At 46.1% G+C, this 69,854-nt stretch overlaps 4 protein-coding genes across 7 annotated transcripts in view; 2 read left to right on the plus strand and 2 right to left on the minus strand.

Moving 5' to 3' along the window:
- PIGR (polymeric immunoglobulin receptor) overlaps positions 1-9,873 on the plus strand; it is a 17,037-nt gene extending 7,164 nt beyond the window's left edge. The window contains exons 2-11 of the mRNA XM_082470171.1: positions 1-75; positions 813-1,157; positions 1,898-2,551; positions 3,743-4,075; positions 4,648-4,971; positions 5,876-6,050; positions 6,443-6,564; positions 7,202-7,333; positions 7,457-7,515; positions 8,570-9,873. The exon at positions 1-75 is cut by the window's left edge and continues 21 nt beyond it. Coding sequence (XP_082326297.1) covers positions 33-75; positions 813-1,157; positions 1,898-2,551; positions 3,743-4,075; positions 4,648-4,971; positions 5,876-6,050; positions 6,443-6,564; positions 7,202-7,333; positions 7,457-7,515; positions 8,570-8,665 — 2,283 coding nt within the window. The 5' untranslated portion in view covers positions 1-32 and the 3' untranslated portion in view covers positions 8,666-9,873. The remainder of the gene's footprint in view (positions 76-812; positions 1,158-1,897; positions 2,552-3,742; positions 4,076-4,647; positions 4,972-5,875; positions 6,051-6,442; positions 6,565-7,201; positions 7,334-7,456; positions 7,516-8,569) is intronic.
- A 3,597-nt stretch (positions 9,874-13,470) lies between these two features.
- On the plus strand, positions 13,471-51,263 carry FCMR (Fc mu receptor). 4 transcript variants are annotated; one of them, XM_082470934.1, is made up of 8 exons: positions 13,471-14,530; positions 21,300-21,635; positions 22,380-22,511; positions 23,491-23,713; positions 23,865-24,001; positions 24,326-24,484; positions 24,763-24,821; positions 47,388-51,263. In XM_082470934.1, exons 1-8 carry the CDS (start codon positions 14,494-14,496, stop codon positions 47,388-47,390), a joined length of 1,086 nt encoding a protein of 361 aa, XP_082327060.1. In that variant the 5' UTR covers positions 13,471-14,493; the 3' UTR covers positions 47,391-51,263. The 4 variants fall into 4 exon arrangements, with proteins under 4 accessions (XP_082327060.1, XP_082327058.1, XP_082327059.1 ...); XM_082470932.1 differs by lacking the exon at positions 47,388-51,263 and adding an exon at positions 27,124-29,037; XM_082470933.1 differs by lacking the exon at positions 47,388-51,263 and adding an exon at positions 26,508-27,209.
- IL24 (interleukin 24) lies at positions 29,186-33,980 on the minus strand. The gene is made up of 4 exons (XM_082471341.1): positions 32,983-33,980; positions 30,788-30,946; positions 30,253-30,327; positions 29,186-29,359 (listed from the first exon to the last, which is right to left on the minus strand). The coding sequence occupies exons 1-4, from the start codon at positions 33,151-33,153 to the stop codon at positions 29,276-29,278; spliced, it is 489 nt and encodes a 162-aa protein (XP_082327467.1). The 5' UTR covers positions 33,154-33,980; the 3' UTR covers positions 29,186-29,275.
- Positions 51,264-60,432: 9,169 nt separating the features above from the next.
- IL20 (interleukin 20) lies at positions 60,433-65,531 on the minus strand. The gene is made up of 5 exons (XM_082412960.1): positions 64,726-65,531; positions 64,378-64,443; positions 64,115-64,267; positions 63,374-63,448; positions 60,433-62,342 (listed from the first exon to the last, which is right to left on the minus strand). Exons 1-5 carry the CDS (start codon positions 64,885-64,887, stop codon positions 62,265-62,267), a joined length of 534 nt encoding a protein of 177 aa, XP_082269086.1. The 5' UTR covers positions 64,888-65,531; the 3' UTR covers positions 60,433-62,264.
- Between the last annotated feature and the right edge of the window lie 4,323 nt (positions 65,532-69,854).

Below are 69,854 nucleotides of genomic sequence, written 5' to 3' on the forward strand. Positions count from 1 at the left end.
TGGGTGGCACAGCCCGACGGGAGCCACCAGCGATGTCGCTCCTCTTCTTCGCCTGCCTGCTGGCTGTCTTCCCAGGTGCGTCGGCCAGGTCCCAGCCCACCCCTATCCCAGACCGAGTTCCCTGGGGGCCCTGAAATCAGGCCAGTCCCCAAGGATGTCCCTTGCAAAGCTTGCTTACTCCTTGAGGAGCAACCACACAGACAATGCAGAGAGGCCACAGTTGAAAATGGATTGGTGAGCCAGCACTGGGGATGGGGAACAGAAATGGCACTTCCTCATTTGAAGGTCAGGGGTCTGGTGAAGGGTCTTCACTGGGAATAAAGAAAACAAGACCTTGACCTTGAACGAAGCATCACTATGAGTTGCTTTGGGGTTTTTGGGAAATGACTTATCCTTGTGGCTCTTAATATTTTTATCTGGAAAAAAAAGCAAAGTAATCTGAAAAGCTTTTTCAGAAATATAAGGAAATAACAGATAACAAATGAAATAATGTAGCACCCCACGAGGGTCGTTTAAAAAAAGAAAAAAAATATATATATATATATATACACACACAAGGGATATCACTAAATAAGTTTGCCATTCCGTTTTCCTTAAAATGGTTATCATTAATGAATTACGATTAAAATTTAAGAATTGTTTAATAGTTTTGCAATTTAGCAATTGCCTAGCTTGTAGCACATGGTAATTAATCCACAGAAGGCACATGTCTTGGGAGGAAACGTTCATGTCCTCGGCGTGGGCTGTCTGGAGCCTCTCGGCAGGCTGTACCCTCCTGCAGCCTCAGAAAGCCTCTGTCTCTGTCCCCACAGTGGTCTCCATGAAGAGTCCCATATTCGGTCCCCAGGAGGTGAGCAGCGTGGAAGGCAGCTCCGTGTCCATCAAGTGCTACTACCCGGCCACCTCCGTCAACCGGCATACCCGGAAGTACTGGTGCCGGCAGGGAGCCAGGGGCCGCTGCACTACCCTCATCTCCTCAGAGGGCTACATCTCCAAGGACTATGAGGGCAGGGCCAACCTCACCAACTTCCCGGAGAGCGGCACATTTGTGACGAACATCAGCCATCTCACTCGGAATGACTCGGGGCTCTACAAGTGTGGTCTGGGCATTAGCAGCCGAGGCCTGTCCTTTGATGTGAGCCTGGAAGTCAGTCAAGGTAAGGATCCAGGTGCCTTAGACTTCTGGGGAAAAGTGAGAGGGAATCATCCCAGGAGCAACAGGAAGGCCTGAGGAAGGCTCTCCTGAGAGGGCATGGGGAAGGCTAGGGGTCCATCTGGAGGAAAGGACTTTGCATAATAGAACATGGAAACGAGACAGATGGGACCTACTTGGTGGTGGGGTGCGGGGGCACTTTTCTAGGTCTTCAGGGCCTGAAACATTTCAGGTTTTACTAAGGCTCTAGCTTAGAAGAGCATGAGGGGGATGGCTTCTCTCATTATATTTGTTGCAGGAGGGACAAGAGGCCCATGAGCAGGGAGAGATTCATAGGGATCCTTAAATTCCTGCTATTAGAACACCCTTCAGACCAAGACCTTGGGTCACCAGAAGGCTTCTTTTAAAATATACTTTCTAACCTGAGATCCATTAGTCCATCAAAACTCTCAGCGTAAAGTAAATGATCAGTTCTTGCCCAAAGTCCACAAGATTGGATGTAGTAAGTGATACAGGTGTAAGTATCAAGACAGAATAGAGGAGGGAGAGATTAATGCCAGCTTGGGAAGGCTTCATAGAGGAGGCAGCAGTAAAGTTGGGCCTTGGTAGACATTCTGACAGTGTTCCTCTGGAAAAGAGGGCAGTCCAGGTGACAGGCACACCCAGCCCTCAAGGGGAACATTGAGTAGTCCTATGTTGCAAGAAAGCAAAATCACAACTTGCCCCCCGCCCCTCATCCTGCAGTTCCTGGGCAGATAAATGGCGGCCACGTCTACACAGCAGACCTGGGCAGAACAGTGACCATCAACTGCCCTTTCAAGGCTGTGAATTCTGAGAAGAGGAAATCTTTGTGCAAGAAGACAGGCCAGGACTGCATGCTAGTCATCGACTCCACTGGGTATGTGAGCCCCAGCTACAGCAACAGAGTACGTCTCTCTATTCAGGGTACCAGCCAATTAGTGTTTAGCGTTGTCATCAACCGAATCCAGCTCAGCGATGCTGGGATGTATGTCTGCCAGGCTGGGGACGATGCCAGCGCCGATAAGAGCAATGCTGACCTCCAAGTGCTGAAGCCCGAGACTGAGCTGATTTATGGAGACCTGAGGGGCTCGGTGACCTTTGACTGTGCCCTGGGCCCAGAGACGGCAAAAGAGGCCAAATTTCTGTGCCGGCTAAAAAATGGGGAGGCTTGCAATGTGATCATCAACACGCTGGGGAAGAAGGCTAAGGACTTTGAGGGCAGAATCCTGTTGACTCCCAAGGATAATGGTTTCTTCAGTGTGCACGTCACCAGCCTGAGGAAAGAGGATGCGGGGCTCTACCTGTGTGGAGCCAACTCTGATGGTGAGCCTCAGGAAGGCTGGCCCACCCAGGCTTGGCAACTCTTCGTCAATGAAGGTGAGACCTGAGAGGGGGAGAGGGAAGAGATGGGCAGTCTGGCAGGGGAGAGCCTCACTGGCTCCCTGTGAATCTATTTAATCTCCGTCAGTCAGCTGACAATATCTGCTCACTGACGAGCCCTGGATCAGATGTTCTGTGGGCAGCTGTACAAGAGAGCTATAAGACATAGCCTCTGCCTTGTGTGATCTCCTAACTCTTCTTCTCTGTTATCAAAGGGCTTTGATGGCCGTCCCTGATCAATAGGAATGAGGGGAGTGAAGCTCCTGATTGAGACCAGACCTGTAGATTGTCTGGGTTTCAGAGAACCATGGTGAGGACATAACATGGAGTCTCCCTGACCCTCGAGCAGCATGGCACCTCATCCTTCACACTCAGATGGAAGAAGTCTTGACTTATGTTGGTCGCAAAGCTTTCCCAGGAAGGCAATGCCCCAGCTTCTAAAATCTCCCCTCCAACATCTCTTAGGGTTATTTGTTATTCAGCAGGTTAAATCCCTGCTCCTTCTCACCCTGGAGCACTCCACACAGAGTTACCCTCATGAGAAACAGTGAACTAGTACTTGAAGTTCATGGTCACTGCCCTTGTGACTTTCCTGTAAGGGGCTCACATTCCCTGTACATCATTTCTCCATCTAGCTTGGTCCTCACCACATCCCTCAGCATCTTCAGTCGTCCAGAGTTCTCACGGAACCTCAGCTTTAGCTTCTTGGAGGGAGGCCATGCTTCTCTTGGACATGGCCCTCAGTCGGGATGCTCAACAATTAAACTTATCTGTGCTACATAGTGTATATTTTAAATCATACTGTTCTAATACATTTCCTTAATTTGGAGAAAAAACATCTGGCCATTTTGTGGGACAAGCTAATAAACAGACAAAAACTTACCTAGGCAGAGATTTTTTAAGAAGCCCAAGGAGAAAGGCTAATAGTCTCTCTTTAAACTCCTTCCATTCTCCGCTCAGAATAAGGTGGGGAAGGGATCAAGGTCGCCAGACCAGTGGGGAAGTCTCCTGGAGGCTGGGTGAAGGCTCCAGTGCTGGGCTCTGTGACATTAGGAAAATCTTCTTCACTTTCTCAGGCGGGTGAGGTGATTGGTCTAAACCTCTCTCTCCACCCTGGCTGAGCCCACGGGGAAGAGGCTGCCCAGACCACACTGCGTTCTCCCTTCCCATCCCTGTCTGTGCTTCTAGAGACCGCGATTCCCCCAAGTCGGTCTGTGGTGAAAGGAGTGGTGGGAAGCTCCGTGGCCGTGTCCTGCGCCTACAACCCGAAGGAAACAGACAGCCTGAAGTACTGGTGTCGCTGGGAAGAGACTGAAAATGGCCGCTGCCCGCAGCTGGTGCAGAGCGAGGGGCTGGTCAAGGAGAATTACGAGGGCAGGCTCGCACTGTACGAGGAGCCAGGCAATGGCACCTACACCGTCATCCTCAACCAGCTCACCCCCCAGGACGCCGGCTTCTACTGGTGTTTGACCAACGGCGATACTCGCTGGAGGTCCATGGTGGAGCTCAAGATTGTAGAAGGTAATTGCTGAACTGGGGCAAGAGGGAAGGCAGGCAGCCCCAGGACCCCTCCAGTCAGCAGCAACATCACCCCCCAACCACTCTGCCTCCCACCTTCCCCCACCTCCATGCTGATGGAGAGAGCCCACCTGCTCATACCTGTATCAAGCACCCGCCCCCCACCTGTTCACACCTGTAACAAACCCTTTCCTGCCCCACACTCTTCAAACTACCACACGTAGCACCTCCTGTGATCATGAGCATCTGCTTCTTTTACAGTATATACGGCATCAGCTGAGTAGAGTATGGCTGTCTTGAGTCTAGGAGAGCAGATAACAACAAGGAAAGCAAACTGAAGTCATTAGCAAGGTCTATGGTCTGTGATAGACTAGCGTGACTCACGGTGGTCACCAATAATCTATTACATAGGCACATAATTACAAGTGCTTTTGTGTTCAGTATAGTGTGTTTATTTACCATGCTGTCCAAAGAGGAAATAGGCTGTGGACAAAGCACCCCCCTAGTCCCCCAGTCACTTTTCTGCGGCATCACCAGCGCTGACTTCTGTGCCTATTTCTCCCTCCCTGCTCCAGGAGAACCAAGCCTCAAGGTACCCAAGAGTGTCAAGGCTTGGCTGGGAGAGACCCTCAAGGTCTCCTGCCACTTCCCCTGCAAATACTACTCCTACGAGAAGTACTGGTGTAAGTGGAGCAACAGAGGCTGCAGGGCCCTGCCCAGCCAGGACGAAGGCCCCAGCCAGGCCTTTGTGAACTGCGACCAGAAGAGCCAGATCGTCTCCCTGAACCTGAGCTCCGTCACCAGCGAGGACGAAGGCTGGTACTGGTGCGGAGTGAAGGAGGGCCACCAATACGGAGAGACCGTGGCTGTCTATGTGGCGGTAGAGAAGAGGGTGAAGGGTGAGTCTCCGAGGGCCATGCCCACGTACCCTGGGACCCCACAGAAAGCTGCCTAAGAACATCTCCATCAGGGGTGGCCCCTAGGTTTGGCTAGAAGAGGCGGGGGTGGGGGGTGGGGTAGATTATGCCCCCACCTGGTCTAATTTAGCCTTCCAGAAAGGGCATCCCAATAAATATACAAACTAATTAAAAATAGTGGATTTGCCATTTAACCTCAGTTTCAAGACAAGTCCCATAGTTGCTCCTTCAGGCCACTTCGAAGCCCTTTCTATACAGAGAGATCTTCTTCTATATGTAGAAATGTCAAAGTCACTCTTATATGCATCATACTCTGCCAAAGTCTGCTCAAAAGAGGGCCAGATAACCTTCATGTACAAGGTCTGATAAAGAAAATCGGGGCAATATCTTCTAAGAAGTTTGCATTTCAAGCCTCTTTTTAAAATATCACATGAAATGTTTTATCCCTAATGAGGTATTTTTAGTCCCTCCAGAAATCCGATTATTCAGCATGTAGTTGGTCAGGCTCACTGAGGGAACCCTAACCAAGCTATCACCAGGGGGCAGCATGATGGCGCCCAGCCCTGTAGTCAAGAGGCCCTGGGCAGGGTTTCAAAGCTGTGAAAAATCTCCCTGTCCACAAATGATGGGTCAGCCCTTATGCATAGCTGGATCTAATGACACGGAACCTTGTAGATGGAAGTGAATTTGGTATGAATGGGACAGAGATCGTCTGTGACAAGCTAGAGAAGACCATCACTCCTGTTTCTAGTGTCCTTCGAGACCCTATCCTAACAGTCTTGAAATCTCACCCTGACCCTGGGATTCCTAATGAAGTCCCACTCCCCAGACTCCCTAAACTCAAGGACAGGAAGAACCATAATCCAGCCCCCTCTGCTCTCTCCAGGATCCCAAGATGCCAGTGGAGTGAATGCTGCTCCTGGTGAGGAGGCGATAGAGCCGAGGGCCAGGGAGACTGAGAACAAAGTCCTTCTGGGTCCCAGCCTTTTTGCAGAGGAAAGAGCAGGGAAGGATACTGAAGGTCGAGCTGGTGGGAGCGGAGCATCCGCAGATCCCGGCAGGTGAGGAGGGATTTGGGACTCCCCACCTGGAGGACATTCTGGAGACCAAGGACCTGAGGTTGGGCTACCAGGCCCAAGGAGGAGAGCCTGTCCGCTTCTTGACAGTGGAGGCAGCCCTCACTGCCTCGGTTTGTGCTCTCTGCCCTTCTCCCGCGACCAGTGCGGTGTTCACCATTCAGTTCAATTTCCCAGTCCGGGTGTGCAGGCAAGGCCCAGTCCTCAGCTTTGTCCTGTCTAGGAGGGCTTCTTAGAAGAACAGAGATCGGGCGGCTGTATCAGGAGGACGCAGTGGATTAACCAGGAAGGAAGAACTGGCTGTAGCCAACGAGCCAGCACCTCCTGGGATCCCCAGTGTCCCTTGCAGGGACTAACTCAATTAATGCTTCCTCCAGCTCTGCAGGACAAGGTGGGGGCTCCAAAGCGCTGGTCTCCACCCTGGTGCCCCTGGCCCTGGTGCTGGCTGCAGGGGCCGTGGCGATTGGGGTGGTCAGAGCCCGACACAGGAAGAATGTCGGTGAGTCCCGGGGTGCTCCCTGCCCCCCACCTCCAACCCTGAGCCTCAGTCCTGGCTCAGCGGCCCTGAGGGGAATTGCCATGATCTGTTCTCTTTTATCAGCTCAAAGGAAGGGTCCAGGAAAGTGAGGTGGGGAATGATAAACCCACACATGCTCAAAGCTTACATTAAGTGCTGTGGTCCAAATGCCGTCATCTCTGCTGGAAGTCCATCTTCAATTGCTGGGGGTCTAAGTTCAGAGGCGTAGCCACTGGGAAGAGGAGGGCAGGGTGCCGGGAAACCTGGGCTTCCAGCCTGGTGTGAGGACCAGTCAGCTGTGTGACTCGGGGTGTCCCAGTTTCATACCTCTGGTTTCCTCACGGCTCAAGACAGGGATAAGAATAACCATCTCTGAGGACAAAACAAGGTCCTGCGCATTGCAAGTTTGCAGAGTGATGAAGAAAGGTCAGCGACTGTTGAGTCTAGATTGTCTGTGAAAAGGGACTGGGGAGGAGACTCGGGTCATTTCCATTCTGCCTTGGGTCCTAGTCAGAGACGAGCAGCAGAGAACTTGCCCCCCTTCAGCTCTCCTGTGGGGTTCCCTCGGGGACGCCCCGGCCTCCATCTCTACACCAACTCCTCTTTCCCCCCCTGACAGACCGGATTTCAATCAGAAGCTACAGGACAGACATTAGCATGTCAGACTTCGAGAACTCCAGGGATTTTGGAGCCCATGACAACATGGGAGCCTCTCCAGACACTCAGGAGACAACTCTCGAAAGAAAAGACGGTACATCTCTCACTCAAGGGAATGCCCAGTCCCTGGGGAACAAGAATTAGCCCTGACTCTGCATCTGGGACGGGAATAGGAGGCCAGGGAGGGCTGATCCACCCTCCCCTGCTCTACACACAGAGTTCGCCACCACTACCGAGGATGCCATGGAGAAGGAAGAACCCAAGAAGGCGAAAAGGGTGAGGGCAAGGAGGGAGAAGGAGGCCTCACGCGGGTGACGAGGAAATGCAGCATGAGGGACTGCAGTTAGACATCAGGAAAAACCACCTCAGAGTGGGGCTGGTGCCAGAGTAGGGAAGGGGGTGTAAACAGTATTTGGAAAGTGAATCTTTCTGGTTGTGATGTTGACGTGGCTGAGGCCCAGGCAGGAGGTAAGCTGCGTTTATAGGCTGTAAACTGGCAGGAGGGAGGGAGACGGCAGTGGCGGGGAGCAGGGGGAGTGGTTGGCAGGGGATGAGGAAGGCAAATGCATAAAAGATTCAGCCACAGGGTGGGCAGGTCAAATGTCAAACGCTGGCAATTAGGCAGGTGCTCTTCCCAGGCCATGGGACCCATAGACTCAGGTCACCACCCTCGCTTGAGGTTTTGTGGGGACCAGCATTTTCCCTGGGGCTGGAAGACATTTGCTCATGGGAGGCACTGATAGTCACTAGAGGCCCCTTCCCACCCCAACCAAGTGCCACGTTACTTGAAATCCTGCCTGCCTTTGGGTCACATGTTACCCTCTCCTCGTACTTCCCTGATCCCAAGGCACTAACGCTTGTTATCATATCTACTCTCCCTGGCGGCAGCAGAGATCCCAGCACTGGGAACAATTAGGGGAATGAGTCAGTCCTGGAGACTGCCTTCCCCTCCAGCCTGGTGTTGTGTCTCTGAACTGGTAGAGAAAGAAAAATGTAAACCTTGTAGCTGACGCCAGCCTAGGCCACCTTGGCCGTGACCGGGGGCAGGGCTTCCGGGGACGGGCCCAGGCAACAGAGATGGTTCCACTCCATGTGTTGGAAGGAGGTAGTGAGACAGAGGGAGATATTTTTAGAAGCTGCAACTTTCCGTTTCTCAAAATTAGTCCCTCTTGGTGAGCACGGTGGCTGGAATGAGAACAGTGGGTCAACACAGTCTTGGGTTGTTTAGGCCAAGATTATGAATTTAGGATACTTAGTGCATCCCCTCCCTCCGACCCCCATTCCCTGAGCCAATGCCCCAAACACTGACCCCTCTCCTGTTGCCCCCTAGTCATCCAAGGAGGAAGCCGACATGGCCTACACCGCCTTCCTGCTCCAGACCAACAACATGGCCGCTGCCACTCAGGACGGCCCCGGAGAAGCCTAGACAGAGCCCTGGTTGCACCCATCCCTCCGCACGTGGCAATCACGTTCCGAATCACGTTGATCCTCAGGGCCCTCAGCTCCAGGGCTCCACTCCCTGCACTCACACCCCACCTAGGCTTTTCCTACCTGTCCTCAGAGGGTATGTTGGTCCCTTCTCGGTGGCATCCAAGCCTGGCTTACTTGTTCCTGTTGGGGGTGAGGTGACGTGAGGCATTCCCACCTACAGCTTATTCCTAATGAAAGAACTAAGGTGTGGGAGGAGAATTAAGATCTAAGGGGACCTCTCAGAAAGAAAAGGGACCACAGTGGGTGGGGAGACAATTTCAGAAAGCCATTCAGGGCTTCTCTGCACCCTTGTTTGGGGATGTCAGTGGGATTCTCCCTTCCACTCCATCCCCGAATCTCCCAATCCCCCACTCCCTTCCATCTTCTCTTCTTCTTTCCCTCATTAAAAATACGCATTTGGATACTCACTAGATTCCAGGCGCTCTGCTAGACACCGGGACAGATAGGCCACAAACCCGGCTAGCAACCTTTCTAAAAACATCATTGAATCCCTGGAAGCCACAGCACTCTGTATTTACACTCACTAAAATCCTCATCCGGTATTCTCACCTCTGCCTATACTGGGAGAAATCATAAAATGTCTGGAGTCCTGAGGCCTTAGGGATTGTGTAACACAGGCATACATACAAGGAATCAAAAACACATTCTTACCATTTTACAGGTGAGAAAATTTGAGGTCCTAAGAGGTGAAGAACTTTGTCCAAGGGCAGCAAATGAGATACACTAGTGTCAAAGCTAGATTTCGCATCTCCTGTCTCCATATAAGAGCCTCTGCTCTCCTGATGGAGACAGAATTCTACAGTAAGGAGAAGGAGGAGGAGGAGAAAAATGTAAATAGAGACTGGTCTTTCACAAGCCCCACCTCAGGGAAGACACCCCTTTCCCTTTCTGTCACTCACAGAGACCTAATAGGGTAAGAGAACGGTCAAACACTCATAACCCCTGTATTTGAAGAGTTCTGAGTGAAAGGGGAGAAAAGAGGGGGTTTGATGGTGCCAAGGAGGGGCTGATCTCCAAAGAGCTAAGGTTTTAAGGTCTTTTTCCCTCTAAGCTCTGTACTTCAACTAGCACCTACGAGCTGGCACTTGCTAACAAATCAAAAATGTGAATTAATTAATAATTAAAGACAGTGATTGCCACCAAGGAGGCTCAGACTGCATTTGTCCCCCATACCATTTGTTTCCCGGGCAACTCTTTCAGAGCAGTTTTGCTGTGGTCCCACTTTTAGACACCCCAGAACATGTATCTAAACCAGAGTTCCCCCCACCTCCAATGCTGGGCTGAGGGAGGCTAAGGGACAGCTTGCAAGTGGGACCAAGATTCTCTTCAATAAAAGAACACTTTGGGGTCTACACCAGTGGTCAAGATGCCAAAGCTCTGTAAGGGAAGACTCTCTATGATGGAATAAACTGAAAGCAGATATAACCAGTGCTCCTCTTAGGCATTAAAAAAAATCTTGGTACAGAATCCATGGAACACCTGACCTTAAATCTCATACCTCCCTGGGGTATCCTCCAAGATCAAGAGGCTATTAAGCAAAACTCAAGTAACCGAATGAATAAACTCCCTCCATAGACTAGAGGCTAGTTAGATGATGAGTTAGGTTTTAGAATAGTTGACCCTAAGCCTCTTGGGGGACAGTGATTAGGTAAAGGACCCCCTTGTCTCCTAAGGCCATTCGTAGGTTCTGTAAACCTTGCCATATCCTATAAGCCCCCGTGCCACCCCTAGACTCTTCCTCAGGGTGCCAGTGTGTAGAGAGTTCTCTCTTGGAGAGAGTTCTTCCTGGCCATCTAGCCCACCTGATGTGGGATAGAACCTATGCTTCTATCCGGGCCTTGAACATAATGCTTTCCATGCTATGTACTTCCCCAGTCTGGACAGCAAAGCATTGCAAGAGAACCAAAACTACAAGGTATGTTAGAACCCATCACTGTTTTACCCTCAGGAAGCTGCTCTCTGACCCACCAAAGAGTCATGCCTGGGGCAGAAGAATTAAGATACAGCTTCTGTGTTAATGCAACAACCTACAAGCCAGTCCTGAACTTAGGCAGTCTATCCCAGTCCCTAGAATCAAAGGCCAAGAAATGTCACTAAAGCTGCAATCTTGTATTATTCTTAACTGACATTGTCAATAGGTGATAGCAAGTTTAGTAATATAACCTGCCCCAAATCCACCTGCTCTGCATGCAGGATGTTGGACAGAAAAACCCTCCTATGAAGAAGGAAGCTGGTCTAATTTATTTTTTCACCATTCAGGAGTTTAGAAGTCTGAAATCAAGGTGTCAGCAGGGTCGGTTCCTTCTGGAGGCTCTGAGGGAGAATCTGTTCATGTCTCTCTCCTGGCTCCTTGTAGTTGCCAGTAATCCTCGGCTTGTAGACGCATCACTCCTGTCTTTGCCTCCATCATCGCATGGCCTTCTCCCTGTGTGTTGCCCTGTGTCTTCACATGCCTTCTTATAAGGACACCAGTCATTGGATGGAGGGCCCACTCTAATCCAGTTCGACCTCATCTTAATGAATTACATCTGCAAAGTTCCTGTTTTTAAACAAGGTCATGTTCTGAGGTTCCAGGTGGACATGAATTTTGGAGGACACTATTCAGCCCAATATAGGGGAGTAACAATCAACTGTGAGGTTGGTAATGATAAACCAAATAACAAGGATTAGTGTCCAGCAGCCACGCAGAGAACTACTTCAATATTTCTGATGGCAAGAAAATCTTCCTCAAGTTCTTGAATTATCTTGATTTTTTTCTTTTTAAAAATCCATTATGTAACAATGATTACACATTACTAAGACCCAATAGTGGTTGAGAATCTGTTTATAGCAGACAAGCCTGTGGTCGAAGTTCTCAGAAAGAGGGAACTGCAGGATGCCTGAGCCAGGTGCCTCTACCTGGGTGGGCTCCCCGGTGAGTCCAAGGGGCAGGGGACTCTCACGGTCTGTCTTTGGGGAGGGCAGTGCTGGGTCATAGTGAGGGCCACCTGAGGATCGCAGCCCTCTCTCTGGAAAGGTCAGGAGATGGCTCTTCAGAGCCTGGCCAAGGGGAAGGTCAAAGCAGGGTGATGCGATAACCAAGCAGAAACATAGGACAATGTCCCCCTTGATGACAAGGGCTAGTCTCCTCGGCGCTCACACTATATTCCAGCCCTAGGTAATGCCTGCCTTCTGCAACCCTCACAAGAACTTTATGAGAAACATTCTCCCCCCATCTGTAACAGAGGTAGGATAATAAAACCTCAGCTATTATGGAGAGTAGATGAATTTACCTGAAGGACTTAGCACAGTTCCTGATTTATCTGGTATTATTTATTCCCTCCACCCGCCGGTCACTGGGCTCTGAATTTTTTCCATTGAGTTATCCCTTCTGGCCGAGCCTTGGTGTGACATGAGGCCACGGAGTCCCCTGCCTGTCGGGGCGCTGCAGCTCCTCAGAACTTCTCCTGGGCGTGGGAGCACCAGAGCCATCCAGCAGCCCTGCCGGTCAGAAAGGAGAAATAGAGTGTAGATGGGCAAAAGAAAGAGAGGGAGAAGAGAGTGAGGCTGGCTAACTTTTCCCACTTGGCAATTTAGCCAGGGGTCAGCCTTCCCCTGGGGCCACACCCCCAAGACCCGGAGGCAACATCTGAAGGTAGAGACTAGACGGCCCAGGTCTGCGAGCTTCAGTCCCTCAGACTCCATTCACTTCCTCCCTGGCCATCCCCAGATCCCTAATATTCGCTCTTAGGAGCCCAACGTGATGTTGTTAAGGGTTTTATTTGGGCCACACATGATGTGAAAATCTCTCCTACACGCTCTTATCCCACACATCCCTGCACTACCCGGCAGACCCAGCCACAGCCCAGCCGACCCCTCGTCTTCATAGACACATTCACACACACAGCACGTTCACACTCACAGCCACGCACCCACACACTCGCAACCACATGCCACACACTCACAAGCACACATACGTTCACACATCACACACACACATCATTACTCCACACATCACACGCTCACACACTAACATCACACATAACACACTCCCACACCGCTCCTCCCACTGTCACACACTCACACATTCCAGTCACATACCACTCACGCTCACACATCACACACCTCACACCGTCAAGCCCACAGTCACACACACACACACACACACATTTCATTCATTCATTTATTCTGTCTCCCTCCAAGGCATCCCAGGCCTCGGGCCCGGCAATGCCAGAGCCCAGCTGTGCACCAGCTGCAGGGCTGGGAAGAGGCCTCAGTATAGGGAAGGGTGGAGGCTGACGGAAGACCCCCTAGAGTCACTCGCTTGAACCAGAGCCCGGAGGCTGCTCTCGACACCTCGGCGTCGGGGGGAGAAATCTCAGCCGCAGCTGCCCTGGGCTGGTGGGGACCCAGCGCCCCGCCACCCACACTTCCTCTGCACCTGCTCCGAGCCTCACGCTCCACTTCCACTGCGGATGTTGTCTTTTGTGTTTTGGAGAGCATGTGACAGACCTGTGTTGTGGGGGCCGGTGGGGGGCTGGAGGGGCCTCCTGGAAAGGTATGGGGACAGCCAGAGTCCCCTGTGGGCACAGGAGGCTGCAGCGCCTGGAGGTGGGAGCCCTGGGCACCACCCTGTGGACAGCAGCCAGGGATGGAGGCTGAACCCCCGATCAGTAGCATCCTCCACGCCTCCGCATGAGGGGCTCTAGAGACACCTGCATGACCACGGCTTCTGCGGGGCCTCAGGCACACTGCGGGAGGGAGGCAGGGCAGGCACCATCCCGTTTTATCCGTGGGAGAACTGAGGCCCACGCTAGAAAGTGCCAAGCCAGGAAGAGAATCCAGGGTTCTGACTGGAGCCCAGAGCTCCTTCCATGATGACTCTCAGCTGATTGCCTCAGTGTCCCGGCCACTGGCCCTCGCCCTCGACCGTCAGGGTCCTGAAGGGTGGCTCTGCCAGGCTGCTGTGACTCTAGACAGAGTTGCTGTGTGACCTGTCACACCCTCTCCGGGCATTGCCCTTGTGGTCACTGGACTGTGCCTGGGCCGCTGTGAGAGGGCAGCACCTTAGGCAGATAGTCGGGGAAGATGAGGGGTGGCTGATCTGAGGGGGGATGAGCTGCAGTTAAGACCCCAGGAATGATGTTCTGTGGGAGAGAATGCCAGTGATCATCTTGTCCCACCTTCATTTCCTAGATAGAGAAATGGAGGCTCAGAGAAAGGTAGTGAATTGCTCAAAATCCACAGTTAGTATTTCCACATAGTAGGTCCCCCAAAGCATTTGTCCAATGAGTTCAAGGGCTACGACCAGCACCTTCTGACTTCAAGCCCAAGCTTCTGTCCATATAGCTGTCCTCAGATGCAGAGAATTGGTAAGGAGGCTCTTTTATCCTGAAAACAGGCATAAGGGGAATGACTCTGGCTCACATAAAGCACATAAAGCATGAGAGGACCCTCCAAGGCAAAGAAATAGCAGAACTGGTAGCTTCTAATAGTCTTTAGAAGCTGCCTGGAGGCACTTTGAACCCTGGTGACCCATTCTCACTCAACACAACATGTTTTCTCAGTTCCTGACTTCCTCTTTGGTTTGCTGGTATTTTCTTTTTCATCTAAAACTAGTAAGCAAATAAGATAGGTTGTCATTTCCTCATTTTCAAGCCGTACTCCTTGTGGGGGCCAGAAATCTCTTTCAAGCATCAAACAGTGAAGGGTTCCTGGGTGAGCAGTGGGTCTCTGTCCCCCTCTCCAGGGGCTCTTGGATGGGACCTTGCTCTGGAAGGAGCCATGGACCTCTGGCTTTGGTCACTTTACTTCCTGCCAGGTAAGTGCTGTGGGGAAACACCCTGGACGTTGTATGAGGGCTGAATTGGCCACAGGTAGGGGAGTTGCTGTGCATCTCCAGCTCTGAAGTTTCTGGATGGATTTAGTTGTAAACAGGTACCTAGGGCAGGACGTGGATGGAGGCCCTCCCCACTCCCAGTTAGTGCGCCTCCCTCTACTCCAGACACACCTCCTGCTCGCTGAGGAGTTGACTTGTAAGGGCTGAAGGTGCCACCTCTCCCAGACATATCAGCCTGTTAATATGGAATCTCAAAGCAAGTGCCTCCAAAGTTCTTTCTTCTTACTTCTACATTCTCTTTCTTTGGATCTCTTTAACTCCTGAATTTCCAAAGTTCCAATCTCTAAATGAAGTCTCCCTAACCCATTTGGTAGCCCTAATCCATTTCCTGAGCTCCATATCTCAATTTACAACTGTCTCCTGGGCACTCCCACTTCCATATCTCATCGAGATCAGAAATGCAACAGGCCTAACACCTAACCTCAAATTCCTCACTGGCCACCACCAAAATCAGCTACTCTCTCTGTCTTAACTATCTCTGATATCAGCTGTAAAATGCCAAAATAGCTTTTTACCACCTCTTCCCATTTATCCCCAACCAGACTTTGACCTAATCAATGGCCAATTCATGTAGTTTCTAGATTCACATTTACCAGGATGAGAAGCCATGGCAGCCCCTACTAGAGACATAACAGAGGGAATGGAAAGGAAAAACACTGGATCACCTCTTAACTATCTCTCCCACTTCCTCCAACCTGACCAGCCTGTAGCTCCAGATCAACCTTCCTTCATCTTGACTGTGATCATAGGATCATCCTCTCCAACAACCTTCCATGGCTCCCACTGCCTACTGAATCGAACTCCTTAAATACAAACTCCTCCCTTGGCCTCCCCTTTTATACTCTAAGCTTATCATACTCCCCTGTGTTTTCCTAACCTCCAGCCAATGGGACGCCTCTTTGAACATGTGCTAGACTTTCCTGCCACCATGCCCTTGCTCATGCCATTCCTTCTGCCGGGAATAGCCTTCCACTCACCTCCACCGTTTATGGGTCCTTCAAATCCCATCTCAACCTCCACCTTCTCATACACGTTCCAGAGGTCCCTCTTCTGAACCCCAATAGCTGACCCCGTTCTACCTTGTATTGTAGCTTAAGGTGTGTCCACCTTATTTTATTGATTCCATGGTAAGCTTCTTGGGGGTCAAAGTTGTTTTTTATTCATACTTGCTTTCTTTGTAATGGCTGGAGTTTGGAAGAAAGTCAAATCTTTGAATCAAATATTGGAAATCCCTAAAAACCCAAGGGAATGAAGGTTTAATGAAATAGACTCTGTGAGAGGTAGTAGGACATAGGTGATCACAGTGGATGGTTAACTAAACTTCGGCCTGAGAGGGAAGAGGGATTGGGTAGACGTGGAAAATGTCTAGGAGTGAAGGGTACCTAAATTGTACCCCTGCAGTCTGTCCTGAGCAATATGACCCTTCTAGCCAGAGGGGTCCTTGCTCTGGGCCTGGTCCTTCTTCACTTGTGCCCATCTCCACAGGGTGAGGAGTTCAAGGCACAAAGGGATGTGCCTATTCCAAGCCCACACCCACACCCCCTCTTCTAGACCTCAAATTCCCTGTCCAAATGTCTCTGGAACCACCTTCAATGACTGTGTGAGATTCTATCCTGGGTCTTCTATCCTAGGGTGACCGCTTGGCCTATAAAAGGGTGGCTACAGGTGGCTGTTTGGGAAGGAGATGGATGGAGCTTGTACACGCAAGCTGGGTCATCCCCCATGTATATACCAGGACCATTGTGGAGTGGGCAGGAGCCAGGGATGAGAACAGAAAGGAGAGAGGCCAGAGGCTAGAGGCAGGAAACTTGGAGCCATTTTTCCCTGCATAGCCATGTATTAGAGTGGACATCCAAGGAGTGTGTAAATTTGTCAAGATAGGGGGATACTTTATTCAACAGATTTTAGCCTGCTAATTAACTTTAAAATATTTAGACGTATGATATTTGGGTCTTATTTGTATTCCTGCCCCAGGTCCTGCAAATGTGGGGGTGGTCCTGGTCCCAGAGCCCAGTGCGTGAGGCACAGACTATAGGCCACATCGCCTGGGGCCCTAAGTGGAGTTCCGTAATAAAGCAAGGCAGTAGCATAGGGTATACACTTTCAAACTTTTTTTACCTTGACCCATAATAATAATACATACATACACTTGATGCTGTGACCCAGTACACATACGCATACCTAAAATTTATTCTTGATTCTTTAATATGGGGATGACTTTGGGGCTTCAGCACTTGGACGGATGTTGGTGCTATTTTTGGAGATGGGAAGAGCTTGTGAAGGAACAGGCTTTGGAAGAGAAATCAAGAGGGTTTTGTTTGTTTGTTTGTTTGTTTTTGCCATTGTAAGTCTGGAAAATATCTTATATGTTTGAGTAAAGTACAAGAGCAGGTGTCAAAAAGGCAAGTCTGGAGCCCAGAGGTAAAGACAAGACTGGAGATCCATATTATGATGAGATCTATATAGAGTTGGTATTACAAGCCATGGAAGTAAATGAGCTAGTGTGAGGGGAAGCAAGGAGGACAGAGAAGAGAACAGGCCCAGCGTCAGGCCCAATGCTGATAGAGAAGGGGAAGTAAGGAAGGAAGGAGGAGGAGAACTAAGTGAACAGATAAGGAGAGGTAAGTCAGGAGATTGCAAAGGAGCAGCCATTGAGGGTGTAATGTCGGGGAAGCCAGGAGAGGAAAGCATTTCAAGGCAGGAAGGCTCAGTTCCACCAAATGCTGCCAGGAGAGCAAGAAAAAAAAAGATAAAGAAGTGACCATCCAACATGGCAACAAGGAAAGTTTTGGTGACCTTGACTGGAGCAGTTTCAGTGGAATACTGGAGCCATAATTCTGACAGATGGAGGTGGAAGAGGAATCGGGAGATGGAGGAGTGGATTCAGTGATTTTGAGAAAGTGAACAGAAGAGGGGTGGCAGCTGAAGGGGAGGGGAGAAGTCGACCAAAGGTTTTTCCAATATGGGCCATATCAGGGCGTGTGTGTAAGCCATGGCAATGCTGGAGGAGAAGAACCAGTGAGACAGACAGAGAAAGGGGGTGATCGCAGAAGACATGCTCTAAAGAAGGTGATGGGATGGATTCAGGATAAAGGTGAAAGGACTGGCTTTTGAGAGGAGGAGGACACTCCATCCACAGCAACAGGGTCGAGGGCAGACAGCGGGCCCAGACACACACAGGTTAGTGTGGGCAGAAGTGGGAAGGAGCATAGGATGCTTCCCATCCTTTTAAAAAAATCCACGCTCCATTGGATAAACATAAAACTCTCAGGTCAGCTCCCTTCTTCCAGAGATTCTGCTGTGACTTGAGTTGATAGGGTCCTCATCGCTTTTCCCACCTAGAAAACCACTGCTACACGGAATCCAAAGTCTATTCCCAGAGCACTGCCACCAGCCAAGGCCTTGGGGGCCTTTACCTTATTTTGCATTATGAAAACAAGATATTTTCCATGTTCCAAATTGGATATTTATATCCAATTATATGTTGAGAGTGACTTTTTAAGCTACATATATCCGTTTCCCCTACCATCACCACTGAAAATCAAATCACCAGCTTAGAGATTAATGACACTTAGTTAGCAGCCTCTCTAAAACATCAATATTAAACAGCTTGGTTCCTTTAGATACCTTCTACCACCCCTTTCTTTTTTCCCCTGAATCATTTGGAAATGTAGTTAAAGGGTCCAGAATTGCAAAAATTCAAGGGCACCTGGGATGCTTATCTAAGAATGCAGATTTATAGGCCCCATCCTAAGCAGATATAATCACATTGTTTAAGGGCAGGACCAGGTTATCTGTATCCTAGCAAGTTCCCCCCACAGGAGTCTTACGCACACTGTGCCTAAGTTCTAAACCTGGAGGTTATATCTACCTTTTTTTCTATTTGGGAAATCTGCTTTTGGTTAGAAGCTACTATGAACTCCAAGGAGAGTGGGATCTGGTCATTTTTATCTCACCCATTAGTGCTTCCTTGGGACCAGAGTTCAGTGTACCCAGAAGCTTTCCTTGTGCTTCATCCATCCAAAGTTTGCACAATAAGGATGTCTTAGTCAGCTCCAGCTGCTGTAACAAAATACCATAGACTGCGTAGCTTAAATAACAGACATTTATTTCTCACAGTTCAGGAAACTAGAAGTCCTAGATCAAGGTGCTGGCAGGTATGATTCTCCGTGAGGGCCCTCATCCTGGTTTGCAGCCATCTCCCTGTGTGCTCACATGGTCTCTTCTTGTGTACATGGAGAGAATAAGGACACTAATCCCATTATGAGGGCTGCACCCTCATGACCTCATCTAACCCTACTTACCTTCCAAAGGCCCCACCTCGTAATACCATCACTTTGGGGGTTGGAATTTCAACACATGAATTTTGGGGAGATACAAACATACAGTCCGTAACAGAGGGTCTGGGCAAGCCAGGGGGTTACCAGCAGCTCATTGCTGAGTGGAGAGAGGCCACTGGAGGCATCTGCACAGGTGATGACCCCTCTCTGCTCTGTCTTGCGCCTGCCTATTTTACAGCATCTCACCCTTGAGAAAGCAGCAGGCATGCCCTCTTCTGGCTGGGTTGGTCCAAAAATGTTTGTATGCTCATTCTCAGGTGCTGGGCTTTACACACAGGTATGGTCCTTCTGGACATACAGGGGATTCGCCTATCCCCTTGGTTGGGTGTTTGTCCTTTGATGGGTCACCCTTCCACTGGCACATTCCAGTCACAGGGCTACCTCACACGTCTGTTTCAAGGGGATTTCAAGCAGTGTTGGGTTATTCATGAAGGGTTTCCATGTCAGATCATACATATCTGGTGGGCCCCTCTTCTCCCCACCACACTGACCAGCTACACTTTCAGATCTTAACATACTCCTGTAAATGTCCCCAGCTAGCCCCTCTCTAGCCTCCTCTACCCCCATCTCATGTTCCCATGGTTGTTTCTGTTGTCCACTTTCTTCCCTCTCCCCAGAACATCCTCCTCAACTCTCTCTGCTCATCTAGGAGGCTCCAGCCCCACTTCTTTCCTTGACTCCTTGGAGCTATTCTTTTTGTTGTTGTTGTTTTAAAGAGAGAATTTTTTTTTTTTTAATTTACTTTTGGCTGTGTTGGGTCTTCGTTGCTGTGCGTGAGCTTTCTCTAGTTGCGGTGAGTTGGGAGTTACTCTTTGTTGCAGTGCACGGGCTTCTCACTGTGGTGGCTTCTTTTGTTGCAGAGCATGCGTTCTAGGTGCACGGGCTTCAGTAGTTGTGGCACACGGGCTTCAGTAGTTGTGGCACACAGGCTCATTAGTTGTGGCGCACGGGCTTAGTTGCTTGCAGCATGTGGGATCCTCCCTGATCAGGGCTCGAACCGGTGTCCCCTGTATTGGCAGGCGGATTCTTAACCACTGTGCCACCAGGGAAGTCCTAGAGCTATTCTTAATGTTTGGTCTATGGATGAATTTCAGGAAGTTTGTGAACATCCCTCCCTGCCTCATGAACATGCCATGTCCTCTCTCCTGTCCCAGCCTTTTTAGGGGTGGTTCTCACTGTCTAGAAGGGTCTCTCCTCCACCCTAGTCCACAGCCCCCTCCCCACACACACACTTCATCCTCCGAATTGTCTTCCCAGAAATATACAGACACTTATTGGGACCCACTTAGCTGACAATTAATCATACTTGGACTTACTTTCTTCTCCAGCTTAGACCTGCCTTCTCTCAGCCAAAGCATAAGCTTTTTGATGTCAGGGACTCAGAAACCACACCTTTTATTCCACCCTGCTCCACACCACCCCCAATGCACATACAATGTGCACACACACTCAAATATACCCTTGTTTCCTTCTGTGTTCCCTTCCTCAGTGAAGACAACCATCATTCTCTGAGTTGCCCTCCACACCCAGTCCTTCAGGTCACAACTTACACCTCATGTCTTCCAGAAAGCCTTCCTCAAATTATATCATCCTCTGCAGCAGCCTGGATCAGGCGTTCCTGCTTGCTGCTTCCAAGGAGCCCTGTGTATCTACGCCATGGGATTTATTATACTCTGCTGTCACATAGTGGCCGTCCATTTGTATCATTCAATAAATGATTCGTTCTGTGAGGGAGGGATGCCAGCTACCTTATCACATGAAAGGCATTCAACAGATACTTGTTGAATTATTGAATAAAAAAACTGGAGGTGAATGGTTGTTTTTGTTGGTTGGATGGATGAGCAAAACAAAACTAGACAGAAAACCTGTTGGAGCAAATTGTACCATGCCTCCCGACACCACCCTGAAGTCACTCAGGGATATGTGCTGGTTGGGGGGATCACTGTGGCACATTCTCTCCCTCTGGAGTGGGGTAGTGGCTTTGACTGTATTTTCAGGGGTTTGATGTCTGGGTCCATATGGGTTCAGGTTTGGTAACGAGGCTGAGGATTACATTAAGGCTTGGGCTGGGGAGAGACTCAGCCTTGGGCATAGGGCTAGGGATGGACATAGAGCTGGACCAAGGATATAAATAGGGTTGGGGATGGGAAGAGGCTGAGGATGCAGCCAGGGCTAGAGATCATGAGAGGGCTGAGGCTCAGGGCTGGCTGAGGCTTGGGCTGCTAATGGGGATGGAGTTGGAAGTAGGGATGAGTGTGAGGCTGGGCTGGGGCCTGGGTTGGAAACAGGGCTGGAGTTGGGGATGTGGCTGGGGATGGGGCTTCCTCTACATTAACTCCCTCTCCCTGCAGTAGCTGGAGCCCTGAAGGTCCTTCCAGAAGTAAAGGTGGAGGGAATGCTGGGAGGATCCGTTGTCATCGAGTGCCCACTTCCTGAAATGCATGTGAGGATATATCTGTGCCGGACAATTGTTGCGTCTGGAGGATGCGCCACCGTGGTGTCCAACAGGAACTTCGTCAAGAAGGAATTCAAGCATCGAGTCACCCTGGAGCTGTTTCCAGACAGGAATCTGTTCCTGGTGGAGATGACAGAGCTGGTCGAGAGTGACAGCGGGGTCTATGCCTGTGGGGCGGGCATGGACACAGACCGGGGCAAGACCCAGCAGGTCACCCTGTCTGTTCACAGTGGTAGGTGCCCCACCCGATGGAGGCTTTGGCCACTCAGAAAACGTTTCCACTCAGGAAGGCTGGGACAACAATGGGACTGCAGTCCCCACACTCTTACACTATTGCCATATTAGCAAGTCCAGTAGGAATTGGGATCTGTAGAGTTGAAACCTCATAGAGTCAATGAACTTCATGGTCCACCAAATTTTCTAGCCAAACTGTATGAAAGGGACAGGATAGGTGCTCTCTTTGTGTGGTATTTTACTCATCCTACCCAGGGCACGAGGCGAGTGTGGGGTGAGACTGAGGAGGGGCTCTGAGACTGAAGGAAATTGGAAGCAAAAGGACATAATTATTACCATAATTGTCCCATGAAAATATCAGGGATAAATATAAAGGAAAGACAATCATTTTTCACAGTTGATGGCCAAATTTGTTACTTTATGATCTGATCCTTTCTTTATTTCTCCCAAATCCTTCCTTTTTTCTTTTCTCCACTGACTTCCTCAGACATACACAGCACTAATTCAACAACCTAGATTCCCAATGGTCTCCGATGGTTTTGCAGGGAATGCCGACGGGGTTAGGGTGAAAGAGGATTTCTGTCAGGGGAGCCCCCAGCCTGGTTATTTTTCTGCTCCCTGCCCTCATCCCCTCACTGCCATCTGCCCTAGCTGAGTCAGCCTCAGCTCATACCAGCAGTCCCTTCCCCAGGCTTCAGTCTCGTCCTAGAGACCACCAATGGACTCCTCTTGCCTCCGGTAGATTACGGGCCTTTCTGGGAAGAAGAGCCAGTGCCTGAGCCTCCAGCATGGTTTAATAGATTTCTCCAAATGCATATGCCTCCTTGGTTCCAGATGCCTGAACATGCCCGTTCTTTGGAATTCATATCCAAAGGTCAGTTCCCCAAAGGTAGGGTAGGGGAGGTGGGGGAGATTCTATGGCATTGTGAAAATGGAGGAGGGGGTATATGTTCAGCTCATAGGATGGTTGGCAGAGCAGAGCTGCGTCTCAGATGTGTATTTCCCTGCCTTAGGAGGGGGTACCTCCCTGAGATCTGCGTTCCAAGTCTTTCAAGCCCATCCTTCAGCCTGTACACTTGGCACTAGTTGCAGAAATTACCCATCACCACCAGGTGGCACCACATGTAATGAAGTTTGTGCTCCATTCACAAAATCTAGCTCTTTTATGAATGACTGCGGGAAACCAAGACTGGGCAGACGTTTCCCAGCCAGAGGTCCTCCTGCTTCCTGCTCCCCATAGGGCTGTCTTCCATTTGCTGGCATACTGATTTAACAGCTCTATTTTACCATAAAAAGACTAGTCATGATTATACTAATGGTACTTTTACATTTCTATACCATTTTCCTGTCTTAAATGCATTTTGACATGCAATAGTTCCATCACATCCTCACATCTGCCCTGTGAGGTAGATACATTAATTGAATATTGTTACACTAAAAGACTGCTGGCCATTGAGAGAGGGATCGTGTAACTGAGCTCATTGTATACTCAAGGTTGTGACTGACAGGTGTGGGATGGGGGAGAATAGACAAGCACATAGGTACAACACAAGGCAGAGTGGGAACTGAACTACAAACAAGGTTTTGTCCATGCTTAGAGGAGGGCAAGTTCTTCTGCCTGGGAAGTCAGGGAAGACTTCCTGTAGGAAATGGAGTTTGAAGCAAATATAGATAGGACATACTAGATGCAGATGGCATGCTCAGGAGGCATTTCAGGTGATGAAGACTGTGAGAACAAAGGTAGTCTAGGTAAAAGGGAAGCATGTGTTCCGGAAAGAAATGGTTGGCCCAAGGCTGCTGGAGACTAGAGTGTGTGTGTGTGGAAGGTCACTTCTTCCTGCTGTCTTCTGTAGTAACCACACCAGCTCAAAGGACCGAGGCCCCTCCAGCACACCATGCCTCCCCCACCACCTCAATCACCCACCGCCCTCGAGTTTACAGGGCATCTTCAGTAGCAACCGCCCAGCCCACCACCCTCCTGCCACCCGCCAGAGCCTCAAAAACCTCAGCACGGGAGGAACTGCTCAGGCTCCAGACGGCCAGCTACAACTACCAAAGCAGGCTTCACAGGCAGAGGTAAGAGGCCTGCACCATTCAGGGCGAGAATTCTGTTAACAAAGGGACAAACTTGTGAGCTACCTCCAAAAAAGTTGACCACCTGCGTGCTTGCCTTAACCCCCTCCCTTCCTGACCTGTCTCTTCTCTCTCCCCCTCCTTCCTTCTTCAGAGCACTCAACCACGGCCCAGGCCCGGTGTCTGGGATGGAAGATCAAGGCTTCTACATCCTGACCCCCACCATCCTGGGTCTCATCCTGCTGGCACTTCTGGGGCTGGTGGCGAAGAGGGTCATTCAAAGGAGGAAAGGTGAGGGGGTCGGGCTACTTTTCGGAGAGCCGAGCTTCCCAAAGATCCCAGCGCATTCAGATCCCTCTGATCTCCCGGGGACACTCAGGAGCTTTGGATGAGCAGCCTGGGGTATGGGGAACGTGGCACGGGGCTCAATGGTCTGGAAATGGGGACGGGGAGGAGCGCGGCCTGGGCCCTTTGGTCTTCAGTAAACACCCACATGTCAGACATTGCCAAACACCAGGGAAACAGACAGCCTTTAGTTTTCTAAGACTGGGAGGGGGTGGCCATGGGCCTCTGACGCCCTCTTCCTCTCTCCTTCCCTGTGGCTTTACCGAGAAGCTCTCTCCAGACGGGTCCGCCGACTGGCCGTGAGGATGCGCGCCCTGGAGGCCTCACAGCGGCCCCTGTCACAGCGGCCACGCGTGTCGCAGCGGCCACGCACCCAGAACAACGTCTACAGCGCCTGCCCTCGGCGCCCTCGGGGGGTGGACGCTGCTGGTGAGCAGGCGGCCAGGTGGGGGAGAGCGGGACAGGTCGGGGGGAGAGGGAGGCAGGTTGGGGGAAGCGGGCCAGGTTGGGGGAGAGCGGGGCGGCCCGGGCGTGCATGCAGGACCAGCAGAAACTGCGCGGCGCGGAGGGTGAGCCAGAAGAACCCCGCCTCCGGAACAGCCGCGTGCCGCGCGGCCGGCTCCTCCTCCCCAGGGTTTCCGGCGGAGCTGTGGGTGGGGCTGGGCCCTCGGCCCCGCCCTCATGTCGGCCCTCCCGGTTCCCATTAGGTGAAGGGGCGGCACCTCTCCCAGGCCCCGGAGCATCGGCGCCCCCAGCCCCGCCGCAGGTAAGCTCCGCCCCGCCCCTGATTGGCAGCTGCGGCCCTAATGGGCGGCCCCAGACCTGGGCTTGGACCCGAGCGTAGTCGGTGGAGCTTCGGCTTAGTTGGAGGGCGCGGGCTTTCGCAGTGGCTCCCCGGGCCCTGAGTCTGGGAACTAGTATCAGTTTCCTCCTTGGATGGTGTCAGTAGACGATTACGCAACAATTGTGGTAGACTTAGTTACACGGCTTTTAGCCAAGCATTTCTCATGGGATAAATGGGAGCTTAGTAGAGGATGATAGATGGTACCTCTACAAATACGTGAAGGGGTTTCGTGTGGAAAAGATTCGATTTCTAGGAGATCTTAAGGGGGTGGAAGTTATCCAGTTTCACCTTAATATGAGGAATTACTTTCTAGTAAGCCCTCGAAGATGACAGGAGGTTGTTTACCCATCACTGAAGGCAGTTAAGCCTGGCCTAGAGGCGTAGATAAGATTCAACACTTCAGACGAAGAAGATTCCTCTTGAAATCTAGGTTTGGACATAGGGATCTCATCTTTCTAATTTTTTATTTTTTTCTTCTGATCTTTCTATCGATGGCCATTTGGCAGATGTGTGAAAAACCTTTAAACTATTCGTTCGTGTTTGTTTTCCCAAATTTCCCATTTTATTCTCTAAAGCAGCCTACCATAGCGGAAACATTATTACTTCAGGAACCAGTAAAAACTAAGTGTGGCAAGTGTCCCTGATTTAATTAGGGGGTGTAGGCTAAGCTAATGCAGCAAACCCTAAACCACGGCCCACAACATGGACGCCTATTTTCCTCTCAAGCAAAGGCAGGGAGCCAGGAGGAGGTGGCCTGAGCCATGGGGTCATCCAGGGACTCAAATGCCTTCTGCCTGTTGCTGCACCATCCCCTGGAGTCTTGCCGCATCCATCCGTCCGTGGTCAATGCTCAATCCCCAGCACCATGTCTGCATCCCAGCGCATGGGAGGGAGAAAGAGAAAGTTGCTTTTTTAAGACCATGACCCTGAAATTTCACACATCACTTCTACCTGCATCCCACTGGGCACAGTTTAGTCACGTGGTCACACCTGCCTTAAAGGGAGGCTGAATAATGTATCCCTGGCTCAGTAACTGTGCCTTGCTAAAAAGGGGAGAGTGATGCCTGGCAACAAGCAACAGCTCTGCCCCCATCATGCCCAGCTTCTTGAGCTTGCCCTTACTCAGCCCTGCTAGAGAAGGTTCACAGTAGCTTAGGTAGGTCCAGCGGTGCCCATCTACTCTACACTTACCTCAGCCCTTTTCTCTGGAACTGCTCTGTGACCACACATGCCCTCACCTGGGCCAGTACCTTGCTCAAATTTTACCCTTCCTCCCTGCTTGAAACTCACATTCCCACTATCAGGGATAAAAATCTTGATGGAGCAAGTTCACAACAAGGTGCCTATGATTAATGACTGAATATTTTAAGCCTTCACAGGGAGTGACTTTTTAAAAATTTTTAAGCCAAATAAATCTCAAATGATGCACTGTATCAGGCAGTGGGAGATGTATTTTTGAAGCAAGCTGCTGCTCATTCCCTCTCTGGTAAAGTACAGAAAGTAACAGCTCCTTTCAGTGAGCACTCACTCAGTGCCTACTATGTTCAGGGGGCTGAACTTCTGGTTCTCAGCGCTTGTGTTAAAAATGTGTGACTCTCCCTACTGCAGCCTTCCTGGGTGGATGTTACAATAGTTATGCCGTGTTAGAGTCAGGGCATAGCCCTGTCCTCCGAGAACTGATCCATCCTGAAGGCAGATGATGCTGAACTTTCTTTCCGGGGAAGTGGAGTTCCACATGGCCTGCCACCTTCCTCCGCTTCACCAGCCGGCTCCTTCCTGGAATGCACTGTCATGTCACGTCACAAGCTCTCCATGGAATAAAAGCCCTATGGAGGTGCAGAGGATGACTCATCCTACTTCTGATAACTCCCTGAGAAGATGCATATTCATTCCACAAGTCACATCATCTAATCCCAGAGGGGAAACTCCTCCAGCAGCTGGTTCTCCTTCAGACCCGTGCTTAGTCACATGATTTTAGTCTGAGCCCCGTTTAAGGCATTTCCTGTCACGTTAGATCTAAGTGTTTTCCAGTTATTTGGGGTTGAGACGCCACCCTGAAAATCCCCAGGACTGAGCCACCTGATGGAGCTCAACCACCGCTGTATTTTGCCTTCTAGAAGACAGCAACCACATGCATGCTTCCCCCCCACCCCGCCCCATTGCCTGCTGTCGATGCTACAATCACCCTACCCAGATCCAGTGATGCTTCCCTGGTTGTTCCCAGGTGTCGGAAACTCCCTGGCTCCACGCCCCATCTGTGAACATCAGCTGTGAATATGTGAGCTTCTACCACCAGCCTGCTGCCAAGATGGAGGACACGGATTCCGATGACTACGTCAATATTCCCTGCCTGACTCAGCTCTCCAGCTGTCCCCCTGGGCCCAGACCTTGGTGCCAATGAGTCTTGTCTGTCTGCTGGTTTCCAACACCCGCTCCATCCGTTTTCAGAACCCTCATTACTCCCACGTCCCACCTCGAGTCTCATCCCTGTCTGTTTGCCCTGAGCACTGCTCAGTCCCCCCTCCCCCAGCTCTTCCTGGACACTTTTGCAGCCCCCTGTGGTTTTCAGATGGGCTCTGGGAATGCAGAGCATTTGTCCTGATGCCACTTGCTTCCTTTCCAAGCCATGCAACAGGCTATGGGATTTGCAGAGTGTCTTTGATCACACAGTCTTTGCTGCCCTGGCTCTAGACCACATGGCCTTGGACTGGAGCCTAGGCATAGCTGTTGCTTTGAAAGCCCTTCTCGGTCTTGGGTTTCCCACCAATAGAAGGTGCCTGAACTTCTTTGTGAGGACATGCTTCAGCCCTGAGCTAGGAAGGGACCTTGTTATGAAACACCCCTTACAACCTCTTTGCCCTGATCTTAGGGCTGGCATTTACTAGTGATCTTCTATTTGTCTGGAGTCCTATGGTGAGGGCAATTTATTTTGATGTGATGAAGGGTGGTAAATTTTCAGAACCATGCTTGTTAGTGCTAGTGATATATGTGGATACCCTCTTTACTCTAAGTCTTCCTCCCTTGATGCACTAAGTACCCTGACTCCAGCATTCCCCCTCTTTCAGAAATAGAATAGTTTTTGTCATCTGTTTATCCTTCTTCCATGCACTGAAATGTGTGCATTTATCTTAGCCTTGGTCTATTTGAGCTATCCAAAGCCATCACATCTCTCTGCTTTCAGAAATGCACCTCCTCTCTTTGCCAGTCCAGGTGGCTTATAGCCAGGTGGGGAAGAACAAGGATATGGGATTCCTGGAAGGCCAGTTGTTCTGCAAGAGCACTCACGTCATGGAAGAAGAGACATCCCACCTCCTACATATATTCATCCTCTTGAGTGTTCTGAACAAGGGCAGAGTTAGGCAGACATTATATCTTTGGATTGCAATCAACTACAAAGTTCAGTCAGAGCTTGAGACTAGAGAATGTCCAGTCTTGCTTTTAGGAAGAAGGCCTTTCCCAGACACACAACTCAGCTTCTCTGGGCACTGGTCCAGTGACAGAAAGGAAAGGTTCCTGAGGTGCCTGCTTTTTATGAGCAGGGAACGTCATCACAGATGGGATAACACATAACCCTAACCCTAACCTAACCCTAAATTATATTCACACCACCATCATACCTGTCATCCAGGTGTGATGACACCGTCCACGAGGTCAGCTTGACACTGGCACCCTCCCAAGTGGCAGATAAGGGAAGAGTGAGTAGGATAAGAAAGAGAGCACTCAAGGGGCAGGGATGGTGGGAGTGAGGTGGGGAGTGTGGGCAAGAAATGCAGTGTTTAGGGAGAGTCTGCTTTGTTCTGGGCACACCCCTGCATTATATCTTTTATCATTTATATTTCAAACCAGTGCCCTCACACTCACCCCAGTGCTCTGCAGATGACCCCTGCAGGTGTCATGACAATGTGATTTCCATGCCCTAAAGTTCAACTTCACATCCCAACATCCCTCATTGTTCCTCAACAATTCAAAGACAGGTTAAAAAAAATCCAATTTATTAAGCATTTACTGAGCACCCATCCTCTACCCCACGTGGTGGCAAGGATTGTGGAGGATCAGAGAGAAGCATGGGGCACTGTCGTTGCTGCCTTCACAGAGCTTTCATTCTGACAAATAAATATGGCATCGGTTAAAACACTGATAGGAATTAAATAGCGTTACAATAAATATAAGAATCTGCTTTGTAGATTATTCGCAGCACCCAAGGGAACCTTCCACGACTGTTGTTGGGGTCACTTAAAGAATGAAGTCTTTGAGGATAAGCCTGGGCCAAGGATGGGGCCCATGGTCAAGGATGTGAAGCACCCAGAGAACATCATGGGGAGGGACGCTTGTTTGAAATGACACAGAGAACGAGGAGGGTATCCTGGCCTAGGCCTTCAGAGCTGGTAGAAGTTCTCCATCCAGGTCAAGAGAATGTCCACTTCTCCAAAGGCTTTGGTCACAGCTGCTTCTCTGTCCAACTAAAGGGAAAGGAGAGTTGAAGATCTGTCATGTTAGCCACAAGAATAGGTTTCCTTCCAACACCTGAACCTGGTCTGACTCCAAATCATGGGCTGAGTCCCCTTTGGGATGGCCTCTGACAAAGTCACCTACCCATCAATTATTCCCCGTCTATGAGTGTTGTCTGCTTCGGAGGTGAGGACAGATGGGTTGGTGAGTGGCAGCGGATAAGGAGCAAGGGAAAAGCATCTGGAGTCCCTGACACTAAGAATCAGAATCCCAGGGCAGGGTGGATTCCGTCCATCCCCTGAGACCACTGTGCAGATGAGGAAACTGAGGCCCGGGTGACCCCTTTCCCTTGTATATTATTGCTCTTCACCACTTATTTATAAACTGGGGTATCTGTTCCTCAAAAAATGATCAAAATTGTATTTGCTTTGGGGGGGAGCTGGGTATGAAATTGGGATTTTCTTTGTTGTCTTAATTTAGGAAAAGGCAACATACTTCCCGTAATTCTTTTTCACAGACTAGACCCTTTGAACATCATGGAAAACAAGCAATGTGTGTTGTGCTTGGGGGTTCTCCCTTCCTTCCCCCTCACTTCTGACTCCAATCACCCACCTCAAGTACCCATAAAACTCTCACTTGGGAATGTCCTTGGTAGTGAAATCGTCTTGTAGAGAAATACAATAGCACTTTAACTTGAAAACTAGCAGAAAAATAGGCTGCCACTTGTGGTATTTATGCAGAGTATATAGCAATTGACGCAGCTACAGCTGTTCTAAGTAAGGTGGCTTTGGGGCCAGCCAGGTGGAGTCAGCTGCACTGGATTCTGCACTCGGTCCCCGAGGAACAGTCGTGTGACGCTTCAGGCTAGTCTACTTCCAGCTGGGCAGTTCCTGGCTTTGATTACCTGTTTAAATGCTCGCTGGAACAGCAGAAACCGCCTGCGTGCACTCTCACTGATGGAAAACTTCTCCTTCTCCTGCTGGATAACAGAAAAAAAAAGTGTGCCAAGTGTCGGGTAGGAGCAGAGGCAAGCCCCCTCCCACTCCTTCCTAAGGACGCCGAAGGGGTGCCCCAGGCCTAAGAGGACAGCTCCGAATCCCACGTCCCCAAGGTGGCCAATGCTGAACTCCCACCATGCAGCAGGGACTGCGTCCTTTAATTCTCACTGTAGTCTTGCCACGTAGGGGTGATTATCAGCATTTTATAGATAAGAAAACCAAAGCTCAGAGAGGTTGACCACCTTGCAAATGGACACCCAGTTGGTTAGAAGCAGACCTTGATTTGAGCCCAGAACTGCTGGTGTCCAGAGCCTGTGCTCTTTTCCATGACACCTGCAGCTCCCTGTCATGGCATAAAAGCCAGGGCCAAATAAGGGAAGACGAGTCTTCTGAAAACATAGCATCTCCTGTGGGCCTCAGTCCCAGCTTTGTTCTACTCACACTGGCTTGCAGTTTGGACACGATGACAATAAAGTTGTTGGCCAGAGTAGAGAATGACTTCAGGATCCTGAATTCAACTGCCTTATCGCGGTAGTTTTTGAAGACAGTGTTCAAGTAGAACTTCAGCAGCGCATGGATGAGGTGGCAGCTTTCAGCCTCCTGGGGAGGGGCAGGGTCACTGCGGAGCCAAGGCCTCTGCCCGCCCCAGCCCTGGATGAACCACTCACGTGCCACGCAAGGCAAGATAAGCACAGTAGAGGCAGCGATCCTCTAGGAGATGCTGATAAATGTTAGATCTTAAGGAGCCTTCAGGCCCCTTTGTTTGACAGGAGGAACCGCAGACCCAGAAAGTGAGGAACTCACCCAGGGTCCCACGGCCAGTCAGTGGCAGACACAGCCTAGCCCCCAGGACTCCTGACTCCCATCTGGTTAGTATTCTTTCTTCTATACCACATGGCCTCTCTAATAGCTCTGGGCGGTGATGGACCTTGAAAAGCACCAGATCTTGATTGGTTGAGAGTCGGCAGGGAAAAGGCTTGGAAGGAGAAGAAATGAGGAGAAAAGAAAACTAGTATCCCTGAGCACAGGGATTGCACACTGGCCCTCTGAAGTGCCACAGAGGGAAGCTCAGCATCTCTCAGGGATCAGGGCTCAGTCGTTTGTGCTCACTGCCTAGATGGGTGATGAGTAACAGGTGAGAAAAAAGTAGGGGCATGGAAGTGGCCTAAGCACATGTTCACTGGGCCAACAAAAGCGAAAGAGAAATCTAGATTGATGGCAACTCTGGCTAAATGGAGACAGAGGTTTACAAGCCTCAATCCCCGCCCCTCTCCTCATGCCATATGTTCATATACCCCAGATACTGAGGTGACAACCCCAGATATTACTTCTCTGGCTCACTACCAAGCCCTGTCCTGTGCAGGCTCAGCCCAGGGCAGAAGTGAAGTCTTCTGTCAGCCTCCCCTAGACAACCCCTCAGCGTCACCCATAGAAGACCAGCCACCCAGAGGAGGCACCATCCTTCCCCAGCATCTGATTACCGAGACATTCTGCAGAACCTCCTTCCGCAGCAGCTGGACACTCGTGATATTATCCTGAGCTTGCTTTGGGAACAGAAAGAACAGATGTCTCCAGGTTGAGGGTCAGCATAGAAACCAACTTTGCAAATACACGCTGCTTCCCCAGACCCCTAAATCTATCCAGTCTGTGAGATCTCAGAGGCCAGAGGGAGGACCCAGGAAAGGCCATGCTGAGCTGGCCCCTGGGGTAGGGGTTCAAGGTTCCCGGCCCAGAAAATCACCAATCTTGGCCCCCAGGGGCAGATGAAATCCCAAGAGCTCTTAGAGCTTTGATGAAGGACGTGTTTGATTCCTTTGGTCACTTGAGGCAGGAAGAAATAAGCCCATGTGGTTTAAGAGCCACTAGGAGCGGGATGTTACCTCCATATTCTGGGGCGGGTCGGGGGGCTGCCCCTTGGAGCTTCCCCTGCAACCCACCACTCATCCCAGTTCTTGAATTTTGAGCCAAAGAATGCTTGAGAGGAAGGAGTTTTAGAGCTCCTTTGTCCCACCTCCTCATTGTGCAAATAAGGAAACTGATGGGGGCGAAGGTAGGGGTTGCTGTACGGGTTGGTTTCAAGGTGAAGATCATACATAGGTGCCCTGTCTCCAATGCAGCACCCTCCCCTCTTCCCTAGCTGCCTCATCAAGCTCCTTCATTCTACCTTGCATCTGGATTGTCCTTTAAGGAGTACATGTCACAAGCTCTATTAACCATTCTTTCCCAACTCAGCATTAAACATTCTTCGACCTTTACTCAAGGCCTAAGCAGGTGGGAACGGACTAGTAGGAGCTGGCAAAGCAGTAGGTGAAAACTCTAGTGGGTCTCAAAGGATTTCCCATGACTTCCCATTGGTGGAATCTCATGTAACCCTGGGACATAGATGAAGCTCAAATGAATCGGGCTCCCTTCTTTATTCCTCGTGGGCTGTTTCTTTTCCTACAGACTGGCCACATCTTTCTGAGCCTCAGTTTCCCCAAGGGCAAGAGGAAATGTAGACTTGTGATACCTCTGACTTCACTAAGTTCCTGGATAGGAAAATGACGATCAAGCTGCAAAAGGCTCCATAATCATAAAATATTATCCTCTACCCAGAATCACCCCCATGGCTGGCTTCAGAACAATGCTTCACTCACCACAATGTCCTTCATGGCCTGGAAGGCCTCCCACAGTTCCCGAAGAACTACCCCTTCTACTTGGCAGGGCCCAAATTGGAATTCTTGGCCCTGGACCCCTGGCCCCTGGCTCCAGAAAAGCAGGATCAGACTCAGGCAGGGAAGGGCAGCCATGTGCACAGGAGAGCCCATCTGCAGCAGGGGAAGGACCAGGAGGATCCTGCTGGAAGAAAGGGGGGCATCGCTCTGAGACAGGCCCTCTGCCCCAGCAGGGGTACACCCCAGAGTAATGCTCCTTGGCTCTGCCTCGGCCAGCCTCGGGGACACACAGATGGGAAACCTGAAACTAGAGTGGGTTCCCGGTGTTAGAATAATTCAAACATGTGGCCTTGCTGAGGTGCCCTGGTGTGGGGCAAGGTTCTTTCTGCCCTGCAGTCCCATACCCGTTGATCTGGCTTTCCCGCTATCTGCCCCCCACCCCCCATCCATGTCACACACACACACACCCTGCACCTCCTTCCTTGCTCTGTTACAGTCAACTCTAGCCAACAACCTGCTAGTCAGAATTTGACCAAAAAGAGTGAAGAAATGAGGAGTGCCATTTCTTCACTCTTTTATAATGTGCCAAAGAACTCATATAGGGGGCCCAAACTCAGCAGGATAGAGAGCTTAACTAGGAATTTGCCTGTCTGAGTTCTGCCCTTAAGTCACCGGGCACACGTGGACAGGTCTTTCTCCCATCCCCCAGGAGAAGGCCACCTCTGACTCATGAGGGGCCGTGGGTTTAATCCTGACCTACAGGGAGGGGCTAGCTGATTGATAGGTTACGGTCACACATTCACTATGCCACCTCAACTGACCGACTGGCTCTTGACTCTAAGAATTAAATTTTCAGGTAGCTGAACAAGAGGAAGAATCAGATTTCCAGATGAATCACCTTTAAAACCTTCCACTGAAAGACTCTGTGAAGAGCCCCAAGCTAGAGGAAGGGAACTCCATTGTCTGTCTATCATAATTATATGCAGAGATTTCTTCTCCCTGACTTCTTTGTCCTTTGCTTTTCTTCCTTCCTTCTTTCCTCAGAGCTCAGTCCCTCCCTCCCTTTCTTACTCCTGGCCCTGGTCTCACACCTGAGGACGCTCAGTCTTCCACCCCTAGACGGGGCAGGAAGCCGGGAGAAGGCCTGTCTCTGGAGTGCCTGCCAACACATGGGCCAGAGAAGCGGGCCCAGGGCCAGCACCCACTGTCCTGTCATGCAGCTCTGTGCTTCAGCCTCTCACTCAGAGTCTTTCCATTCCCTTCTTTCAAATGCCACAGGATCTGCAGCCTGTCTTGCAAATTCATCTCTAGGCCTCATAATCCTCCTGGCCTTCCTCTCCTCCAGCCGAAATTCTTCTTGGTGTTAAACCCAAGAAAGTAGCTCAGCTTCATGGTATATCTCACCCTTACATAAACACTGGAAAAGTTGACTTCTGCCATCCCCCAGCCCCCATTCCCAGTAGGGCAGCGGTCAGTGTAAGGCTTCAAAGCCAAGTACTCAAGACTCTCCCATCACTCACCTCAGGTCCTAGAAGTGATGCTTGAGGGTTTGCTGTTTAGAGGTGGCTGGCTCCTGTTGTAGAGGAAGAGGGTTGGGCAGGCACCCCGACCGTTCACCGATCAGGCTGTAACTGTGAATGGAAGGCTCCTGTTCCAGCTATGGAAGCTGCTTCAAAAGTAAAGGTGCGCAGGCAAGCCAGGCTTTGTGGAGCTTCCTATATACGGGGGCTGCGGGGGAGGGGCGGAGGAAGAAGAGGGAGGTGGAGAAAGGGAAATTGGTCATGCTTTCCTAGAGAATTGCTTCACTGCCTAGTCACCCTTCACTCTGAGACAATGGGGCAATGGAGAAAGCAGCCTCTGAGGTGAGGTGAGACCTGGGTCTGAGTTCTAGCTCTGCCACTGTCAGTGTGCCAGGGGCAGGTTGTCTAGCTACCTCAAGCCTCAGTTTCTACATCCATAAAATTAAAACAAGCAAACAAACAAAAATCCATCCCGCCACCCTCAGAGGGCAGGTGTAAGGAGCAAATGCAAAAGTGACACAGAGGTGCTTTGTAACCCCTATACACAGGTAAACCAATTATTACTGTACAGAGTACACTAGTCTCCTTACTGCTAAAATCACTCAATAATTAAGCCCTATTTAATGATGCAACAGTAACCCAGAGACCAAGGATGGCCAAGATATGCTTCTCCTTTAATCGGTCAGGGACAAGAATTTTAGGAGTGTTTCCTGACATGCAGCCACCCAGGTGTATAATCACTCAACCAAAATGTGCCCCTTCTCAGGTTCAAGTAGAATAAGGAAGCTGCTGTGCATGGCCAGGTCTGGAAGGCTGGGGGCCCTGGTGTGCTAGTGGTCTAGCCTCGGCGGTGCTGCTCTGCCTGGGGTCACCCAGGGGATGCGGCAGTGCAGCATCAGGAGCAAGAGACCTGGCCACGTGTCCAGCTAGCAAGGCACTCAACCTTCAGTTCTCTGGGTGTAGAATGAGGGGCAGACTGGAGCAGTGTTCCCAAAGCATGTTCCACAGAGTCTAGTCCTGAAGGATGCTTGTCTGCAAGACTCTCCATGCAACTAGGGATTTCACTGTCAGTAAATTAGAGAAGCCTGGCATGTGCTAGCCCCTCTTGGAAACCTATAGTACCCTGTAGAGGCAGGGGGCCAGGCGTGGGTTTAACTTTCTTTAACCCAGCCTGACCCTGGGAAACACAGTTTGAGAAACACTGGACTCTGAATGAGGAATTGGCAAACTACCGGCCGAGAATAAGCTAAGAATGGCTTAGCCCGGTGACAGAAGGATAGTTTTTATATTTTTTAATGATTGAAAACAAATCAAAAGAAGAACATGTGTTTTGTGACACATAAAAGTGTGTGAATTAAAATTACAGCGTCCATAAATAAATTTTTATTGGGACACAGCCATGCCCATTTGTTTACATATGGTCTAGGGTTGCTTTTGTGCTACAGTGACGAGAATGAGTAGCTTTGAGGGCATATCGCCCACAAAGTTGAAAATATTTACTATCTGGCCCTTTGCAGAGAGAGGTTGCTGAGCCCTGCTCTGAATTACCTTCTTTCACAAACATTCTAAGAGTTTCCTTAAACCTGGGTCCAGGCAAAGCCATGGGAGTAGAAATGTGATGTGAGGGGCAGGATAACTTTCTCCGGCTCCGTGGAGAAGGAAGAACAGGGGACCCTGGGAGGAACAGCTTTTCCAACCTCTCCAGGTGGCTGACCCTTAATCTCTCTGGCACCAGCACCCCTTCCCTCCATCACACTCACAGTGCTGTCTGTTTTCTTTAGTAAATCAAATACATGATGCAATGCCCAGCCAGCAGGCTGGCCAGCTGTCCCTGCTGCTACAGGGACCACTCTTGAGTCCTTTGCTCCTGGAAGACCTGAGTCGTGTCCTCTAGTCCTAGGCAGGGGCCCACATCACCCACCCTTTTTCCCTTCAGGGTCTAGGTCATTACTAAGAATCCCTAACTATGATGGGAAGAAGATGCCAAGAGGCATTTATGAGACAGAGAAGAAGACAAAGTAAGAGTATTGGGGTAATAAATGACAGGGAGGCAGGAGAGGGCTGGAGAGACTAGACAGGTGAGCTGAGAGGAAAAGTGAGCCCCTAGGGCAGCTGCAATCCTAGACAACTGTCTACCGATTGGCAGGAGGGTGGGAGGGATGAGCTATTAGCAGAGCAGGCTAGGACAGAGGCATGAGGTCATGGAGACAGCTCAGCAGGCTCCAGAATATCCACCTGGGGTCATGAACTGCTCATTCTGTCTAAGGAAGGAGTAATATAATATGGACATTCCAGGCAAACACATGTCTGCATCTCAGGCTTGGCTGAGATTATGGTAGCAAGATTCCCCAGGGAAGGGAGAACATGGGGAGAACTCAAAGACCTTGGTCCCACGACAACTGAGATCACTGGTTATGAATTCGCATTTTGCATGCAGGCAGACCTGGGCCCAAAACATGATGAGCCCCTAGGAGCTCTCTGAGTCTTCTCTTCCTCATCTGTAAAACCGAGTCCTCATAGGGCCACAAGGACACAATGACATAGAGCTTTGCTACTCAAAGTGTAGTCTGTGCTCCAGCAAAACAGCAAAATCTGCAAGCTCATTAGAAATGCAAAATCTCAGACCCTTCCCCCAAAACTACTGAACCAGAAGGTGCACTTTAAAAACTCTCGAGATGATTCTTATGTATATTAAAATTTGAGAAGCATTTACATAAAACACATGAAGGACCATCCGGTATCTTCCGCATGGTAAATGCTTAACAAACGGGGGCTTCAAGTGAAGGAGAAGGAACTAGAGCAGTGATTCTCAGTGGGGCAATTTTGCCCCCAGGGGACATTTGACAATGTCTGGAGACATTTGACAGTGCACAGGACAGCCCTCACCGCAGAGAATCGTGTGATTCCCAAAGCCAACAGAGCTGAGGCTAAAAAATCCTGGACTAGAGGAGAGTAGTGGCTGTGGGGAAAGAGCTGACGTAGGCGTAGAGAAGGATTAGAAGGGTACCCTTCTTGGGGGACAGGGGGAAGCAGTGCACTGATGAAATGATCAGGAGAGGGGACAAAACAAGATGGCAACATGGAAGGCAGTGCCCAAAGGCTCCTGGGTGGGAGCAGATGGGCGAGACCTGGCTCACTGGCTCACCACCATTCCCCCCACCCCCCCTCTCCCGGAGAAGCTCGATGTCTCAGACTTTGAGAGACTGGAGAAAGGGGGGCTGATCCCTTCATCCAGATCCAGGTTTTTTCATCCAAACTCCATCCTGGACCAGACTAAGACCAGGGGCTCTTCTAATCTCTCTGGAAACTTGGAGAATTTTCTTCACAATAATATTGGACAGGAGAAAAGGTCCTCTGAGGATAAACTCTGATTTACAAGGCCACTTTTTCCCCTAAATACACGTTATTAGATTGAGGAGGTTTATTCTGCTACTCTCAAGCCACCTCTGTCACATATGTATGTGTATATGTATGTATGTATTTCACGTATGTCATATCATGTCTGCAGTCTGAATTTTACATATGAGAAGTAACTCTACTCCCACCCCACATCCTCTACAAATTCTCCTAAACCTATAGAGAGAGAGAAGGACTGAACCAGGACGGAGAAGGTTTCCTTCTCTACTCCTGGGTGAGGCAGTAAAGAGCTCACTCCTAAACCTGAATACCCGCTCCTTCTCTGATTGATGGAAATGCCCTGCGGGAGAGAAGTGATGAGAATGTGAATCAGGATTTCCTGAGCGCCAAGAGATAAAAGAAAGTTACATCACCATTTTTCTTCCCGTGAACTGATTTAATCTTCACTCTAAAATGGATTGTTATCTCCTTATTTGGCTGGGAAACTCGCGCACTGATAGATGTGGGATTTCTGGGCTTTTGTTAGTCCTTTTCCCTGTTTCAGCTGCCGTCGTTCCAGGAGCAGAGATGAGGGGTTGGTGTCCACTGGTTGGCCCCCTTAGACTGGCACTCTGCCGTTCCACTTTATCCTCTGTCACTAGTGTAATAAATGATTTATTATTACAGGCATTTCAAAGGATGAGAGTGAAAACAAACATAGATCATTCTTACATCTGTACAGCATGCTCAGATGTACAAAGTACCCCCAAGTGAACTTTCTCATTTGATATTCATTGTCACAAGTACGTTATGAGAAAGAGGATAGATATTATTAACTGTCCTTTGCAGATTAGAAAGCTAAGCATCAGAAAAGTAAAATAATCTTCCCTAGGTCACATAAATAAATGTCAGAATCAGAACTAGAGTGCAGGTCTTCTGGCTCTCAGTCCAGTATTCTTTCCTCTGTTCCACCCTTCATCAACTTCTCAATCTTGCATGTATTCACACATTTAATGAACAAACATTTCCTAAGCACCTAGTGTCAGAGTCTTTTCTGAGTGTCAGAAAAGTCTATACAAAAAATGAATGACTATGATAACAATTTATAAAATGTCCAGAAAAGACACAGCTATAGAGACAGAAAATATAATACTGGCTGCCTAGGGCTTGGAGTTGGGGACTGGGTGGAGAGAAGGAGTTGGGGGTGACTGCTAATGAGTACAAGGTTTCTTTGGGGGGTAAGGAAAAATGTTCTAAAACTAGATTATAGTGATGCACTCTGTGAATATACTAAAGCCCACTGAATTGTACACTTTAAACAGTGAACTCTATGGTATGCAAATTATATCTCAATAAAGCTGTTTAAAAAAAGAATTAAGACACAGTATTTGTGCTCTAATGAGTCAGTAGAGTGGGTACACTTGCAAACATATCAATTGCAACACGAGTCATGGGAATGTGTTAACACCACTAACAGAAGGATGGAGCCAATGGAAACATAAATGTGAGGCAGAATCTCGGTGCGGTGTGTCTTGGATGGTGCTGGAAGGGGTTGAGAAGCTTTCTAGTGGAGGTGACATTTGACCTAAGGCTTGAAGGCTGAGTAGGAGTTTGCCAGCAAAAATAAAGGGAGGGCACCTGCTGGAGACCACTGTGACCTCCACTAATTCTATGGCCACACAGCTGCTGTAGGGGACCAAGGAGAAGAAGGTTCTGGAAGTTGCTGGAAGAAGGAGGATAACTGTTCTTTTGCTTGAAAGTTAATGGAAATCAATGGACAACAGCAATTTAAATACAGCTGCAGGGCATGTAAAGTAACCTAGTGTTACTGAGCCCTGGGAGCTACAGACAGGAATGGAGAAGTGGGGTGAAGGGCTTGGGTCTCGGCTTTCCAAGCAAAGACTTTGGCCAATCACAAGAAAGAGAAGCACAAGAGACATGCAGTTCTGAAAACTGCAACTGCCTCCCAGAAGTCAGGCTCTTGTACCCTCCCACAGCATGCAGAGCATCAACTTTGAGTCCCAAGGGCAAGAGTATTTTAAATAAATACACAGCAGTGTACAGGGTTGGGAAAAATGATAGTTACAGAGTCTCCTGAGTAGATCCAGGTGATGAATTATGGTCCATGTCCCCTGTGCCAATCTGTGTCTCACATATTCAAGGTTGCTTTTTTTTTTTTTTAAGGTTGCTTTTTCTAACATAATTTTTTTGAAAGGAAAGGAAGAAAGGAAAGGAAGAAAAGAAAGAAAGGAAAGGAAGAAAAGAAAGAAAGAAAGAAAGAAAGAAAGAAAGAAAGAAAGAAAGAAAGAAAGAAAGAAAGGAAGGAAGGAAGGAAGGAAGGAAGGAAGGAAGGAAGGAAGGAAGAAAGAAAGAAAGAAAGAAAGAAAGAAAGAAAGAAAGAAAGAAAGAAAGAAAGAAAGAGAAAGAAAAAGAAAGAAAGAAAAAAAGAAAGAGAAAGAAAGAAGAAAAGAAAGAAAGAAGGAAAAAGAAAGAAAGAAAGGAGAGAGAGAGAAAGAAAGAAAGAGAAAGAGAGTGAGAGAGGGAGGGAGGGAGGAAGAAAGGGAGGAAGAGAGGGAAAAGGCTTCAGTGGGAATGCGATGTATCCCATCCCAAGTCATTCATCAGCGTCAATGCTCCCGAAATAGCGCCTCCGCCTACCTCCTATCCAAATTCGTTCTCTAGACCTACAAGGAAATTTTTAGAGTCCTAGACAGCAGCAGTCACTCCACTCCTGTGCTCTTTTCTGATGGCACCATTGTCATCACTCCCTGTGCCCTGGTTGTCTTGTCCACCAGGCCATGAACTCCCTAGGCACCAGCTCTGAGTTTTCTCCATCTCACAGAGGCCCTCAGAACCTGGCACATGGCAGGTGCTCAGTGAGCATTTGTTAAATAAGTGCATTTCATATGACTGATCCCCAAATCTAATTATGTACAGGCCCCAGTAGCCTCCCGGGCTGTTTATAAACAGGTCTTTGCCAAGTGTTGGCCAGTTTTCTCAGGCAACAGCCATTGGGTTGGGAGACACGGCCTTGCATCCCATGGCCTTATTAAACACCTGGACCAGCTTTGCGTGTGCCCGTAGTATGAGAGTAAAAACTCATGAAATTATACTATAACCACCCATCTGATTGTAGAATCCCAGGGAAACAGAGTCTGTGATTAGGTCAGCACAAGAGAGAGTCCTGGGTCTGTGAATAAGAAACTCTTAGTCCCATCCTAGAGCTTCCATACTGCTGCCTTCATGCTTTCTCTGTGCCGCCCACACCATTCTGCCAAAGGGAGAAAGGTCCCTATTTCATCTGTCTTATAGACTCTCTCCCAGTCTCATCCCTCTTTACAACAGAATGCACACTACTCCAGAAGATGCTTCTAAATGCACAACTCTGATCATACTACTCCTCAACCCCTAAAATTATCTTTGGTTTCAGGTAAGGAAAGCTCCCCCCAGCACATTGCTCTTTTTTCCATTTCTGTATCCATCAGTGCCTAGCACAGAGGCTTCAACACTTTAGCTTGTTTTTTAATCAATTCTTAATTTCAAATCCAGGTAAATGGAATGCATTTAAGGGAGAGGATAAATTAAATTTATTTTTACTTTTATGTGATCTTTAACTGGTTATTTCTATGGGTAAGAGTCCATGTAATAGGAAGCTATTCAACCACTAAATATAATTTGTCTTTACATTCTTCAAAAAAACCTTTTATAACATTTTAGGCTTAAAAACCAGGTTACAGAATGACATATGCGGTACGGTCCCGTTTTTGTAAACAGTACAATGAGCATATGTACATGTTGAAAATGATCTAGAAATATAAATACCAAGATGTTAACAGGATTATCTTTGAGTGGTGAGATAATGGGTGTTTTCCTTTTCTAGAGCTTATCTGTATTTTCCAAGTTTATACAAGTTTAATACAAGGGTAAGGTTTTTAAAAATTACTTAAAATTTAAATAAATCATTAGTTTCACCATTGCCCACAGAAAATTATTGAAATTCCTGTTGTGGAAGTGCACATTCTCTGAGAACTGGCCTACTCACCTTTCCAGCTTTATCTCTCCCCACACCTCGCCTCATCATGCTCCCAGCCAAACTGGGCTGCTCACCTCCAACTCCTGCCTCTGCTCTGCTGCTCACAGAATCTGGGACGTCCTTACCACGTGCCAAACACTAACCACCATCTGTTGCCTCGACGTAGAAAGATGAAGTGATATGTTGTTGACTGTCAAAAACAGATTGCATGTATATGTATGTATGTGTTCACATACATGCATATACACACATGTATAATATGTGTGTGTATATAAACACACACATATATCCTGCTAATGATACTTATTTTGAAGGAGTAAGATTACAGGCTGGATAGATTTTATTTTCATCTTCAGACTATTTTGTATAACTGGTGTAAAAAGAATGCAACAAACACCATTTGAGAGTGAAAGAGACATTTGCATTAAAATTTTGCCTGTTTTTAAAGGTTTCTTCCTTGAAGCTATTGTAAAAGCTTCACAGAATTTTTATCACCCTTGAACACCACAGGGATTTGAATTTCTTTTGTGGCCCTGAATCTCATCTTTCCCCTTCCCTTGTCCCTCTCCCTCCCCACCCTTCCTCTCCCTCTCTGCCTCTGTCTCCCCCTACCCACCTTCCCCTGGTCTAGGACCTTGGGAGGGCAAAGGAACAGATATGATCTTCTCTTTTCCTCACATTGCTCAGCACAGCAGAATAGGTTATTAAGGAAATAAACAAATAGTAAGATACTCGATATGAAAAGTATTCAGAATGATTCAGAGTCTGCATTTTGGTGGGTCATCTCATCACATGAATAAAGAAGTGGAAATCTCTGGAAGTATTCTAGGTGGGATATTCACTGAGAAGTATGGTAGACGTTGCAGTTGCTCCTCACATTTACAGTTTCCTTCTTCTTAGGAGACAGGAAAATTGCACTTGCCTGCCCCATGGAAGCTCAGCATGGCCACGTGACTATTTTGACCAGTGAAATATAAGTGGAAGAATCAGGTGTCCTTTCAGGTGGAAGCATTTAAAACCCAGTGCACAGTTCTCCGTGCTCTCTCCTATCCTGCCTGTGTTGGGATGGTAGCATTAAAGGATGGAAGTGTCTCCTTCGCCTGTGTCCCTGAGTAGCATGATGAGCAGATTGCCCATGCTAACACATATCAGACATGTAATACAAGTGAGAAATAATTTTTGTCGTAATAAGCCACTGAGAAAGGTTAAGGTATTGTCTGCTACTGCAGTATAACATAGCCTAACCTAATACAGAAGGAATGTTAGAGGAGAGAGGGATTTAAACACTTTTAAAGTCCCTTTCAACCCTCAGAAAATGAATGTAGACTCTGCTGTAGGCAAAACTGTTATTCTACATGCTATTTAGACAACTCATTATAAGTCACAGAGAGTCTCAAAATTCTTCTTTGATGCAAAGTACTGCTTTCTCCTTGAATACAATGAAAACTATGCATTCGGCAGGATGAGGTCAGGTTATGGCATGATGCTGACCACTTTGGGATCCAGGAATTGGCTGCTCAGTCACTCAGGAGTCACAGAAAGGGGAAAGAGCTCTGGAACGGAGCATGGATGGAAGTCTGAAATCCTTGTCTGCAAGAGAGAGCCCTGTGCTCTTGGCGGGAGTGATGGAGAGGACCCTTCTACTCACAGGTGCCAGTAAAAAGTTTTGGACAAGCCAACAGACACACACACACACTCACACACACCACACACACACTCACACACACCACACACACACTCACTTACTACATGGATTTTAAAACTTTCAAAGCAAGGCAGGCTAAGGCCCAGCAGGTCTGAACATGTCCCAGAATGTGAGAAAGTAGAGATTGTGTCCCTGAAAACGCTCACATATGGTACTGGAAATGAGAAACGATTTGGGTTCTTAACCCAAAATAGATTTTTTTGGCTCCTTATCTTCAGCCCTAGCCCACAGGTAAATGATCAAATCCAGGGAATTATCAAAAGTCAAAGGGGGCTTCCCTGGTGGCGCAGTGGTTGAGAATCTGCCTGCCAATGCAGGGGACATGGGTTCGAGCCCTGGTCTGGGAAGATCCCACATGCCGCGGAGCAACTGGGCCCGTGCGCCACAACTACTGAGCCTGCGCGTCTGGAGCCTGTGCTCCGCAACGAGAGAGGCCGCGATAGTGAGAGGCCCACGCACCGCGATGAAGAGTGGCCCCCGCTTGCCGCAACTAGAGAAAGCCCTCGCACAGAAACGAAGACCCAACACAGCCATCAATAAATAAATAAATAACAAAAGTGATTGTTTAAAAAAAAAAAAAAGTCAAAGGACTGGTGAAGAGTAGAAGCTGCTTCCAGCAATAGTGACTGGGGCTCTCTCCACTCAGACTCTGACTTTAACTTCCAAAAAATATCCACTTGGAAAATGTTATTACTCATGAAAATGAAGAGAGGGTGTTTCCCTCTGTGGACTAGTTCCTGCCTTGAAGTCACCACCTCTCTTCCCAGGCCAGAGACATGGCCCCACCAGAAAGCTGACCTAATGGATCTAATTGCTTGACCCTGGTTGAGTGAATTCTGCTTTCCCACAATAAAATAAGAATAAAAATAACCTGGAATAACAGAATCTGAAAGTCCACATTTCATTAACCTGGGATGAAAAGTTAGAAATTAAAAATCTCTAAGTGCTGTGGTCCCCAGTGCTGATATAAAGCTAGCAGGCTCTTGCAGGGCTCCACTCTCTAGAGTGTTTTGAGAATTCCCAGAGAGGTGTTTCTCATAGCTTTGTCCATGAACCATCCATGCCATCAGAGCTGGCTGAGCCAACGATGGCAAGCTCCAAGGGCTGCTCCAGGGACAGTGAGAATGGGACTCTCCTCACCAGGTTCTCAGCGCCAATTTGCGCCAGCCAAAAAATGTTGCAAGGTCATATTCACCCCCAATAAGATGTTTGGGCCCAAAGTATTACAGAGTTCAGTGAAGCAACTTTTCCAGTTTACACTCAGAAACTTTCTTGGTCCCAGGATGCCCACATACCTCCAGAGTGATGGGTTTGGGCAGCTTCTGGTAGCATGGGACTGGAATTCATCATTTCTTAGCGGTGTGTGGGGGAATGGTCAGGGGTAGGTCTCGGCACTAGTCCAGTAAGCAAGCCAGCCTGTTGTGTAGTACGTTACTAAATACTTCCACAATTTGATATTCACAAAAACCCTGTGAAACAGAGCATACATCATTATCTCCATTTTAACAATGAGGAAGCCAAGGCAAAGAGGAAAACTTCACTAAACAGTGATTTGCCTAAGCTCATAGAGCTAGAAAATGGGACTACCTAGACTTGACCCCAGGTCTCTGACTCCAAGCCTGGGTGTATGGGAGGCAGTACAGTGCACCGGAAAGCATGCAGCCGTGGAGCCACACTTTGTGTGTGGACCCCTGGCTCTGAGACTTAGAGCTGTGTGACCATGGGTAAGTCACTTGATTCCTCTATGGAGCTGTGTGACCATGGGTAAGTCACGTGATTCCTCTATGCTTCAGTTTCCTCATTTGTAAAGTGAGAATAACACTACCCACCTCATAGGTATTTGTGAGGATTAAATGAGAAAATACATGCAAGGTACGTAGAAGACAGCCTGACACATTAGGAAGCATGAAAAAGAGTTAGCTAGTCTTAAAATATTATTAATAGTATTTTTATATATTACCATGACACATTTAATGCCTTTTATTAATGGAAAGAGCTTGATACAGCTACAAAAAAAACATTTAACCTCTAACTATATGACCTTCTATTTAGGAAAAAATTTTAAAGTACTCATAATAGTATTCCATATGGAAACAGTAGAATATGCCAGAATATACTATGGCCCATCCCAGTTTTTATCAATCTGTTTAGAGAACTTGTGAAGTTGCTTTGAAATGATAAATAGAAGGATGGGAGAAATAGATGAAGGGGATTATGAGGTACAAAGTTCCAGTTATAAAATAAGTAAGTCATGGGGATGTAATGTACAGAATAGGGAATATAATCAACAATATTGTAATAATATTGTATGGTGACAGAAGGTAACTAGGCTTATTGTAAGGATCATTTCAAGATATATATAAATATTGAATCACTGAGTTGTACACCTAAATTTAATATAATAGTGTATGTCAATTATACCTCAATAAAAAAGGAAAAAAATTTAGAAAACTTAACAAAAATAATAGTCCAGCCCCAAGAGAAGTCACATGAGAATATATGAAAACGTCAAGACCAGAATTCATTGAGTGGGCTCTTTTTTGATTAACAATTGTAATGAAAGTAAATGAGAACTAAATCGTTTCCTAAGAAGCCAAATCATTTTGTCCTAAAATCATTATACCTTAACTATTTCTACTTTAAAGTTTGTTGATCTGAAATGTTTTTATTTCATCATTTTTATTTTTTATAAATTTATTTATTTATTTTATTTATTTTGTTTTTGGCTGCGTTGGGTCTTCATTGCTGCATGCAGGCTTTCTCTAGTTGCGGCGAGAGGGGGCTATACTCTTCGTTGCAGCGCACGGGCTTCTCATCGCAGTGTCTTCTCTTGTTGCGGAGCATGGGCTCTAGGCGCACGGGCTTCAGTAGTTGCGGCACACAGGCTCAGTAGTTGTGGTGCACGGGCTTAGTTGCTCTGCGACATGTGGGATCTTCCCGGACCAGGACTTGAACCCGTGTCCCCTGCATTGGCAGGAGGATTCTTAACCACTGCGCCACCAGGGAAGCCCTTCATTTTTAAAATAATAGCTTTATTGAAATATAATTCACCATTTTAAAGTGTACAATTCAGTGGGTTTTGGTATATTCACAGAATTGTGCAATCAGTATCATTATCTAATTTCAGAACATTTTCATTACCCCAAAAAGAAACCTCATACCCATTAGGATCACACCACACTCCTCTCTCCCCTTAGTCCCTGGAAAAAGCTGGTTTTCTTTCTGTCCCTGTGGTTTTGCCTATTCTAAACGTTCCCTGACATTGTATTTGAAAAGTTATAAAGATAATTTCAAGTTTAGGATATTATCGTCCTCTGAGGTGCATTTATATTTGCTTCTGGAAGGAGGGTAGGGGATTGGTAATTCCACATTAGTTTAATCCAATCACAGGATGAGATAATTCGAAGCTGATTTTCTGTCCCTGTTAGGGGATTACCATGGGTTACCATGACACCTAGGGGGTAGCACTTTGGGATCTCAACGGGAAGCTTTGCAGGGAGGTTACTAGGACCCCTCATCAGCAGGCTCAAGCACCTATTGCTATTCCCCGATCCTGTAAATTTGTGGCAAATTGGGCACATCTTCTCTTTTCCGACCTTTCATCAACTTTTCTGAATTTGGATGACCCTCCTCAGGGAAAAGCAGTCCCCAGTGCTGGGCTCACTTCTCTGGATTTCCCTCTCCCAAATCTTGGCCCTGGAATTATGCCTGTCTTGTTATCTCTTCAAAACCTTCAAACAGTTTTTTTTTTTATATTTCCTGATTTTTCCAACTTTTCTTGAATCCTTCTCAGTGAGAAGACTCATCTAAAAGCCAGCGGCTGTTTCCTCCTTCAGGCAAAACAGACAAAAAGGAAGATTCTTCCACATATTCCCCAGCTCCCCAACAGCTCAGAAAAACCAGTGTCTTCTGCCACCAACAGGAAAGACACACCTGCTGGGCACATCTGTGAGGATGGAATGAGATAATGCAAAGTGCTTAGTGAGTTTTGTAATAACCATGTTTCCTCCTTTGTTACAGCCTCGATAAATCTCAGAGCCAAATCTTGATCCTTCTAGCAAGTTATGATTCAGAACCTTAAGACATGTCCTTTGTGGAACAATCTTAGCTCAACTTCATTGTATTATCTGTGTTCCAAGTGTTTCATCTATTTTCCTTAAATCCTGCAGTATTGCATGTATCCTTATAAGCCACTCTCGATCACTTTGATAGGAGGTGGGACATAAATAAATAAGTTAAATAAAGGTATTTTGAACTGCCATATGCTATACGTGTGAGAATATTGACATTAGCACAGGACAGAACCACTTCCCTGGGGTGGCAGGACTTCAGGTCCTTTGTCTTTTTATGCCACTCGCTAACATCCTTGCTCATCCTTCATGGTCTAATTCAAGGATCCCTCCTTCAGAAAGCCTTCCCTCATCTCCCCACATAGAGGTCTTTCCTTAATTACATTGAGTCTTATATTGCTGGCAGTGACTTGTCCTACCAACCTCACTCTCTTTATATGCCTCTAACCTCCACAAAGCCTAGAAAGAGAAATTACCTCAAATTGAATTTTTTAAAATTAATTAATTAATTAATTTTTGGCTGCGCTGGGTCCTCGTTTCTGTGCGAGGGCTTTCTCTAGTTGCGGCGAGCGGGGGCCACTCTTCATCACGGTGCGCGGGCCTCTCACTATCGCGGCCTCTCCTGTTGTGGAGCACAGGCTCCAGACGCGCAGGCTCAGTAATTGTGGCTCACGGGCGTAGTTGCTCCGCGGCATGTGGGATCTTCCCAGACCAGGGCTCGAACCCGTGTCGCCTGCATTGGCAGGTGGATTCTCAACCACTGTGCCACGAGGGAAGCCCAAATTGAATTATTTTTAAAGAACTTTACTGATATACAACTGTCATGCAATAAACTGCACGTTTAAAATGTACAATTTGACAAGTTTTGGCATATGTGTACGACTGGAAACCATCACCATCATCAAGATAATGAACATATTCATCACAGTTTAGCCATTCATTTGTTGGTAGACATTTAGATTGTTTCAAATTTGGGGCTATTAAAAATAAACCTTCCATGAACATTTATGTACAAGTCTTTTCATGAACATATGCTTTCTTGTCTCTTGGATAAATACCTAGGAATGGAATGACTGGGTCATATGGCAGCTGTTTCTTCAACTTTTTCAGAAACTGCCAAACTATTTTCAAAGTGGTTGTATCATTGCATATTCCCAACAGCCCCTATGAGTTTCATTTCCTCCACACCTTCCCCTAGCATATGATATGGTCAGTCTTTTTAATTTTAGCCATTCTACCAGGTATAATGCGGTATCTCACTGTGGGTTTTTTTGCTTGTTTGTTTGTTTTGAATTTTTGAATTTTATTTTATTTATTTTTTTATACAGCACGTTCTTATGAGTTATCCATTTTATACATATTAGTGTATATATGTCAATCCCAATCTCCCAATTCATCACACCACCACCCCTCCACCCCGCCGCTTTCCCCCCTTGGTGTCCATATGTTTGTTCTCTACATCTGTGTCTCAATTTCTACCCTGCAAACCAGTTCATCTGTACCATTTTTCTAGCTTCCACATATATGCATTAATATATATTTGTTTTTCTCACTTACTTCACTCTGTATGACAGTCTGTAGGTCCATCCGTATCTCTGTATATAACCCAGTTTTGTTCCTTTTTATGGCTAATACTCCATTGTATATATATACCACATCTCCTTTATCCATTCATCTGTCAATGGGCAATGAGTTTGATTCCATGACCTGGCAATTGTAAATAGTGCTGCAATGAATATTGGGGTGCATGTGTCTTTTTGAATTATGGTTTTCTCTGGGTATATGCCCAGTAGTGGGATTGCTGGGTCATATGGTAATTCTATTTTTAGTTTTTTAAGGAACCTCCATACTGTTCTCCATAGTGGCTGTATCAATTTACATTCCCACCAACAGTGCAAGAGGGTTGCCTTTTCTCCCCACCCTCTCCAGCATTCGTTGTTTGTAGATTTTCTGATGATGCCCATTCTAACTGGTGTGACGTGATACCTCATTGTAGTTTTGATTTGCTTTCTCTAATAATTAGTGATGTTGAGCAACTTTTCATGTGCCTCTTGGCCATCTGTATGTCTTCTTTGGAGAAATGTCTATTTAGGTCTTCTGCCCATTTTTGGATTGAGTTGTTTGTTTTTTAATATTGAGCTGCATGAGCTGTTTATATACTTTGGAAATTAATCCTTTGCCCATTGATTCGTTTGCAAATATTTTCTCCCATTCTGAGGGTTGTCTTTTCGTCTTGCTTGTAGTTTCCTTTGCTTTGCAAAAGCTTTTAAGTTTCATTAGGTCCCATTTGTTTATTTTTGTTTTTATTTCCATTACTCTAGGAGGTGGATCAAAAAAGATCTTGCTGTGATTTATGTCAAAGCGTGTTCTTCCTATGTTTTCCCCTAAGAGTTTTATAGTGTCTGCTCTTACATTTAGGTCTCTAATTCATTTTGAGTTTATTTTTGTGTATGGTGTTAGGGAGTGTTCTAATTTCATTCTTTTTCATGTAGCTGTCCAGTTTTCCCAGCACCACTTATTGAAGAGACTGTCTTTTCTCCATTGTATACCTTTGCCTCCTTTGTCATAGATTAGTTGACCATGGGTGCATGGGTTTACCTCTGAGCTTTCTGTCCTGTTCCATTGATCTATATTTCTGTTTTTGTACCAGTAACATATTGTCTTGATTACTGTAGCTTTGTAGTACAGTCTGAAGTCAGGGAGTCTGATTCCTCCAGCTCCATTTTTTTCCCTCAAGACTGATTTGGCTATTCGGGGTCTTTTGTGTCTCCATACAAATTTTAAGATTTTTTGTTCTAGGTCCGTAAAAAATGCCATTGATAGGGATTGCATTGAATCTGTAGATTGCTTTGGGTAGTATAGTCATTTTCACAATATTGATTCTTCCAATCCGAGAACATGGTATATCTCTCCATCTGTTGGTATCATCTTTAATTTCTTTCATCAGTGTCTTATAGTTTTTAGCATACAGGTCTTTTGTCTCTCTAGGTAGTTTTATTCCTAGGTATTTTATTCTTTTTGTTGCAATGGTAAATGGGAGCATTTCCTTAATTTCTCTCTCAGAATTTTCATCATTAGTGTATAGGAATGCAAGAGATTTCTGTACATTAATTTTGTATCCTGCAGCTTTACCAAATTCATTGATTAGCTCTAGTAGTTTTCTGGAGGCATCTTTAGGATTCTCTATGTATAGTATCATGTCATCTGCAAACAGTGACAGTTTTACTTCTTCTTTTCCAATTTGCATTCCTTTTATTTCTTTTTCTTCTGTGATTGCCGTGGCTAGGACTTCCAAAACTATGTTGAATAATAGTGGTGGGAGTGGACATCCTTTTCTTATTCCTGATCTTAGAGGAAATGCTTTCAGTTTTTCACCATTGAGAATGATGTTTTCTGTGGGTTTGTCATATATGGCCTTTATTATGTTGAGGTTGGTTCCCTCTATGCCCACTTTCTGGAGAGTTTTTATCATAAATCGGTGTTGAATTTTGCTGAAAGCTCTTTCTGCATCTATTGAGATGATCATATGGTTTTTATTCTTCAATTTGTTAATATGGTGTATCACATTGATTGATTTGCATATATTGAAGAATCCTTCATCCCTGGGATAAATCCCACTTGATCATGCTGTATGATCCTTTTAATGTGTTGTTGGATTCTGTTTGCTAGTATTTTGTTGAGGAATTTTGCATCTATGTTCATCAGTGGTATTGGTCTGTAATTTCCTTTTTTTGTAGTATCTTTGTCTGGTTTTGGTATCAGGGTGATGGTGGCCTCATAGAATGAGTTTGGGAGTGTTCATTCCTCTGCAATGTTTTGGAAGAGTTTGAGAAGAATGGGTGTTAGCTCTTCTCTAAATGTTTGATAGAATTCACCTGTGAAGCCGTTTGGTCCTGGACTTTTGTTTGTTGGAAGATTTTTAATCACAGTTTCAATTTCATTACTTGTGATTGGTCTGTTCATATTTTCTGTTTCTTCCTGGTTCAGTCTTGGAAGGTTATACCTTTCTAAGAATTTATCCATTTCTTCCAGGTTGTCCATTTTATTGGCATAGAGTTGCTTGTAGTATTCTCTTAGGATGCTTTGTATTTCTGTGGTGTCTGTTGTAACTTCTCCTTTTTCATTTCTAATTTTATTGATTTGAGTCCTTTCCCTCTTTTTCTTGATGAGTCTGGTTAATGGTTTATTAATTTTGTTTATCTTCTCAAAGAACCAGCTTTTAGTTTTATTGATCTTTGCTATTGTTTTCTTTGTTTCTATTTCATTTATTTCTGCTCTGATCTTGACGATTTCTTTCCTTCTGCTAACTTTGGGTTTTGTTTATTCTTCTTTCTCTAGTTCCTTTAGGTGTAAGGTTAGATTGTTTATTTGAGATTTTTCTTGTTTCTTGAAGTAGGCTTGTATTGCTATAAACTTCCCTCTTAGAACCGCTTTTGCTGCATCCCATAGGTTTTGGATCATCGTGTTTTCATTGTCATTTGTGTCTAGGTACTTTTTGATTTCCTCTTTCATTTCTTCAGTGATCTCTTGGTTATTTGTAACATATTGTTTAGCCTCCATGTGTTTGTGTTTTTTACATTTTCTTTCCTGTAATTCATTTCTAATCTCATAGCGTTTTGGTCAGAAAACATGATTGATATGATTTCAATTGTCTTAAATTTACCGAGGCTTGATTTGTGACCCAATATGTGATCTATCCTGGAGAATGTTCTGTGCGCACTTGAGAAGAAAGTGTAATCTGCTGTTTTTGGATGGAGTGTCCTAATAAATATCAATTAAATCTATCTGTTCTATTGTGTCATTTAAAGCTTCTGTTTCCTTAATTTTTTTCATTTTGGATGATCTGTCCATTGGTGTAAGTGAGGTGTTAAAATCCCCCACGATGACTGTGTTACTGTCGATTTCCTCTTTTATCGCTGTTAGCAGTTGCCTTATGTATTGAGGTGCTCCTATGTTGGGTGCATACATATTTATAATTGTTCTACCTTCTTCTTGGACTGATCCCTTGATCATTATGTTGTGTCCTTCCTTGTCTCTTGTAACATTCTTTATTTTAAAGTCTATTTTATCTGATATGAGTATTGCTACTCCAGCTTACTTTTGATTTCCATTTGCATGGAATATCTTTTTCCACCCCCTCACTTTCAGTCTGTATGTGTCCCTAGGTCTGAAGTGGGTCTCTTGTAGACAGCATATATATGGGTCTTGTTTTTGTATCCTTTCAGCGAGCTTGTGTCTTTTGGTTGGAGCATTTAATCCATTCACGTTTAAGGTAATTATCAATATATGTGTTCCTATTACCATTTTCTTAATTGTTTGGGGTTTGTTTTTGTAGGCCCTTTTCTTTTCTTGTGTTTCCCACTTAGAGAAGTTCCTTTAGGATTTGTTGTAGAGCTGGTTTGGTGGCGCTGAATTCTCTTAGCTTTTGCTTGTCTGTAAAGCTTTTGATTTCTCCATCGAATCTGAATGCAATCCTTGCTGGGTAGAGTAATCTTGGTTGTAGTTTCTTCCCTTTCATCGCTGTAAATATGTCATGCCACTGCCTTCTGGCTTGGAGAGTTTCTGCTGAGAAATCAGCTGTTAACCTTATGGGAGTTCCCTTGTATGTTATTTGTCATTTTGCCCTTGCTGCTTTCAATAATTTTTCTTTGTCTTTAATTTTTGCAAATTTGATTACTATGTGTCTCAGAATGTTTCTCCTTGGGTTTATCCTGTATGGGACTCTCTGCACTTCCTGGACTTGGGTGGTTATTTCCTTTCCCATGTTAGGGAAGTTTTTGACTATAATTTCTTCAAATATTTTCTCAGGTCCTTCCTCTCTCTCTTCTCCTTCCGGGTCCCCTATAATGCGAATGTTGTTGTGTTTAATGTTGTCCTAGAGGTCACTTAGGTTGTCTTCATTTCTTTTCATTCTTTTTTCTTTATTCTGTTCCACAGCAGTGAATTCCACCGTTCTGTCTTCCAGGTCACTTATCCGTTCTTCTGCCTCAGTTATTCTGCTATTGATTCCTTCTAGTGTAGTTTTCATTTCAGTTATTGTATTGTTCATCTCTGTTTGTTTGTTCTTTACTTCTTCTGGGTCTTTGTTAAACATTTCTTGCATCTTGTCGATCTTTGCCTCCATTGTTTTTCCGAGGTCCTGGATAATCTTCACTATCATTATTCTGAATTCTTTTTCTGGAAGGTTGCCTATCTCCACTTCATTTAGCGGTTTTTCTGGATTTTTATCTTGTTTCTTCATCTGGTACATAGCCCTCTGCCTTTTCATCTTGTCTTTTTTTCTGTGAATGTGGTTTTTGTTTCACAGGCTGCAGGATTGTAGTTCTTCTTGCTTCTGCTGTCTGCCCTCTGGTGATTGAGGCTATCTAAGAGGCTTGTGCAAGCTTCCTGATGGGAGGGACTGGTGGTGCCTAGAGCTGGCTGTTCCTCTGGTGGGCAGAGCTCAGTAAAACTTTATTCCATTTGTTTGTTATTGGTTGGGGCTGGGTTCCCTCCCTGTTGGTTGTTTGGTCTGAGACGACCCAGCACTGGATCCTCCAAGGTCTCTTTGGTAAGGCTAATGGAGACTCTGGGAGGGCTCAAGCCAAGGAGTACTTCCCAGAACTTCTGCTGCCAGTGTCCTTGTCCTCACCGTGAGACACAGCCACCCCCTGCCTCTGCAGGAGACCTTCCAACACTAGCAGGTAGGTCTGGTTCAGTCTCCCCTTGGGTCACTGCTCCTTCCCTTAGGTCCCGATGCACACACTACTTTGTGTGTACCCTCCAAGAGTGCAGTCTCTGTTTCCCCAAGTCCTGTCAAAGTCCTGCAATCAAATCAAGCTAGCCTTCAAAGTCTGATTCTCTAGGAATTCCTCCTCCTGTTGCCGGACTCCCAGGTTGGGAAGCCTGACGTGGGGCTCAGAACCTCCACTCCAGTGGGTGGACTTCTGTGGTATAAGTGTTCTCCAGTTTGTGAGTCATCCACCCAGCAGTTATGGGATTTGATTTTATTGTGATGGCGCCCCTCCTACCATCTCATTGCAGCTTCTCCTTTGTCTTTGGATGTGGAGTATCTTTTTTGGTGAGTTCCAGTGTCTTCCTGTCGATGATTGTTCAGCAGTTAGTTGTGATTCAGGTGCTCTTGCAAGACGGAGTGAGAGCACATCCTTCCACTCTGCCATCTTGAACTCACTCTTGCTGTGGTTTTAATTTGCATATACTTAATGACAAACAATATTGGGCATCTTTTCATGTGCTTCTCTTGTTTTTGCATATATTTATCTTCTTTGGTGTCTGTTCAAACCTCTTGCCCAATTTTTAATTGGGTTGTTTTCTTATATTTGAGTTTTGAGTATTCTTTATATTTTCTGGACCCACATCCCTTATTATATATAGGGATTTGCAAATATTTACTCCCAGACTATGGGTTGTCTTTTCATTTTCTTAGGTGTCTTTTAAAGAACAGAAGTGTTTAACTTTAGTGAAGTCCAATTTATCAATTTGGTTTATTATGGATTCTGCTTTTGGTGTTGTATCTAAGAAATCTTTGGCTAACTCAAGGTCAGAAAGATTTTTTCCTCAGATTTTCTGTGAGAAATTTTATAGTTGTAGAGTTTACATTTAGATTGATGGTCCATTTTGAGTTAACATGTATATATGAAGTAAAGTATGGATCCAAGTTTATTTTTTTCTATACAATATCCAATTATTTTAGCACTATTTCTTGAAAGATTATTCTATCTCTACTAAATTACCTCTGCACTATTGTAGAAAATCAATTGCCCCTAGTTGTGTGGGTCTTTTTCTGGACTTTTCATTCTGTTCTATTGATCTGTTTGTCTGTTTTTACACCAATACCACACTGCCTTCATTGCCATTGCTTTATATAAGTCTTGAAATCTAATAATATTAATCCTCCGACTTTGTTCTTCTTTTTCAAATTTATTTTGGCTATTTTAGGTCTGTTGCTTTTTAATATGAATTTTAAAGTTGATTTGTCAGTTTCTACCTAAAAAAAAAAAAGGCTACTGAAATTTATACTGTGATTGCATTGAACTTATAGATCAATTTGGGGGAAATTTACATAATAATATTGAGACCTATGAATATAGTACATCATTCCATTATTAAATAATCTTCCATTTCTCCCAGCAATGGTTTACAGTTTTCAGTGTAGAGCTCTTTTACATCTTTTGTTCTTGATTTATCTCCAAGGATTTCAAACTTTTTGATGTCATTTTAAATAGTATTTTTAAAAATTTCAAGTTCCAATTGTGTGTTGATGGTGTATGGAAATACAATTGATCTTTGTATATTGATCTTATATCTTGCTACCAAACGAAACTTTCTTATTAGTTCTACTAGCTTTTCATAAATCCATTAGATATTTCTCCCTGGATAGGCATGTCATCTATGAATAAACACTGTTGTACTTCTTCATTTCCAATCTGGGCGATTTTTACTTCTTTAGTTGAATTGAGATTTAGTGATCCTGGAAGTACAAGGACCTGAGTTTTAATGCCAACTCTGCCATAACTCACTGTGTAACCTTGGACAACTCACTTTCCCTCTCTGAACCTCAGTTACCCTGTAAAGTGATCTGTAAATTCTTGCCCACCTCTAATGTTCAGTGAGACAAAGAATGTACTCTGAAAGGTATTAGCACTCTGGTTTTAATCCACAGCTTCCTGTCTCCTTCCTGCCTTAGAGGGTAGGTCTCTGAGTCCTACCCTCTTCCCGTTAAGCGACTGACTCATTGTGCTCCTGACAGTTGGGTTGAATGGGAGAGTGTTCAACCTGCCAAACTTCCAGTGAATTAGGGGACTGGCCCTATTAGTTCATTCTTTCACCAACTGTTGTTCTGCTGCCTCCTGTTGGCAAGGCCCAGTCTGCAGGGTGTGTTATCTATTTTCTAGCAAAAGTCAAAGTCATTAATTCATGAAAAAATTAACTGAGAGCCACACACATAGAGAAACCAATTTCACTGAGCTTTTTTTGTTTTGTTTTGTTTTGCTTTGCTTAATTATTTATTTATTTTTGTCTGTGTTGGGTCTTCGTTTCTCTGTGCGGGCTTTCTCTAGTTGCGGCAAGCGGGAACCACTCTTCATCGCGGTGCACAGGCTTCTCACTATCGCGGCCTCTCTTGTTGTGGAGCACAGGCTCCAGACGCGCAGGCTCAGTAGTTGTGGCTCACGGGCCCTGTTGCTCCACGGCATGTGGGATCTTCCCAGACCAGGGCTCGAACCCGTGTCCCCTGCATTGGCAGGCAGATTCTCAACCACTGTGCCACCAAGGAAGCCCTGTTTTTAATTTTTAAAAATGCATTCAATTCTCCTGTTTTTGAATTCAGTCCTTATCAATAATGTAATTTTTGCTGAGATAGGGTAGGCTAAAAAGCTGAAAAGACACGGTCCTGTCCTGTAGGAACTTAAGAGTCCAGCAGGGGAATGGTCCGTTTGCTCTCCATCTGTATGGAAGAAGAACGGGCAGACAAAATTATACTGGACTGTGTTGGAGAAGGCCTGAATCCTTGAAAACAGGGAATTGGGTCAATCCCAAGGCATGGTGGAAATGAGAGATACAGCAGACATTTTTTACCCTTTTTAGTCACCCTGCAACTGGATCTCATTCCTAAGTTTAGGGGATGCTCTTCCTTCTGAGCCCACCTCCCATCAGAGGGAAGGCTTGTCCAGTCTCCCTGGCATCTAGGGCATCACCTAGGTCTTTCCAATCAGATATGCTCACCTCAAACTCTAAATCCAAAGATGATGATACAGGAACCATGCAAATCCCTCTGGTAATTAAGGCAGCAGTAGCTACATCTGATCTCCTGAGACAGCGATAGCATATCCAGTTTCTAGAATTCAGAATCATCTGTCCCAACTCTTTCATTCTACAAGTGCAATGTGGAGTAAATGAAGACCAACCAAATGAGAACAGGCAAAGGATATTTTTTCAGAGCTTGTTATAGAAAAGGAGTCAGCCATCATCACATGTTTTGGCAGAGACTCAAAGGCCTGCAGATGTGGGAAAGCTTTACAGGAGAAAAGAAAGATGCCATCAGGAATGCCTTGCTTGGAGGCTGTTGGTGTGGGGAAGCCATCAGTAGGTTAGCTAGAAGCAGAGCATCCTATGCGATTGGTTAGGGGTGCATTACTTGGCTTTTTCTGGTTCATGCTAGGTTGGAAGTGGGGACAAAACTTGGGAAGCTGTCGGTTTTTAATCAAGTCCTGGCCATTTGGATCCAGTGGCTACAGGAGTTATAGTTTGGCTTCATGAGCTGGTTGCTAGAGATTGTGGTCTGATTTCATACAAGTCTGACTTACAGATAGCAGACTGGCTTCCTAGGCTGTTTACTGCAGATAATGGATTGGTTTCCTGGGCTGGTTGCTGCAGATTGTGGATCAGAGTTCTACTTTTATACATGGTCTAGCCATTGTCTATTTTTATATGCAATCTCTCATCAGAAACTGAGGCCCGGAGAAGTAGAGCGGTCTAAGATTCTTAATCCAAGGTCTAAGAGCTAAGAGTAATCAGAAATGATAGGTCAACCTGAGATTTAGCATGTTTATCCTATCACCTCCAAAGGAACTTGTTCTGCTTGTTGAGGAAACAAGGTTCAGATCCATGGAAAAATGAAGTTCAGTACAGATGTTACAGAGATAAGTTGCACCAGGAAGTTAATAGTTAGTGCTACAGCTTGGCAGGAAAGCTCATCACTTTCCCCTTCAGGCAGAAGCACTGCTATATCTAGAGCCTCTATTGATCACGTGCTCTCTACGTACTGGGCATTCCAGCCAGGCAGCAAAGTGAAGTGGTTAAATGCATGGTTCTCCAGGCTGCCTACTCTATCATATTTTACCCTCGCCATTATTAGCTATAAACTTGAACAAGATACTTTACCTTTCTGGTCTTCAGTTTCCTCATCTGTAAAATGAGAATAACAATGACACCTAGCTCATCATGCTCTTTTGCAAATTAAATGAGCAGGCACTTGCAACACACTTAAAACAGTACCTGATACTTAATATGTGCTTATACAAGTTAGATATGACAATCTTGTTTAGTCTTCACATCAACTCAGCATGATAAGTAGTATAATCCTACTTTGCAGGTGAAGAAACTAAAGATAGTACTAAGGATAGTTATGTCCTGGTCCAAGATAGTGAGTGTCCAAGTCAGGATTTTCACTCATGTCTCTATGAAGCCCAAACTTATTATTCCTTCCCACTGAGCTTCTGAACACTAGATGCCACTGTTGGGAAAGAAGACAGTAGAGTGGGAAAGCATAGAGGGCTGTGGTATCAGGGTGTCCGGATTCAATGCTTGGTTCTGCCCTTGCACAAATTACTTACCATCTCTGAGCACATTTTCCCTTGCAAACTGATAATAATAACCTACCTCACAGGATTGTTTTAAGGATTAAATAAGATAATGTATGTGAAGTTTCCAGAGCAGTGCCTGGCACATGAGAGGTACTTAGTAAATGACAACGATCATTTTCACTGTTAGAATTGAAAGTGACAATTGTAAACTATTCTTTAGAGTCTGTCCCTTAATGGCCCACCTTCATGAAGTTTTGTCTTAGTCCCCAAACTGGCTTGACCCTCCACTGCTGAATTCCCCATTGTTGGTACTGTGGTAGGTCAAGCAGAGACCAGAAAAATGACTTGGAGGAGGAGAAGGGTCCTGCAGGGGAGAGGAATAAACAGGCAAGGCGTGGTTACATGGTAACGTGGAGTTCCAAAAGACCAAGGCTTCCCATGGCCCAGACTCTCAGAAGAATCAGAAATGCTTCCCAGAAAACAAAGGGAGGAGCTTCATCCTCAGTTCTGTGGGTCAACCTGAGACACACCCTCGGCATGTCTCGTGTTGGTTCTAATTTTATTTATTTATTTATTTATGGCTGTGTTGGGTCTTCGTTCTGTGTGAGGGCTTTCTCTAGTTGCGGCAAGCGGGGGCCACTCTTCATCACGGTGCGCGGGCCTCTCACTATCGCGGCCTCTCTTGTTGCGGAGCACAGGCTCCAGACGCGCAGGCTCAGTAGTTGTGGCTCACGGGCTTAGTTGCTCTGCGGCATGTGGGATCTTCCCAGACCAGGGCTCGAACCCGTGTCCCCTGCATTGGCAGGCAGATTCTCAACCACTGCGCCACCAGGGAAGCCCCTGGTTCTAATTTTAACACTGAGTTCAGTGAAGTTGACTTCGTAACTGTGCCTTGAGAGTTAAAGCTGAGTCGTTTGTCAGACTGCTCAGGGAAACCAGAAGACAGGCAACTGGAAAATCTGATAGAAGAAGGGTGATCATAATGGGGAGTATAAAAGCAAAAATGCCTTGTTTCAAAGGAACATAAAAAGACCATCTCTTCCATCACCCTGAAAGGTAGGTGTTATCATCTTGTTTCCCAGAGGTTCCGAGGTTAAATTTTACAGCCCAAATCAATCAGGTAATCAGAGTTGAATCATGATTTGAATCCAAGAAAAAAGATCTGTAGAAAAACACACCTAGGGACTTCCTTGGTGGTGCAGTGGTTAAGAATCTGCCTGCCAATGTAGGGGACACAGGTTCGATCCCTAGTCTGGGAAGATCCCACATGCCATGGAGCAACTGTGAGCCACAACTACTGAGCCTGTGCTCTAGAGCCTGTGCTCTAGAGCCCGTGTGCCACAACTACTGAAGCCCATGCGCCTAGAGCCCGTGCTCAGCAACAAGACGAAGCCACCTCAGTGAGAAATGAGAAGCCCACGCACCACAACAAAGAGTAGCCCCTGCTTGCCACAACTAGAGAAAGTCTGCGTGCAGCAACGAAGACCCAACGCAGCCAAAAATAAATAAATTAATTAATTAATTTTTAAAAAAACACCTAAATGTTTCAGAATGGTTGTCTATGGGTGATAGGATTATGAGTGATTTGCATTTTCTTCTTTATATTTTTTGTATTTTCCAAATTTTCTCTACTGGGTAGTTGTTACTTAGTAATGAGAAAAAAAATCAATAAAACTGTTTAAACTTCATCAGGGCCGAGGATGAGGGCTGGGAGCAGAAACCAGAAGCAGTGGGAAAGCTCACTATAGGAACATCAGTCTGCTGTTTCTGAAACTGCGGAAACTAAACTGCTAAGCTGAGGTGCTATTCGGAGTGAGATGGGGAGGAAGGAGGCAAGCAGTCCAGGCCAGAATTCTGGCTCCTTCGAGCCCAAGGAAGCTCAGCATGAAAGGGGCCTGGAACAAGAACACTGACTTAATAGTTGTTTCCGAGTTAGCCTCAAAGTAGAAGATGGGAGAATAGGTGGGGATGTAGATGTAACGAGACTGAATTTGGTTGATAATTGTGAAGCTAGGTGATGGATAAATGGAATTCATTCTGTTTTTACATTTGCATTAATACACTTATTTGTTCATAATAATTTTGTAAAACGTTCTCAATAAATTTATTTAACCAGTGAACATCAAAAAAAAAAAAAAAAAAAAGTTGTTTCCGAACTCAAAGACTTGATCCAGGAACAACCTATACCATGAGGCTGGCCGGAATCCAAAATGGAAGGACCTCGAAAGAGGGCTCATGCACCTCCCTGGGCAGGGCTCGGGAACTACACTTTGCCCCTGTGCATTCTTAGCCCTTATAATAGAGCTTCCTGCCCATTATAATTTGTGTTGCAATTAAGACCTCTGACACAGAAGTATGAGAGCCTGAAATGAGAAGGAAAACAGGGGTACAGAGAGGAGAGAGCCCAACACCAGCAAGGAGGAAGCAGGGAGGACTGATGCCCCTCACCCAGTCACAGTCTCTTTATGTGGAGGGCAGAGTCATGGGATCGGAGCTGTGGGTGATTTAGGAGATAAAGCTGGGGATGCATTTGGCAGGGGAGAGAAGGCCCAGGTTCCCACTGGCATCTTCCTTCTCCGAAGAAGCAAGAGGTCCCTAGGTAACATGAGGTTCAAGCTCATCCCCACCATTGTTTCTACTCCTGAAGCATTTTCAAACTCCAACCAGATATCATACGGAGAAAACTTTATTTGTAAAAATACATTCTGGCCCCAGAGGATTCCATAAATGGAAGATACAGAAGTCTGGGGTTTGGGAGTTGAGTGGGAGTGGTCAGTCATTGTAAGACAAGCCTGTAATTTCACATCAGAAGTTCTTCTTCCACAACCCACGCTTAGCAGCCATTGGTTCAGTTTTAAGTATGTCTTAGAGCACTGGTGGTCAGTAAACATGCCCTTAATTTAATAAAATTCTAGCGGCTCCTTTAGAATTTAGAAGGTTTGTTTACTCTATGAAAAACCTGCTCTAGTTGGGTTATAAATATAATCTGTGAATTGTTTTTAAAAGTCTCATCTTCAAATATAAAAATAAATAAGTTAAATAGTAAAAATAAATACATTAACTAAGAAATACACCCAACAGTAAAAAAAGATCTTATTAAAATCTGACAAAACTCTAGATTAAGAATAGGAACACATGAAGATAATCACAATAAGGAAACAAATAATAAATAAATAATATACACAGTGACCAGCACTAAATTATACAACAAAGAGATGGTGGTTTGGGGTCATGCCTCCTGGGTACTGAGGGCTGGGAGTCTTGGCCCAGAATACTCTCAGCAGCATCACTTTCTTCCTAGTCCATCTCTTCCATCCAGCTCAGGAGAATGTCTAGCTCCCCCAAAGCCTTCACCACTGCTGCCTGAGGCTGAAGCTGGAAGATACCAAGTGAAGTGGTGAGCAACTCATAAAGAGACAATGTGGGCTCCAAGGTTAATCCTCTCCTTTCACTGGTAGGTCTATTGGAGATTGTAAACAGAGCATCTTTTTCAAAATGAAGAGCTCAAGAGACATTATGGAACCTTAAGATCTCACAAGAGGGAGGAAAAATCATTGAGTCCAATCACCCTAGTCTTACATAGAGAAACTGAGGCCCAGGGGTGTAGCAGAATTGGGACTATAACTCAAGCCTCTTGAATCACAGAGATCAAAGTAATTAGGCTGTTTTTTAAAGAAAGATGTGTGTGTGTGTGTGTGTGTGTGTGTGTACGGGTTGCCTACTGTGCATCCTTCAATGGAACAAATATTTATTGTGCTAAGCATTGGGCTGGCTAGGGACTCAGAAACGAATGACATCATCACTACCCACAGGGAATTCACAGTTGAGTGAAGGAGACAGGCAGAAGCAGGCAATTAAAATGTAGTGTGGTAAATAGATGATGGGGGCCCCACAGGATGACAGGAGCACTTAACTCTGAGAGAAGTAGCCAGTGCCTTCCTGGAGGTGATGCCTAGGCTGAGTCTTAAAGGATGAGTAGGAATTAGTGAGTGTGGAGCAGCCTCCAGCCTTTCTGGCAGATGTGCAAAGGCATTGAGGTGAGAAACAGCATGGCATGGGCATGCAGGAAATTGTGAGTGACTATTTTTGAGGGTATGTACAAGTGTGTGAATGTCGGAAAACTATCGCCTCTAGTTTGTGTAGCTGGAAAGTTCAGATGTCTCTGGAGTGACTTGATGGAATCATGGCTATTCCTTCTTGATTCCCAGAGCATCTTGCAGAGACAGCACCCTTCTAGAGCCTGAATGGGTATCCCCTGGGTTAAAGCAGAGGGACAGTCCACATGACCTCAGAGGGCCATTAACCTGAGGGCTATAACATTTCTTTGGGTATGAACATCCATCCCACCCATCTATGATCTCAGTTCTAAAAACACTCATCCCAACCAAGGCCAAAATTGCATATACCTCTTGGAAGTGACTCATAAGCTGGCTGTATTTCTCCATTGCTTCCTCCCCACAAGGGCATGTCATATGGGCATGCTGAAAAGAATACCAAAGAATGATAGATTTTATTAAAGATTCTGATTTTCTGCCCTTGCCATTGACACGAAGTAGGTGGAAGTTCTATTCTTTCACCTATAGAAGTCTTTTCAGACCTCCTTATTTAGGATCATTAAACTGATCATCAGCTAGAAGAGGAAGCATATAGAGCTCATTGTTTCTTTTTAGAAACAGGCAGCACTGAAAGAGTTTGTGATCACTGTATCCCATCTGGCCTGCACCCCCCAACCCAGTTCTAGTCTAGCTCCCTCCAGAGAGCCCCCATGGGAGAGAGAATTGGATTCCTAGGTCCTATCTTGAGATTGAGTCCGGTTGTCTGCTGATTAGCTGCCTGGACTCAGGATGCACTAGTATGCCGCAGGATAACTCACCTACAGAAGAAGCATAATTTCATGGATACTAGGAAATTATCAGTGACATCAAATAGGTAGCACTTTACAATTCTGTAGACATTTTGTATGGAGCTTGTATTCAAAAATAAATATAACTGAGTTCTCATTACCTAGTCACATGGCTCAACACAGATTATTAGAACTCTTGGACTCAGTTCTTCCATCCATTAAATGAGGCTAAGAATGAGCCTGATTGCTAAGTCATTGAAGCTATGTGCTGAGGTGGATCCTTTTACCCAAGACCCTTAGTCACACAGAGCCAGAGGTCCTTCTTGATGGTAAGAAAAGAGTTGGCGAGACCGCTGATCTTCTGGAGGATACGGTGGTCAGGGGTCTGATAGTTTTTGAATACCTTGTCCAGGTAGAGTCTCAGTATATGGCAGAGGAGGCAGCACTGACCTGCAGGCTACAAAGAAGACTGGCGTGTTGGTGGGGGGAGGGTGTCCAGGGACAAGGGTGATGGAGATGCCCCCGACTCATATTTCCTCCCAGAACTCATACAGACCAAGCATGTACCTTTGTGTCTTGCAAAGGCTGAGTCGTCCTCAAGATTCTGAGGTCAATGATTTCATCTTTGGGTTGCTAAACAGAGGAAGGCAAGATGAAAAAGTACAGGTCAGTAACTGCTGCCAGGATCTTAGACAACCAGACCTCCCATCCCCTCCCTGCCATGGCACAGCGGGCAGAGTCCCTCTCCAAAACACTATTAAATTATGAACTACAGATATTTCCTGGGAACACATCCTCCTGGTAAGGAGTCCCCAGCCTGCCTCTTTTTGTGATCACACTGCTGAGGGACAGAGAAAAATAAGTAGAAAAGTGGGGAGGCAGTCACATAGTGAAAGGTGGGGTCCCTCCCTCACATAGCCCTCTGTCCCGTATCTCCGAAAATCCACTTCGAATTGCTTGAAGACTTGCGGTGATCACACAGCTTCCCAAATGGAGTGTCTTCACCCTGGCGGAAGGTGTCCAGAAGAGATAAAACACAGCAGAAAGAAGGCAGAGGGGAAGACCAGAGCCTTTCATTCTGGAGACCACAGGAGATTCTGGAGCCAGATTCTGGAGACCACAGGAGCTAAGAATTCAAAGGAAAGAGCATGACTTATTGATTTCCCCATTTCATGCCTTAAGAAGCCAATCCCGTCACCAGGGGCATGCCTCCCCCCAATCCCCGATGTCGCCTGGTGAAACTTAATAGCTTCATCTGACTTCAGATGGTCTGGCACATTCATCCAACTTACTAAGAAAAAGAGAAGAGAAGGCTTCAGGTGCTTGCTCAGGGTCTGAGTATGAGTTGGTGCTACAGGTCTTGGCTCCTTTATTCTCTCCCCAACCCAGCCCCATAGTTATTGCCCAGCAGGAAAGGCCTGGAGCAGCAGGCACTTGCAATGAGTAGATAGAGGATGACATTTCAGGGAAAATGTCAAAACTTCTTTTCGCGACTTGACGTATATAGTCTTCCCTTCCAGAATGCCAATGTAGCTCACCCTTCTGGTCCCCTCAGACCCACAGAGGGACTGGGGGAAAACTGAACCTCATAGAAGCTGCTGCCAAGCCACCAAAAACATTTCAGGGAAATTGTCTGGATTTTACGGCCATCCCCAGGGCAGAGGAACTTAGCTCTATTTGACATTTGTCTGAGATCAGATTGGTTATTTGAGGATAGTAGATTTATTTCAGCCCAAAGGCAAATAGAAAGTCAATGATTTCATAACAATCCTTCTGCCAGGGAAAGGCAAGTTCTGATGGACAATCAGCCTAATTCCACCTAACACTTCTCCACCCTCCTGGGGTGCCTGGACTCCACAGCGCCCTCTGCAGGAAGGCAGCAGTCAGGCATACCTGGGACTAATCCAAGAGTATGCGCTTTCCTAGCCTTGTAACTCAGGCCGAGGATCAAGTAAGCGATGCCAAAAGAAAGAGGAAAAAGGTGGGAAGGAACTCATTTCTTCTTGGGATGAGGCTTGCTCTGTAAGAGGGCACTTTATAGTAGTTGCTGAGTTTGAAGGTAAAATGATAATGCACTGAGATTAGGGAGAGGAGAGTGAAACACTCAGCTCAGGCACAAAATTTAAGGAGACAAAAGTCTCAGTAATCAAGATAAATAATATTTTAATGCAGTAGCAAAATTAATGAAAACAACCATGATGAACAAAAGATTAACAATTTAAATAAAGACAGGGCCATGCTGAGCCATATCGGAACCCAGGACAAAAGGGGAAATGAGTGCTCCTATCTGTCTATCTATCTAGCTGTACATTATCTATCTAGCCATCTATATCTACATATGTTTATCCATCCGTCTATATCTAGCTATGTATCTATATCCATATCTATGTCTTTATGTATCAGAAGTATATGATGAAAATATTAGTGATGAGTTTTCTTCCCTTAAAACCAGGAAAGTAAAATTATAATCAATTCTGTTTGGGACATAAATAACATATTTAAACTTAAAAATAATGTGAGTTGTAATACAGCTAATTATCAATTTTTCAATAATTTTCAACTACCTTAATGTCTTGGGAAAAAAATATACATAAAATAATAAAAACATATGCAGAAGTGTACAAATGAAACTATTTACAAAACAGAAGTAGAGTCACAGATGTAGAAGACAAACTTATGGTTACCAGAGTGTAAGGGGGGGAGGGATAAATTGGGAGATTGGGATTGACCTATACTCATTATTATACATAAAATAGATAACGAATAAGGACCTACTGTACAGCACAGGGAACTCTACTCAATACTCCGTAATGGCCTATATGGGAAAAGAATCTAAACAAGAGTGGATATATGTATATGTATAACTGATTCACTTTGCTGTACACCTAAAACTAAAACAACATTGTAAATCAACTATACTCCAATAAAAATCTTAAAAAAGCATATATAGAGAGGTGTACATCTTTCCTGTTTGCCTTAGGTTCCCGGATGCCTTGGTACAGCACTGATAATCGTTACCGCTTACTGATTTTTTTCCTGCGTTCCAATCAATAGGCTCGGTATACTTTACATTCATGTTCACCTGGGATACTGCCACATGTAGGAAAAGGGAATAAACAAACCAAACCCAAAAGTACCAGAGAGAACTCTGGGTTTGAGAACTAGGTCCAAATGCCTGCTCTACAAGTCCCCATCGGTGTAGGTTGTCCCAGTTTTCCCCAAGACTGGGGCGGGGGGGGGTGAGGATCCAGGGCATAGCACTTTAACTTTTAAAACTGAAAATGTCACAGGTAAATCTGTATGAGTTAGTCACTCTCCATCTATGTGACCTTGGACAAGTCAACTCACCTCTCTGAGTTTTGTTTTCTTAGCCCCCAAATGGTTCTAAGTAAACTTACCCCAGGAATTTGTTTTGACATTTAAATAAAATGATGCATGATTCGTACACCTAGCATCTAGTGAGTGATCAACTTATTTTAAATAGAGAATGGTGTTAGTTGCCTTGGACATAGTGGGTATATGGTAAATATATGTTAAATTCAACAATTTGATCAGCATTTATTAAGCACCCACTGTCTTGAATATAATGCTAGGTACTGGAATACAAAGATAAACATGACAATTCCCTATTCTCTAGGATATTTTGTCCTAATGAAAAGGACTCCTTTAGACATGGCACTGAACACACCTGGCTAGATGACTAGGAGAACTGAGCTCATCCCCAGAACCATGTGAATAGTGTAGAGAGAGGGAGCTCTTTTACCTGAGTTCAGGAAGGGCTGCTGCTTGTGATCTCCTAGGAGTCTGTCTCAAGCTAAGAGTTTCCAATTATGTGTATATATATCCCATGAATGAAGTCAGCTCCCACAGGTGAGGGCTAAAACTCCCTTGGAATTTCTCTGGTGACACTGGACTTCCTCCCGGCCTGAGGCAGTTTAATTGCTGACTGGATTACCTCAACACCTTCCTCCTCTAAGAAGCACTTCTTTGGAGATTACTGGTTTAGTTATTGGTTAAAGGATACCTCTTTCTTTCTGGCTCCCTTCCAGAAGGAAGGGTAATCAGAACAGAAAAGATCACTGAATTACAGAACTGGAAGAGAATTCCAGGAGGTGCTTTTTCCCCCTCCTCTAAATCCAGTTCTCCTAACCAGTTTTCTCCCCAGACCCAGACACTGTGGACTCGCTCCTGCTGCTTCTCCTTTGCCTTTGCTCTTCCCACCATTTCTCTCCAACAATGGCTACCCTACTTTCCCTCCATTCATCATTGAAGAGTGGACCCCAATTCTTTATTCCTGAACTACTTTGGTCCAAAGCAATTCCTCTCTTCTCTAACTTCCAACAGCAGGTTTTTCTTTGGCATATGAGAATCTAATGTTGCCCTCTGTTTCATGGGTCTTAGCCTTTTCTCTCTAATGATACTGGAAGATTTTCTTAGACATGGACGAATCCATTAGGCGGGACCACACCTCCAGGCAAGATTAAATTAAGGCACCTGAGATTAACCTCCAACAGTGCTTTGGAAACTGTCAAGATGGTAGAGATTATAATATATTCCTTTGCAACATTTTTCCTATTCAATATCTGACACTCTGAAGTCCTGTATTTAAGCTCAAGGATTCCATACTTACCAGGATAACTTTGGCATATTCTTTCATCTTTCTGGATGTCAATTTACATTATCTGTAAAATGAGAGCAATAGAATAGATAATGTATAAGACCTTTTCCAATTCTGACATTCAATGTCACTATGATGCTTTGCTCTTCTACCTCTTGATCAGAACACTCCTTTTCAATGTCTTTTAATGTTTTCCTAAAGTTCCTTGAAAATGAGGACTGTAACGTTTCATTGTAATACTTGATAAATGCTGAAAACGTGTGAATATCTAATCTAGATATCTCTTGCGCTTATGCCTGTTTTTCCATCCTTGTTAGTAGGTAAACAATTTCTCATCCATAACTGTGATTAAAGTAAAATTGAGAAACATGGTCTGGCAAGACTTTCAGGAAATATAAGCTGTACCCGTGTCAGTCAGTTCCTTCTCATTAACCAAGAAGAACCCAGTTGTTTTGTTCTAAGTTACCTGTAATGATTAAGTAAATCTAGTTCACGTGCAATCCCAATTTACTTTAATAATGAAGACTCTGCTTTTCCTATATCAGAATACTTTATTCTTGTTTAAAATCTGCTGAATAGATCCCATTTCACACTCTGCACAGACACCAATTCAACTTACCTGCTATAAAACACTTCCTCTGTCTCACCCTAACCTCTCTCTCTCTCTACACCACCACTTACCGAGGCAAAATTTACCCCTCCCTCCCACCTTTGGAGCTACCCGTTATTTTGTGCCTCTTGTGTAGTTATCACAGTGAATTGCAATTTTTTGGGTTACATATCTGTATCTCCCACTGGCCTGAGAGCTCCTTGTTCAACTTCATGGTCCCAGCACTCAATGGTTCCTGGTAGGTGCTCAGCAAACACATGATGACTACTGAATGAACATGTTGATTTCAAATTGTTCCTTCTTTATATTATATCTTAAAACCACAGTATCTCAGGCTTAGCTGTACCTGAAAATGGAGACATACAAACCAATCAGTAATTACCAAATGACCTAAAATTAGAGCAAGAGAGGAGAATGGGGACACAAGAGTGAAAGATAAGCTGGTTGGAGGTCAGAAGTAAGATCGGTCATGTTAAGGAGTTAGGACTTTATCCAAAAGCAAGGCGTTATGAAGGCTTTTAGCAAGGAGCAATGAGATTAGAGAGGCACACTTGAAAATGGACTTGAGGCAGGTAAGACTGGAGATGGGGAATCCAGCCATTGAAGTAGTCCCAGAGAGAAATTTAACCTTGGCTTGAACTAGTAGCAGCAGAGAGAGAGAGAGAGAGATGTGGGTGGACTTGAGACAATTTAAATACATTTTTTAAATGTTTGGAGACAGATTAAATGTGTAGGTTAGGGAGAGGAGGAATCAAGGATAGTAAAAATATTGCTAGGTTGAACCACATGCAATTTCCATCTGTGTAGGTCAAGATT

The sequence above is a fragment of the Balaenoptera physalus genome (assembly GCF_965194825.1).
Source record: "Balaenoptera physalus genome assembly, chromosome: 1".
NCBI classification, from domain to species: domain Eukaryota; kingdom Metazoa; phylum Chordata; class Mammalia; order Artiodactyla; family Balaenopteridae; genus Balaenoptera; species Balaenoptera physalus.

What these genes read in the sequence shown, in the direction of transcription:
- FCMR (XM_082470932.1), top strand. Translation starts at nt 14,494, where the DNA reads ATGGACCTCTGGCTTTGGTCACTTTACTTCCTGCCAG. An exon ending in TTTGGAATTCATATCCAAAG is followed by an intron (nt 22,512 to 23,490) that starts GTCAGTTCCCCA and finishes TGTCTTCTGTAG; the next exon opens with TAACCACACCAGCTCAAAGG. An exon ending in TCGGGGGGTGGACGCTGCTG is followed by an intron (nt 24,485 to 24,762) that starts GTGAGCAGGCGG and finishes GGTTCCCATTAG; the next exon opens with GTGAAGGGGCGGCACCTCTC.
- IL24 (XM_082471341.1), bottom strand. Translation starts at nt 33,153, where the DNA reads ATGGGCTCTCCTGTGCACATGGCTGCCCTTCCCTGCCTGAGTCTGATC. An exon ending in AGGCCATGAAGGACATTGTG is followed by an intron (nt 30,947 to 32,982) that starts GTGAGTGAAGCA and finishes GCCCCTCCCCAG; the next exon opens with GAGGCTGAAAGCTGCCACCT. An exon ending in TGTCCAAACTGCAAGCCAGT is followed by an intron (nt 30,328 to 30,787) that starts GTGAGTAGAACA and finishes TCTGTTATCCAG; the next exon opens with CAGGAGAAGGAGAAGTTTTC.
- IL20 (XM_082412960.1), bottom strand. Translation starts at nt 64,887, where the DNA reads ATGAAAGGCTCTGGTCTTCCCCTCTGCCTTCTTTCTGCTGTGTTTTAT. An exon ending in AGATACGGGACAGAGGGCTA is followed by an intron (nt 64,444 to 64,725) that starts TGTGAGGGAGGG and finishes TCCTCTGTTTAG; the next exon opens with CAACCCAAAGATGAAATCAT. An exon ending in AGCCTTTGCAAGACACAAAG is followed by an intron (nt 64,268 to 64,377) that starts GTACATGCTTGG and finishes TCTTCTTTGTAG; the next exon opens with CCTGCAGGTCAGTGCTGCCT.